The sequence below is a fragment of the Muscardinus avellanarius genome, assembly GCF_963383645.1.
Source record: "Muscardinus avellanarius genome assembly, chromosome: 13".
Lineage (NCBI taxonomy): Eukaryota > Metazoa > Chordata > Mammalia > Rodentia > Gliridae > Muscardinus > Muscardinus avellanarius.
Genome location: NC_137799.1, coordinates 31,418,732 through 31,490,820, shown reverse-complemented (window position 1 = coordinate 31,490,820; position 72,089 = coordinate 31,418,732).

The following is a 72,089-nucleotide window of genomic DNA, read 5'->3' as shown; positions in this document are numbered from 1 at the left end:
ATTAATCTTTTCAAAGAACCAGATTTTTTGGTTGCTCTTGGTTCCTTTGTATTGTTTTTTATTCTCCCTTTTATCTATTTCTTCTCTGATTTTAATTATTTCTTGCCTTCTGCTGGTTTTGGGGATTAGACTGTTGCAGTTTTTCTAGGTCCTTAAAATGTGTCATTCAGTTGTTTATTTGATGGCTCTCTGTTCTTCTTATGTGGGTATTCAATGCTATAGACTTTCTTATTAACACCATCTCCAAAGTGTCCCATAGATTTTGGTATGTTGTATCTTTATTTTCACTTAATTCCAGGAATTTTTTATTTCTTGCCTCATTTCTGATCTTATCCACCTCTCATTCAATAGTGTAGCATTCAATTTTCGTGTATTTTTATAGTATCTTTTGGTGTTCCAGATATTGATTTCTACTTTCATTCCACTGAAAAGATGCAGGAAATTATATTACATCTTTTAAATTAGCTTGTGCCTTTTTTGTGGCCAAGGCTGTACTGTATTTTGGAGAAAATTTCTTGGGCAGCTGAGAAGAATGTATAATCTGCTGTTCCTGTTCTTGTATGTTCTGTATATATCTATTAAGTCCATTTGGTTTATAGTTTTCTTCAGTTCTGAAGAGTCTTTACTTGTGTTTTGACTTGAAGATCGATCTAGTGATGTGAGTGTTGTGTTGAAATCTCCCAATATTATTGTATCAGAGTCTATTTGAGACCTGATGTCCTGAAGAACTTGTTTTACAAATGTGGGTGCACTCACATTTTGGGCATAAACAGGTTTTTTAAATTTTTTATTAATGCATCGTAGTCATGTATTACAAGATGGTGGAGGCACACATGCTCACATTACCCAATTAGCCCCTTACCTAATTCTTGCCCCATTCCCTCCCCTTCCCTCCTTCTTATGTTTGGCTTAGTGGTTGACTTTGATGTGTTTATTAATGTACATCATGAACAGTAGAGAATTTTTATTTAGCCCATTCCCATCCCCTCATGTAGGTAGCCGTTTACACTCATCTACAGTATCTTCTTCTTTGACTAGAGTTCTTCCTATGACCCATTTTCTTCCTAACTTTTGCATATTAGTGAGACCATCTAATTTCTTATTTTTTGTCACTAATGTTATTGAGCATAATGTTCTCTAATTTCATCCATTTCCCTGTAAATGGTATAACTGGATTTTTCTTTATGGATGAGTAAAATTCCACTGTGTACATATCCCGTAGTTTTGTAATACATTCATCTGCTGATGGATCTCTTGAGTAGATACCCAGAAGTAGTATTGCTGGATCATATGATAAGTTCATTCTCATTTTTCTGAAGATCTTTTGAACTCTTTTCCAAAGTGGTTGCACTAACTTGCAATCCCACCAGCAATGTATTAGTATTCTCACTTCTCCACATCCTCTCCAGCATTTGTTGTTGCTTGTGTTTTGAATGATTGCCATTCTAGTTGGAGTTAGGTGAAATCTCAGGGTAGTTTTGATTTGCATCTCTCTGATTGCTAAAGATGTTGAGCTATAGCATGTTTCAATATTTCTCATTTGCTCAGTAACTTATTGACAGTTTGGGGGCCCACTTTTTGAGTGTCTGCTCCCTTCTTTCACCTTTCACTGCTTTTTGCTCAGGCCTAAGGGCAATGGGTGTTACTGTAAATGGGTTCCGTGCAAGTGCAGGGTTCTGTGCTTTCTGACCCTGTGCCTGCACCCACCTACCTACACTGGTGAAGAGTGTCCAGTGTAATCTTGAAGTGAACCCCTGTGACCCTGTGTGGGTACTGTACCCTGCGCACTATGGGCCCTTTTCTGTGTCTCTGTAGGTTATAACCTGACAACCTCAGGAGTAGACCACTGGGGTCCTTGTGGCTGCTCTGGGTGGTCATCTGCTGAGAAATATAGTTATATTACTGTACTGTAGGCCCAGATCTCTGGAGGACACAGTGTGCTGTTGTGGGTACTGGCTTCTGATGAGCACTCCAGCTTTTGGAATTTTTTCATCATCTCTGAAGCATGGTACTGATCACTTAAGAGGTCTGCTACCACTTATTTTACCTCAAAACCTTGGTTTTCTTGCCAGAATTTCTTGGGGCTGCAGAGCCAGCAGATGCAGCTAGAGCCGGTGGCCTGACATGACACGCACCTCCACACCAGGTCAGTTGTGTGCACAGGTTCTTTGCTATCTTGCGTTCTGACTATCGGATTCTATTCCACTGTGGTTCCTTTTTTGTGTTTTTATTCTTATGTATCTTCACTGATTTGTTTTTCTTGTCAAGAAGTTTCCTTCTCAGTAGTTGATTTTTGTTTGTTACATCTACTGACATGTGCTGTCCTGTGTCCCACAGTCACCATTTTCTCCTCTTCTGATACTTGTATTTTTAAATACTATAGCATCTTATAATGTTTCTGCCATAAAAGTACTCATTAAATATTTTTAATAGAGAAGGATTAGTAACAACTCTGAGAAGAAACGGTGTATGTGTGCATAAGTAGATAAACAGATGAATAGCTTTCTATACCAATTTAGATAGAAAGAGCCTAAATACAACTCATTCAAATTACTATAAGTAATATAATTTGTTCTTCCTTCTCACTAATAATTGACTATGATTAAATTACTTCTGAAGATTTCTTAATACAGAAAGGAGATGATAGGAGAGAAAGATAGACATAGATAGATTATTATAAGTAATTGATTTATATAACTATGAAAACCAAAAATGCTAAAATCTGTAGTAGGCAAGGTACAAAGTATTTGTCTGAAGGCCTGAGTTTCAGAAAATACAGTAAGTTCCAGTGTACAGGCAGGGAAGAGTAATGTTTTAGCTCAGAAGACTAATGTTTTAGCTCAATGATCAGGAAGCTGAAGTTTTCTTTTATCCAGCCATTTTGTGTTGTTGTTATATTTAGGTTTCTAACAAATTGCTAAGGGTCACCCATATTAAAAAAATCTTCTTTTTTCTAGTCTATTGGTTAACTGATTGTTTCACTCCAAAATATCCTCATAGTCACACAGAATAATTTTTGTCCAAACATCTTGGCACCCTGTAGCCTAATTAAAGTGAGACACTAGCCATCACATTATTTATTAAAGCCCCTATTCTGAATTATACAAAAGTTTATAGTGAGATGGTGTTATTTTGGGGCATATTCTTCTTTTTTATTTTCTCCATTCTTTTCTACTAAAAATATGGTTTTCTTGGCAAGTAAAACTGAAAATGACTACTTGAGTCATGGTTGACTCAGTAAGTTAGTGTCTTTCTGTGCCGTGACTGAGGACAACAAACTGATATTTGGCAACAACCTCATGTGTGGTAATAATAACTATGTTAAAACTCATTTAAGAAAGTTAATTTCTCTTTAAAATAATAGGTACAAATCATTTTAAAATAATTTAAATTCTTTACATTTCCTGTAAAAACATAATGTGCAGTCACGATTCTTAAAAAAAACAGATCAATATGTAAAAATCAAGGTTGTTCATTATTGCTTCAGTGTAGATTGTGAGGAAGAAATAAAGGACATATAGCAGGGATGGACAACTCAAGTAGATGCTTCCAAGACAAAAACTATTAAACTTAGGATAAAATATAGAAATAAATATTCATGACAAAGAGGAAATACAACATCCATAAGAGTGATTCTCCATTCCTCTCTTCTCCCCCCAAAATCAACATATACTCATAGGGATTATTTTTATATTTATCAATTTATGGCATTTGAGTTGTTCTCTACCTTTCAGCAATTATGACTAATGCTTCTATGACATTTTTGCACAAATTTTGGTGTGGAAGTATATTTTTAATTCTCTTGGAAAATTAACATACACACACATGAGCATGTGTACACATATAATGAGAAGTGGAATTCAGATTTCACACACTTAGAGCTAATTGATATTTGACAAAGGGGCCAAAAACATACACTGGATAAAAGATATCCTGTTCAACAAATGGTGTTGGCAAAACTGGTTAACCATATGCAGAAAAGTTGAAATAAATTCTGCTTTCTAACCCTGCACAAAAGTCAATTCAAATGGATCAAAGACTTGGAAATTAGACCACAGATCTTGAGGCTTCTTGAAGAGGGCATAGGTTCAACACTGCAACACATAGGTACAGATAAAAACTTTTCAACAAGACCCCAAAGGCACAAGAAAATAAAAGGTAAATCAATACATGAGATTGCATGAAACTGAAGAGCTTCTATACAGCAAAGGAAGCTGTCAAGAACCTCAATCGAGAGCCAACAGGATGGGAGATTTTTGCCATCTACTCCTTCAATATAGGACTAATATATAGAATATACAGAGAACTCAAGAAACTCAGCACTTAGAAAACAAATAACCCAATCAAAAAATGGGCAAGTGAATTAAATAGACACTTCACAAAAGAAGAAATTCAAATGGCCAATAAATGCATGAATAAATGCTCAACATCATTGGCAATCAGAGAGATGCAAATCAAAACTACACTGAGATTTCACCTGTATTTAAAAACACAAAAAACAACAAATGCTGGTGAGGAAGTGGAGAAGTGGGAACTCTAAAACATTGCTGGTGGAAAACAGCATGAAGGATCCTCAGAAGAATGGGAACAAATTTACCATTTGATGCAACAATACCACTGCTGGGTATCTACCTAAAAAAAGGAAGCCAAACTACCAAACTAATGCATGCATATCTATGTTCATAGCTGCACAATTCACCATAGCCAAACTATGGAACCAGCCAAGATGTCCATCAACAGATGAAATGGATTACAAAACTATGGTATAAGTACACAATGGAATTTTAGTCAGCCATAAAAAAGCACAATTAAATCATTTACAGGGAAATGGATGGAACTGGAGGACATTATGATAAGTGAGATTAGCCAGTCACAAAAAGAAGAAATCAGATTATTTCCCTAATATGCAAAAGCTAGGGAGAAATGGGTAACAGAAGGAACTCTAGATGAAGAAGGAGATCCTATAGAGGAGCAAATAAGATGATGGGAAGGGGGAAGAGGGAAACTCTCTAAAGCAATGATGTACTTAAACAATCTTATCAATCATTAAGCCAAGCATGGGATGGGGGAATGGGGAAGGAATGAGATAGGGATTGGGTAATGAGTGTATGTATATCTACACAAATCTTTTATCCCATTAAGATGTATGACTATAATGAAGCAATAAAAAATTTAAAAAAGAGAAACCTAAAGACATCTTCATTTGAAGCTCATCTATATTCCACTTGAAATCTAATACTTCCCTCAACTACTAATATTCCATCTATGGATAAGTAAGTGAAAATACTTTAATCTGCTAATATCTTTTATATAACATTTTCTTGAAATATTTTTATGTCTCTTAAAGGGTAATACAGCAGCCAGATTAACATAAACCAAACTCTGAAACATTGGTAATATATTTGCTTACCTCAAGTAAATCAGACTCATTAGTGACATACTACAGTTATAAACATTTGTATGAATGGATTTGTATCTCCAATAAATTATAGTCACATGCAGGAACATAGCCATCACTTCTATTTTTACATACAAGTTACTTCTTTAAAGATATATTTTTTATTTTTATTTTTCTTGGTATTTCTGCCTTAAAATTCAACCATGCCTTATAATTCGATGGCAAATACAAGTTGCTTTCTCTCTCTCTCTCCAAAAAAAAAAAAAACCTTTCAAACTGCCTCACTATGCAGAGGTGAGTTGATGAATGTAATAAACTGAGAAAAAGAGAAAAAACAACAGTAACAGCAATCCCTGGCAGCTGACAATTGTTAACTGGCCTGGCAGCCAACAGCTAGGTTATATTATTTTCTGAATATAAACAATTTCACATAATATCAACATCAGAAGTTTAATCTGTGATCCTGATGTAACAAGATAGAAACAAGAGATTCCAAGATGCCTGAATAGAGGTTCCCTATACTCCTCTCCTCCTCAAAAAACAAAACAAAACAAAGTGGAGGTGAACAGCTGCCAGGTAAGAGTGTAAGATTTCTTGGAATTAAGGAAGTAAAAGACTGAAACTTCATAAGACACAGAAACTTGGAACCAGAGCATAGAAGGAGGAATAATGTGCCCCAGTGACTGATCCCAGCTCCCCAGCCAAAGTGTTGGTTCTTGTGTCGTTTGTGGTGGGGCCATACCGGATCATGACCTACAAATGCATGAGTTGGTCATAGTGGAAGGTAGAGAAGAGGAAAGAGATTTGGGGGCCATGAATAGAAGCTATATACGATTTTAGAGAATTTAGCTTTACTCTATTTCCCCTATATTGTCCTGTTCTCGCAAATAACCCTTATTTTTGACATCGCTCCCTGCCTTCCAACTTCACTATATTTTTTTTAAAAAATGACATCAACATTGTTATTTTTATTTAGAGCCATAATAGTATCCTTCTTTGCCATATGTGTTATGAACTGATAGAAAAACAGACACATGAAAAATGTGCAAATCAAAGCAGGAGTTTTACCTACTGATAAAGGCTAGAGGCTACAACTGAAGCATATCACCAAACTGGCTTGCAAACACTCTGCTTAATCTCTCCCATCCTAAACTTTAGTTTGTAGGGCAGATATAACTACTTAGGATGTCTTTCTTGTACTATTGCAAAATAAAGAGCAAAACAGGCCAGGTTCTATGTACTTACAAATGTTTTAGGCAATTATTTCAGTTCAGAAATTCAGATCAGTAATATCACCCAGTAATGTCATAACTTATTTCAGAAAGAATTCTTAATTTATGGTGTGTGTACATGAAAACACATGTACATTTTAGTAGATCTCCATAATACTCTCTAGTAACTTTTATTCATCTATTCCACTGAGCCTAGTTAATAAACCTATCATCACACAGGATGTGTCTATTCTTCTTAGTAGGGAAAATTGGAGTCTTATTTTCATCTTGATGTCACCACTCCTTTAATCTCAACAATTTTTTCTTTTGTGTATATTCTTTGTAAGCCTGGTAGTCACCATACATTTTCCCCAACAAAAGGCATGAAAGTAGATACATACAGTGTGCTTAATTAATTAACTTCAATGCCACACTGTATTTGAAGCTGAAAATTCATTTCTTATTCTAATTATATCTAGCCACATTGTCTTATATAGCTTATCATGGGTTTTACAATGATACAAAATGATAATATTAATATACTCCAATAATAAAGTGTACCAACATAAGATGCCCCAAGGTTGAGTAATAACTCCTCTCATTATTACATTGCCGAGAAATTTTAAATTCAGATATAATGACTCTGTGGTTAAGTGCACAGACTCTGAATTATACTGCCCGATTTCAAATCTCAAATTCTTAAAAATTTTTATTGGTGCATTCTAGTCATACATCTTAATGAGTTAGAAGATAGTAGAGGCATACATGCACACATCACTCATTTAGCCCTTCCCCATTTCCCACCCCATTCCCCCTCCCTCTCATGTTTGGCTTATTGATTGACTTTGATATGTTTATGAATGTATGTCATGTACTTATTAGTTTTTGATCCTAGGCAAATTAGTTATTCTTTTTGTGCCTCAGTTTCTTAATTCTACAAATGAGGATAACAATGATATTTAAAGAGTTACAAGAACTACATGAATAAATATATGACTCTGAAAAAAACTCCTCTGAAACTCCTCTGAAAAACTCCTCTGAAAAAGTATTATTTCTATCATCATACTTATAATTTAACACTTTAAAAAGTATAGTCTAAAACCAGATATAAGTGGAACAATCACTCCTTCTTGCCCCAAATTTCTCTCTTTCTCTCTCTCTCTTTTTTTTTTTTTTTGATATCCATTAATGTGGCTCTCTATCTCTAAATGCTTATGAAGGACAGTTCAGTGACCTAATTCTGGAAGTTTAATTGGAAATATTGTTTCTTTAGCACCTCAAAAGTTAATTCCCCTTTGTCATTAGCCTTATTGAACTATAATTTAGACCATTTAGACTATAATATTTACCAATTTTAAATAGGTAGTTTGGTGAGTTCTAAGAACTGTTTATAGTCTTGTGGTTGCCACCACAATCATGATATAAAACATTTTCTTCCCCAAGAAACCCTTCATGCCCTATTTTAGCCAATGGCCTCTGATCAATCATTGGATCCTAGCAACAACCAAACTTTTTCTGGAATTTCATGTACATGGAGTCCTATATTACATAGTCTTTTCTCTGACTGCTTTCACTTAACAAAATGCTTTTGAGATTCATACCTTTTCTTGCATGCCTCAAGAGTTCATTTCTGTTTATTACTAAGTAATATTTCATTTTATAGATGTACCAATCTTTTGACTTCACTAGGAAAAAATGAAAATGATAGATTTCCTCATGAAAGTGGAATAAAGTGACAAAACTACTCAAAAAACCCTGTCTGGCTGTTCTAAGGTCAGAGAAGATCAATGCCTTGTCATATATATAGCCAGTTTGTAAAGACAAATTTTTCACCTGTAACGCTTACCTTACTGCCCTCATGAAAAGAAAATGCAGTCCTAAGCTGTATGCCCATCTTTCTGCTATTTAGCCAAAGACACTTGCATTTCACTTCATGTCAACAACTACAAGAACCTCCAATCCTGCTTATTTCTATAGAGGCGGAGCCCTTTGTCAAGAATTCTCTCTCCATTGTAAATCTATCAAATTTCTTTCTGCTTGCTGTCCTTTACAGCTGCACTGTGATACTGCTTCCCTTGCTATGTTTTTTCTGTCTCTTCAAGTAGAACTAATTACTTCTTCCTTGGTATCCCCAAAGTGCCATGCATATAACTCCACTAAATTATTCATTTAATCATAATTTATGACCAAATTTAGGGTATATCTCTCTTATGGAAAAGGCAGCATTGTTTAAATTAATTTATCTGAGTGTAAGTTCAGCTCTTAGCACTGAAGTAGATATTCAATAAATGTTTGCTTAACAAAAGAAAGAAAATAAATAAAAGAATGCATGAAAGTTCCCTCCTGTTGATACACATCTGTCATAGATAATGCAATTATGTGAACACAACTCACTGTTCTAATTGCCTGGAAATCTACTTCTTTGCACCCCATAGGTTTTCAGTAGGACAGAATAAGCCTGTTAAATACTCTGATAAATCTTACTGCATTTTAAGGAAACAACTGCTATCCACTAAAAAGTGTACTTAATTATTCACAAAATACAGAGATTCCCGTGACAAGACTAGCAACAAGCTCCTGCTCCTTCAGACAGGAAGAATGCATTCGTAATTAAAATGTGACCCATGCTGTCTTCTGCTGCCAGGTTTTCTTGAGTAGTCACTGGAGATGAAATTCTAATCATGACATTTGAAGAAATAAAATTCTCTAGGGAAAGTAACCTCCAAAGGCAGACTATATGTCGACAGCTGTTGTGAAAATTACTTATTTTAACCTTTGCCATAAAAATTGTAAAACCAACCCAGCTCTTTCTCTATAGCAGACATTTTGGGAGATGGATTTGTAGGTGTGTTTTGAGGATTAGCCTAAAGCCAAGACAGCGTCATTTTACAACAGAAGTTCCATTAAAGTTTCTTAAATTTCAGGGAACTTCTGTTCAGGAAGTCCTTTTAAATTCTGATGAGCTGACATTTGAATATTTCTGGAGCAGATGGCTATCAGCTAAATGAAGTACACAATATTTCATTCTTACAAGTTGAAACCAAATTTAGAAGTTATGATAGATTTTTTAAAATTAAAACTCTTAGATGATAGGATCATACAATTTACATATTTAAAAAAATTCAAAACAATTTGAACATGAATCCAGTTTTTAGGTATGCCTCCAGATTCAAGCTTCTACAAGCTACTTGTACAAGAGCTATTTAGGATATGTTTAAATATCATTATATTAAATTAAGTACTATTTGTTAAATATCAACATAAGCGTATAATAAACTATCTGAAAGTTGCTTTTTTTTTATTTTTGCATGTACTGGGGATGGAATCCAGGGGCATTCTGCCTCCAAGCTATACCCCCAGCCCTATGTTTTATTCTTTATTTTGAAACAGTGTCTCACTGAGTTGCAAAGGGCCTAAGTAGCTGAGGCTGTCGGGAAACTGCAATTCTCCTGTTTCAGCCTCTCAAATGCTGGCATTACAAGCATGCACCACCATGCCTGGCTACATAGGCTACATATTTTTTTTTTTTTTTTTTTTGGTGGTGGTGGTACTGGGGTTCCTGGAAACCTTTATACCCCCGGGCTACACTCCCAGACCTATTTCACATTTTTTTTTTTTTGAAATAAGGTCTCCTAAGCCAGCAAGGCTGGTTTCAAACCTGTGCTATCCTCCTGTCTCCGCCTTCCAAAAGTGGATATTACAAGTGTGCGTCACCACGCCCGGCAACATATTCCTATACAAAACTTTACTCAGCAATTCTTTCTTTTTTTTAGAAGATAACAATCTATGCTAAGTCTTCTATATTCTGAAGGAATTTTAAAAGGATTGGTCAAGATTCTTGACCTAAAAGGATCTCACAAACCTGGTTGTAAGATGAAGTTAACATGCACAGAGAATGACACACGTAACAAAAAAGAAACATTTAAGAAGTGCTGTAACTCGGATTTTAAATGCCCCTTAAATGTCTGTTTGTTAAGAGTGGATCCCCAAGGTGGTGCTATTGAAGGGTGTGGAGCCTTTAAGCCTAGAGCCTAGTGGAAAGTCTTTAGATCACTGGAGACATTTCTTGAAGAGGATAGTAGGCCCACGTCCTATAAGGTGAGCAGTCATCCTCTGTCACATGCTACTACTACGATTTGCTTTCTCACCATAGGCCAATAAGCAACAGGGCCAAACCTCCAAAACTATGAGTCCAAATAAACCTTTTTTCTTTAAATTGGTTATCTCAGGTACTTATTATAGTGTTTGAAAGCTGACTAATACAAAAATAATCAAGAGATAACATGTCAAATATTCATATTTACAGATAATGACCAAGGATGTAGATATTTTCTTTACTAATTACTTAAAACTAAATGGAAGAATAGTTTAAGATACGCTTTTATTAGTTCTTCTCACAGTGTTGTAATGATTTATGTATTTTATTGATTCAGTGTGTGTGTGTATCTGATATTGAATACAGGGTCATTCGATCTCTGAGATATATCTCCAGCCCTATTTTATTTTTTTTCTTCAAATAGGATCTCGCTAAGTTGCTGAGAGTCTTGCTACATTGCTAAAGCTGACCTTAAAACTGCAATCCTTTTCCCTCTACCTCTCTACTGAAGTTACGGACATGTACCATGATGCACAGCTTAAAATGCATACCACTCATGCAGTGGTCCCTCTGGGGCTAGAACCCAGTGTCTTCTGCATGCAGAGCAGACATAATAGCCATCACGCCATGGAACCATGGATGTGATGTTTTTTTTTTCTTGATTGCTGACTGATACAGAATCCAAGTGATTATGATATCATAGCCCACATTCCTTCAAATAAACACATTTCCCTATTTTTATTGATGTCTTGCCATATTAGAAATACTAGAATTGGTCTACATAAGTCCTTGAAATATTCCTTTTCAAAATGACCTTTTCACCAAAACCGTGAGTCAAGAAGCCTCATAAGCGTCTGCCTCACTCAACTGTGTCATCATCAACCACTAGTAAATAACTCCAGACAAGTGAAGTGCTAGCTGCTTCAGAGCTTGATGAATAGCTTCATGGGCTCCTTCTTTCAGCTGTCATGGTTTTGACAGAGTGATTGAATACAACCCTTGCACCATACCAAGGGGAGCTGCCCACAAAGGGCAACACATATTTCTGAGTGCTTTTGGTCACATGTTTCCAGGACCACATTGCAGTGCTCAAACCAGCAGCCCGCTATCCCAGTGGGAAAGTAAAGTCTGATCTTTTAGAACGACCCTGTGTATAAAAGTAATAGATCAAAACTCATTTCTTTAAATGGCACACTCAAAAAGTTCATATATCCTTATAAAATTAGATAGTTTGCAACCTCTGAAACTAATCACACCAAATGAATGGCAAGCAAGGTTTAAATTCATGATAGTTAAGAACTTAAAAATTGAGGCCAGGCTCCATGATACATGCCCACCATCCCAGTGCGTGGGAGGCTTAGACAGGAGGATTATGGCTAGAAGCCAGCATATGGTAATTTATGCTGTTTCAAAATAAAAAATAAAAGTAAAAACAGCTTGTGATATATCTTAGAGGTAGAACTTCCCTTTGTTCAATTCCCAGTACTTAAAAAACAAAACGAAACAAAATAAAACAAAACATTGAAGAAGGAAACTTAGCATTAAATGACAGGTTTCTTTCAGTTCATAAAGTCATTTGTCAATTTTATCCCCGTCTTCTCGGGAGCTAAATTAGACCATTAAAGCTGAAACTACTGGAGTCCATACTTGTGGTAAAACTTTTTGTTGAAGTTTCTGTATTAATTCTAGCATATGCAAGATATGAATCATTATCCCTCAAGTTTTTCCACTCTTTCCCAGTCTGGTCTGGTGGATCTTATATCTAATACCCACTTAAAGTCATACTGAGTGGTGCCAGCCAAAGTTGCTGGCTTTTCACTTTGTTCTTTGAGATATCACCACAAAGAAGGAAATCCAAAGTGATATTTTTGTTTTGTTTCATCTTGCTTTTTTCCTCGGTACTCAGAACTGATCCCAGCAGTGCTCTACCACTGAGCTACATCACTAGCCCTTTTTTTATTTTATTGTAGACAACTTGCCCAAGCTGTCTTCAGACTTGCAGTTCTCCTACCTCAACCTCCTAAATACCTAATATTATAGGCATGTGTTTCTATACCTGGCAACAGAAATTCAGATTTAATATCCTCACAGATAACGCTTGAGATGTTTTTTGACTTCTCATTCAAAGCCCTCTTTTTTCTTGTCCTGCTTTAATTCATAGGCAGAGTTATGCACTAATCCTTCATTCTAAGCCCCATCTAAGTAATTACTTAATATTTTAGCTCCCTCTTAAAGACTATAGCTTCTGCCTTGCCCAGACACATCCCTTCCCAAGATCTGCCCAATCCAGGAACCCACTTCCAAAGTGGCCAGGGTGAGTTAGACTCATGGACATAGACTTCTTTAATTTCAGATACTGATTTCAACTGTATTTTCTTCTGTATTTCTTTCCTCTTCTGATGCTATAGGTATGGCATTCATGTATAAGAATATTATGATACCTTTAATATGCATAACCTTCTAAAGGATTACTTCAGCCACTGTTCCTGTCTTGCTGTGCATTCATTCTTTGGATAGACTCAGTTGATGACCATTTTACAGCCAAATTGCCACATCTTTTTCAAAATATATGAATAAAAGACGAGCATGTAAAAAATACACAGCTTTAAGGTAGATGAACTGCGTAACATGCTTCAGCACTATATTCCTTTTTTTGAGCCTCCGCACCATGCTGGAATCCACATCTGATGAAGAAGATAGCCATAGAGCTTATAAATGTACAACATCCATATTTTGTAAGCCATAGCAACCTAGAGCATAAATAAGGGCATCTTATCAAAACTATTTGGATTCATCACCATCTGTTCTGTAGCAATTTAATCCAAATTCAAATACTTCCCCTGTGGTTCAGTGAGTCCCCAGTAATCTTCTTGTTTACTATAATAGCATGCACTGTTTTCCTTCTCTTCCGCTATAGCTCACTATGGGGCTGTGCCCTGTCAATAGTGATTAAAAAGCATGAGTCCTCTATTGATGTCTGCTGGTACCCACAGATGCCAGGCCAGCACCCATCCTAGGTGCTCATGTAAAGGCCGCAAGTGACAGAAGTTAAGTACATCTGTATTGAAGCTAGAGATGACACAGTTTACTGTGTACATTGCTTCAGGAGACCTCAGTTCTTATATCTGCCCATTGACCTTTCCTTTTGTTTTGGAAACACTGCCTCTCTTCTATAAAAACAAAAATGCTCCTGCCAAAGACTAAAACATAAATTCTGAAAGGCTACATATTCTTTTTTTATATAAGATAACCTTTATTGAGGCATAATTTATATACAATGAAATGCAACCATTTTGATGACGTTCGACAGATTTATTCACTTGTATAACCACTACCACTCAGTCTACAGAATTTTATCATGACCTCAACAATGCCACTTATGGCCTTCTCAGTCACTCTACCCCCATACACGCCCAGTTGGCCAGTATAGATTTCTGTCATTATAAATTAGATCTCTCTTTTCTATAAGTTTCAGTTAAACAGGAATTCCATACTACATATTTTTGTCTGGCTTCTTTTGCTCAGTTGATGTTTCTGAGGTTCCCTCATGGTGTTGAAAAGTTCATTCATTTCCATTGCTGATGTTTCATTAGATTTATGTAGCAGACCTTGTTTACCTAGTAACCTGTTGATACCACATATTCTTAAAAGTATATTCTTCTCCCTGTTCCCTATGTACATAATTCAGTTGGTGCTGGGAACCTAGTATAAATGAGAAGAAATTTTCAATTTTAAATTCCTTCTCACCTGAAGTTTCAATTTTGTTTATTTTTTAAATTTTATTGGTGTATTATAAGTCATCCATCTTAATGGAGAACAGGATGGTAGCAGCAACTTGAACTGTGCAAACTGTGCTATGTTCAGAATCGCTCCCCCTGTTCTCTCCCATGCAAAACTGGCCCAAGGAGTTGGTCCAAATTTCTGTACTTTCATTCCCTCTTACTTTCGGGTAAGTTGTGTCCCATAAAGCATTTCAGCTTCTAATAAAAATTCCTAGAATTTTGCCGGGCGTGGAGGCGCACACTTGTAATCCCCGCGCTTGGGAGGCGGAGACAGGAGGATCGCACTGGTTCGGAGCCAGCCTCGCTGGTTTAAGAGACCTTGTTTCTACATGAAAAAGTAAAAAAATAGATCTGGAAGTGTAGCCTGTGGGAGTGTATCCCAGAGGCAGAAGGACTTCCAGGAACCCCAGTACCACCAAAAGAAAAAAAAATCCTAGAATTTTTACCTTGTTTATAACAGCTAGATTACCTAATCAGACATCAGACATATAGAACTACCTGGAGTAGAAAAGAACCAGGGAGGGCTTTACAGTAGACATGGTAGTAGAGATGAGTCATGAATACTGAGTTTGATTTTAAACTCACAAATAAAATCTGTGATTTTCAAGTTAAAAAAAAAAAAACCTATGTTAAGGTATACTCTTTCAGCATGTCTCAGAATCATCTAAAATAAAAAAAGTATATCTTAAACCTGGCTACCCAGGTAAAATTCAATAAAACTTGCTGCCTTGTTTTATTCACTTTATTTGAAGTTAGTTCTACTTTTGCAATAAATAAGTTAAGTTTTGTCAGGGAAAAAAATAACAAAATAAAAACTTTCAATTGGCTGATTTCTGCTAAACCTGGAGGTTTTATCCGCATTATAGATTTCCTGTAACATTTTTCACATATGCTGTTTCACCATATCTTTATTTCATTTTCTAGAACAGAAAGTGGAATATAGATCTGCCTGTAGCTCCAGGAATGGGTGGATGGACAAGTGAAAATAATCTGTCATTATGTCATCTTATGAATGAAATATTAATATAAACAAGCAAAACCCTAAAAAGAAATGTGCAAATTGGATTAAATTACAAAATGTAATACAGAATATATATCCAATTCCTTTTCAAAAAAACAATAAAGAAATGGAAATAACAGAAACTTCACCTTTCTACAGAGTGAAGACATTTTCAGTTAGTCATTTCTCCAAAGTCTTTGTCGTCTCACTTGATATCATCTCATATTCTGAGTGTTTGCCCCAAGGGAAGTCTTGGAAACAGTCTAGTAAAACAAAATAGATAAATATTGAGGTACATGTCACTTCCATTGTTTAAAAAATATTTCTAATGGAATTTCCTTTTTATAGGATCAAATTCCTGCCTCCTGGGAACAGCATGCATAGCCCTTTGCAAGCTGAACTCTGTTTCCAATTTTTTCTGTTTTCAGTTTTTTTTATCTGCTTTCAGTTTTTTTTTCCTCTGCTTTCAGTTCCCCAGGGCACTTTTGTTTTGTTGCTGTTGTATGCTTGTTTATGTGTTTGTTTTTGTTTGTTATTTTCATGATTTTGTACTATTTATTTCTTTTCACTAGAATTTTTTCTCCATTTTTCCTCCTATGAAATCCTGGAACTCCTACTCATATGTTACTTCTGTACATAGTTTTCTCCACATCCTCCTTATAAAGTGTTATGACAATGTTATAAAGTATAACACCTTTTCTATGTCCACACTACATATTTTATATACTTTCATTGGTGTATTGTAATTATGCACGTTAGTGAGGTTCAAAGCCATATAGACATACATCCACACATCTCTTGGTGTCTTTCTCTACTTATCTCACCCGAATGCCCCCTCTTTCCTCACCACACAAAATTGGTAGTGACATCTTCACACATAGATATATCCATCTGAACTGTTCCTTTCCTCAATTCACTTTTTCATTTACCTCTGTTGAAACCACTTCTATGGCAGAATGCATCACACTGCCTATTGACATCCCTCAGTCATTAGCCATTAAACTCTTTTAAGGCAGGGACAATGTTCTCAGTTTAATTAATTCTAAACATTTCTAATTCCTCTTTCAACACATGGAATATCTCCATATTCTCCAGTTTGTTGGCATCAGGTTGTCCTTGTTATCTTAAATTAGTTCTACCCAACAGAAAAAGGGCAAGTCAGCATCTCTCACCAATGAGTTTGGGGGGAAAGGAGGAGCTTGCTTGTCTCATTAGCACCTCTTGTTTTGATTTTCTCTTTTTATTGATTCTCCATCTCTTTTTTTGGTCTGTCCTCCCACATATGGTGGGTATTTGCAACACTATAAGTTGAACATCATTAATCCAAAAATCTGGAATCCAAAATATCACAGATCTGAAACTGACTGAGCACCAGCCTGGTGCCACAAATGGAAAATTGCACACCTGCACTTATTAGATGGGTCACATTCAAAATGCCAGTCCAGTAAGAAAACTGTTTAAACATATTTTCAGGTTCTGTGCCTAAGAAGCATATGAAACATAAATGGTTTTAGTTTTTAGAGTTGTGTTTCATTCCTAAGATATGTCATTATGCATATGCAAATTTTTCACACTCTGGAAAAACTTTGAAATCCAAACTCCTCTGGCCCCAACTGTTTCCTATGTAGGTTACTCAACCTGTATAGTCTAAGAGATACTGCTCTGACAATTATGCCCCCAAATACAGTGGTAAGCTGTTGTTTAACCAACAATGGAGGGAATGGAAATGCTATAAGCCTTTACTTCAAATATCAGTGCATGAGTATTTTTATTTACTTCTTCAGAATTCCCGGATCATTCTCACTACAACCATGGAAGTTTCACTCATCATCCCTTCCAGTTAAGTAGAGCTCCCTGCTTTATTGTTGAATGTCCTCTGTTCCTTTATTTCATTAATTCTCCTTCCAAGTCAAACATCTTCTACTCCCAACATTTTGTTCACTTTTTACTCACAGCACCGTGTTCTGCTTAGCTCTTTGGCTCTTCCTGGCTCTAAATCACTGTTGCAATTTCCCATCAAGGCATTTTACTAAACCAAAGTCTCTCTTCCGAAAGTATTTCTGAAACCAGTTTCTACTCTGAACTGGCTTCATGAGTCCAATGACACATGTACCACAGATATCTGGTTCTCAGACCAGGTGCTGGGCTCAAGGAATATAATAGTGAGTAAAACACAGCCCTGCCCAGAGGACATGATGACTTAGCAGGGACCTGTTCTTTTTCTTTTCTTTTCCTTTCTTTTCTTTTCTTTTCTTTCCTTTTCTTTTCTTTTTGTAATTACAATAATTAGTACATAGTAGGAGTAAAATAAAAGATAAATAGAAGAAATAAGAAAAAATGGAGCCCTCTTTTGAGGTAGTTAAAATTAATGTGGATTTTCTCTGGATTAAGTGGTATGTGTTTTAAAGCAGAATAGTATGATTAATGAACTTTACAAGTCCCTTCCTAACTTTTAATTCACTGATTTTTTTTCACCAATCTTCTAGGCAAAAATTTAACTTCATGAATATACATTGGCTTTGAAATTAGAAAGACATTTAGTAGTGAGTTACACATCAGTATAATGGAACTGTAGAAAAGACAATATTCTTGGGAAGCATTTTAGTCATCTTATTAAATAATTAATTGAAATCATTTTAAAAGTTACTTTCTCCTAAGGGATTATGAAACATTGATTAACTTCTTTTATAAAAAAATCTGAATGAGGGTCATAGAATGCTTAAACTGGTACTTATATTATTTAATAATAGTGTAAATCATTTCTTGAAAGACTTTATGTTTTTTAAAAGCTACAGTACTGAAAATGGATGAAGTCTTAAATGAACTAATTGATTTAAGAAATGTTTAATGATTTAGTAAAACTATATTTTTGAAAAAAGACAAGTAGATTTTTATTCTGTGCATTTCATTAGGAGTTTTCATTATTGCTGTCATCATACTAATTGGTATTTTAGTATCTGACACCTTTCACAGCAATTTGTATTCTTATTTAATAACTACCATCATGTTTTTGTCCTTGATGTTCTGTTCATCCAAGGGACATGGCACTAAGAATCCTTTACTCTCCTCTATCTTAAATATGAATAGAGTAAACAAGAGACTATTTAACAAAATCTAATCAAGTTTAAGCTTCAATTCCCCTCAATTGAACAGAAACCCCTTCCAAGGCCATTGGTGGGAACTTAGTATTAGGTTCACATGGCCATATGTACTTTATTAAAGTTTGCAAAGTTAGGATATTTTAGCTACAGATGAGAATTCTATTTCAAGTGACATTTTATTTTATTTTATTTTTTATACATTTATTTATTTACTTTCAGAAAAAAATCTATCCTAACATGTAATATGAACTCTAAACACCCAAAACATTCTCAAAAAAGAACACAGCTAGAAGATGTACAATTTCTGATTACAAACCTTATAAAGCAACAATAATCGAAACAGTAAAATACTGCTATAAAGGCAGATATATAAACCAGTGGAGTAAAATAAAAAGCCTAGAAATAAATTCTTCCATATATGGTCGAGTTATTTTTGATAAGGTTTCCAAGTATATTTGGTGAAGTAAATAATAATCTTTTCTCTAAATATTTTTGAAAAATAACAATTACATGAAAGGGCATAAAATTGGACCCTTACCTAATACCATATACAAATATTAACTCAAAATAGATAAAAGACCTAAATGTAAATCTTAAGACTATAAACTTTTAGAAGAAAACTTTTTATTACAACCTTCCTGCCTCTAAAGTAACCATAACATCTTGGAATTGTGGCTAAAAGAAACTTAAATTAGGAAAGTATATTTAGTTTGAATTTGGTGATATATATGTGCACACATAATTCAGAGCCACATCTGTTTATAGTTAAGGTATTGCTAGCTGTATGGTATAGAAATGAATTACAGGAATATTTGTAATCTCCACTGTGCTGGTTCACCCAAGTTGCATTGTAAAGATACAGGACCTGAGTGATACTTCAGTATGAATATTACCTGTGATGCCCAACACTGGAGTAATTAGGTGTGGAGGAAGAAAACAGAATTTAAATATGTGGAGCCTGAATTGAGTCTATAGAAAACTTTTCTAGTCATTACTTGTGCAAAATTATAAACAGAAAATTCTATTCCCATCAAAGCCTAACTCAAATACAATTTACTTCTTAGTGTGAATATCCATGTTAACTTAGTATATACAATTATGCACACACTTATTACTGTCTATCTGTAACTTAGTAACCACTACTCTCCTTAGTGCCCTCTCCCCATACTCTCCTGGGCCCTGCTCACTACAGTTCTACTCTAGACTTCTATAAGATCAATTTTTTTTTTAGATTCCACATATGAGTAAGAGCATACAGTATTCCTCTATCTGTATCTGGCTTTATTCACATAACATGATAATCTCCAGTTCCACCCATTTTTTAACAAATGACAGGTCTTCACTTTATTTAGGACTGAATACTACTCAGCCTTATACTTTAATAAGATGACTAAAATGCTTCTATCTTTTCTGTAGTTACATTGTACTGCTGTGTATCTCACTGCTAAATGTATTTCTAGTTCTGAAGCTACTGTATGTTCACTAGGTTATGTTTTATGTCTAGAAGATTGGTTAAAAATGAATACAACCCATTATAATAATACATTATATATATACTATTATAACACTATATATATATTTTTTTCCTGTTTTCTTCTATTAGATTTAGATTTTCTTTTTTTTTTTTTTTTTTTTTTTTTTTTTTTTTTTTTTTTTTTGGTGGTACTAGGGTTCCTGGAAGCCCTTCCACCTCTGGGATACACTCTCACGGGCTACACTCCCATACCTATTTTTTAACTTTTTTGTGTGGAAACCGGGTCTCTTAAGCCAGCAAGGCTGGCTCTGAACCAGCGTGATCCTCCTGTCTCCACCTCCCATTTGTATTAGATTTTCTGTAGCAGGTCTTACATTTAAGTTTTTAACATATTTTGAATTGATTGCTCTAAATGATAGGAGAGAGTGCTCCAGTTTTGTTCTTCTGTATGTGAATCCCCAGCAAGATTTCTGAAATGACTGTGTTTTTTTCCGCTGTGTGTTATCAGTACTTTTATGGAAAACTGTTCGTAGCTATAGATGCGAGGGTTAACTATAGGTTCTCTATTTTGTTCAATTGGTCTATGTATCTGCTTTTATGCCAGGATCATACTATTTTGATTACTACAGCTTTATAGTATATTTTGAAGTCAGTATAATGACTTCTGCCTTGTTCATTTTGCTCAAGGTATTTGGGGTTATTTGGGGGGGGTTGTGGTGTCATATATATTTTACAATTATTTTCCAATTCTGTGAAGAATATTATTAGTATTTTTACAGAAATTTCATTGAATTTTTATCATTTTAGGTAGTATGGACATTATAACACTGTTGATTCTTCCAACACATGAACACAGTTGTCTTTCTTTTTATTGTCGTCGCTCTCCTTTCTAATTTCATCAATATTTTATATTTTCATTGTGTACATCTTCAACCTCTTTGGCTAAATTTCTTCCCAAATTTTTGTAGCTAATATGTATAATATATTATGAAATTAATATTCACTTTCTCACCAAGACAAGAACATAAACAGACAAGCAAACAAAAAGTCAAGAAAATAAAACATATTTCAAAATAATACTGCAGGAGAATTCTGTCTAGATCTAGACCATGAATGGATCAGCCCTACTCAAGTTACTATGTCTTAGCTATGGCCACCGATGCTACTAAGATGTGTCATACCTTGAACCCACAGTCTGCTAAGTCCAACAAAACAATGGTAGGACCAAAGTCTACACTGCTAATAGATACCTATTGCTGAGGTTAGCTTGTTGCAACCAGCCACAGGTGATGTTTGCCAGGAAAGAATTCTAATGAACTTGGGCAACATTTCTCCCCCTGGAACTGGAGCTGCTGCAGAGGTTGCTTTCACAGCTAGGCCTGAGTGGGGCCCATTGGGATCTTCCCAGCATTAGGTCTCAACAACATGACATTTAGTTCAAGGTAAAGTTTTATATTTAATATCTTATCCTACCCTCTATCGGGTGTGATGTCACACACTTGTAATCCCAGCGCTTGGGAGGTGGAGACAGGAGGATTGCGCAGATTTGAAGCTAGCCGTGCTGGCTTAAGAGACCCTGTTTCCAAATAAAAATATAAAATAGGTCTGGGAGTGTAGTCCAGAGGTAGAAGGGCTTCCAGGAACCCCAGTACCACACAAACATTATATATACATACATACATACATATATACATATATATACATATACATATACGTATACATATATACATATATGTATACATATATGTGTGTATGTATATGTATATATATGTATATATATAATCTTATCCTACCCTCAAATGGTGTCTTCCACCAAACTGTACTGGCCATGGCTGAAGTGGTGTTAAGTCAGTTCTTTATCCACCTAGACTGACACTAAGCTCAGCCGTGCCTCATTCTCACAGCCACAGGAGCTGCACTGTCTCAGGGTATACAGAAGCCCACACCACAGCTGGCTGTTCTGCAGGTCAATACAGAGTTCATCCCACTAGGGTGCAGGTGACTGCCTGTCCCATGGCAGTTCTAGAGCCTGTTTGTAAGCAGTGGCCATGAAAATTGACACTAAGCTTAATTTTAAAGGAAACTGCACAGTGTTGGGAGAAGAGCAGGCCTTCTCAGGTCCACTTCGAGACTGGATCTCATTTGAGCCAAAACTCAGTTCATCTTACTGCTGACACACAAGTCTTCACCCTACTCTGGGATGATTTAGAGGATCCATCTGTGAACTTCAGCTTGCATATGAGTCCATCAGTTCTACTGGGTGCTGGGCTTTATAGCAGTAGGCTTCATACTAAACTCTAAGGCAAATAGCTTCTTTGACCCATTTCTCAGAGTGTAGATCTCAGCCCCTATTCTACTGTTCAAGGTTGGAGGAGGAATGGCAGTCACAGTCAGCCACATGGTCTGAGTCAGTCTACATATATTGGCCAAGGGTCATGGGGCTTGATCCAGCACTAAGTTAGACTGTGGTAGGTCTGGTATTAGTTCTAAAGTCTAGGGACTAGACTTCATTCTCTCTCCTTCCACGAAGCAGGAAGCACGTCTCTCTGTACCAGACTTCTCACATTCAGGGGTTGAGAGATATGTGAACTCTTCCTTCCTGAAAACTTCGTGAGTCACTAAAAAATACACATATAGTTACATTGGTATGTTGTAATTATATTTTTATAATGAGGTTCAGAGTGATAGGAATATACATGTACAGAGCACTTGGTGTGCTTTCTTCTAGATCCCACTCCACTCAACTCCCACCTTCTTCATACATGTTGCTGACATTGGCACTTGGAATTATCCTTTGGATTTTTTTTTTCTATACTAACAGCAGTAGTATGGTCTCTCACATAATTTCTTTTCTGTGAAGGTAGTTTGGTATGTGAGTAGCTATTCACCCAGGCTAATGATATGAGATAGAATAACCTCACAATGCTGGGTATTGGCAGCAAACCATACCCAGCCCCCAATCAGCCACATGCTTCTATGATTAACAACCAATAATCTTCAGTACAGCTAATCTATGATGTTCAGTATGTGAGTTGCACTACATACATTTTCTTTCTTTTTTATTTTTATGGTGCTGGAGGTGGAACCCGGGGACTTTTCTACTTCCAGGCTTTACTCCCAGACCTACTTGATACTTTATTTGGAAACAGGTTCTCACCAAGTTGTTGGGAGCCTCACTAAGTAGCTGAGGTTGGCTTTGAACCTGTGCGATCCTTCTTTCCCAGCCTCACAAGCATGGGGATTACAAGTGTGCACTAACATGCCTGGTGTTGTACTATGTACATTTTCAACATATAGTATTTTCAATTTACCATAAGTTTATTAGGATATAATGCTAATAATCAGTAAATAAGCATCTTTATTAAAATGTATATACCTATTGAATATATAGAATATGTATATATTTTACTAGTTGAATATGCAATAACATATATTAATAGTTTAATATATGTTGCATGCATAGCAATATTATATATATATATATATATACACATACATATATACAAACAGCATTCTTTATAGGCTCCCTTAATTTAGGCAGTACCTGTGGATGAATAAACCTGTTTGTATTTTCTCTCCTACAGTTGATATATTATTTACCATTCACCAATTTGATAGAAGTATTGTAATACATTTTTGTTATTTATTGTATTCTAATATGTTCGAGGCTTACTATTTTCCTAATGTGTTCTGCCCAATTGTATTTTCTTAGCTGAATTGCTAATTTATGTTGTTTTCCATTTTTCCCATTAAATATTCAGTGGGCTTTTAGAAGTGTATGTCTATAACACTTTTAAAATGATTATAAATATCAACTCGATCAGATTTCATTGATATTTGTGGAGTCTATAAAAATTTAGAATACCCTCAGGAATGGACATCTTGTTGAGATTTTTAACTTGGAATATCTATTTTTACTTAAAAGTTACCTGCTTCTCAACAATCTTCTGATGAAATAATACCCATCTCAATGAGAATGGGCTTTGGGTTTATTTGTTTGTTTGTATAGAACAAGTTTTGTCACTTTCTCTATTTTCCTGCAGAGTCACAGAGAGTGACAAAATTTTTAAAAATAAATAAATAAAATTAATCTTTTCTAAACACTTTTCCAAAACACTCAGACTTACATTTAAATAATAAATTAATTATTTGTTTTTATGCCTTAACTGCACAGAATTCTTGAATTTCCTGGTGTGAATGACTCATACTTTCTACTGATAAAAAAGAAAGGGTCTTGAAAATTGTAAAGGAGTAGTTCTCATTACAAAGACATATTTACATGAATCAATTAAATTTTATTATAAAATTATGTTCATAAATCTTTCAAAAAAGGTTTTACTAATATTTATAAAATATTATGTATCTCATAATAAATAAAGTTGCCCATAATTTGTAGCCTAGCTTCTAAAAGTGTCATCAAACAAGAGTTCATTGGAATACACAAACATTCAGAATCTATGAAGCATTTGTTTTCACAATTTTCCATTGCCTCCTGGAGCACAGAGGTACAAATAATTCTAACATATCCAAATACAAGTCTCTGGGGCTTTTGAATTTCTAAGCTTCATGACTAGTAAAAGACTCTTCTTTCTTCTAGATGACCAGGAACATAGGTCCAAGATTTTTATTTCCAGCTCCATAATGTGATTAAACCCAGTCCACTCCAATTCTGTTCTATTGCATCATATTCTATCAAAATTATGAAACACTAAGATGTAGCAAAAATGTATGTCAATTTTGAGAAGAGTTAACCCCACAGGAAAGCATCCTAGACTTACACTCATTTGTGCTGTTGGGAGGTGGACTACTTCTTACTTGTTCATTTCCTTTAGTGTAAGGCAATTCTTCATAAATGATATATAATCTGCCTCAGGCAAGCTGAGTGTATGAGCAACTGATTCTATGCGTCATACATACATATACCCAGATATAGTACCAAATCACTTGGCCTTTTCATTCTTGATTAAAGCAGCTTTTCAGTAAATAGGTATCATATGAAAAAAAAATTTTTTCACTGGAATGAGTCCCTCTCAGAGCCTCAAACTTAGATATTTTAGAAGAAGTCAAGGCTTTATTTGAATAATTAACATGTTTTGACCATCAGTTCTGTTATCTTATTAAATTGGAAACTACAGAAAAACACATTGAAATTTTAATAAGGATTTTCAAGAGACAATATGCTAAATCAAAGACTTAGTAATATGTTAAGGAGGACAGTATTCGGGAGCACAAGGGCCTTTGGAGAGCTTTCAAATCAAACACCGCCCAGTTGACAGACAAATACTTAAGGATGTCTCTAGAAAAGACCTGAGATGGGACTAGGAAGGTGATATAGTGATACAGACTTGCCTTCCATACTCTAGGCCTTTGGCTCAATCCCTAACACCACACACACACACACACACACACACACACACACACACACAAAAAAAAAAAAAAAAAAAAAAAAAAAAAAAACCTTTACAGTTTCTGGTCTAATTTCTAAGTCTTTGATCCATCTTGAGTTGATTCCTGTGCACGGTGAGAGGTAAGGATTTAGTTTCATCTTTCTACAAATGGATAGTCAGTTCGCCCAGAACCATTTGTTGAAAAGACTGTCTTTTCTCCAAGGTACAAATTTGGCCTCTTTGTCAAAGATCAATTGACTATAGGTGTGTGGATTTGTTTCTTTATCTTCCATTATATTCCTGTTGTTGTGCCAATACCATGGATTTCATCTAACCCCAATCAGAGTGGCAAGCATAAAGAAATCAAATAACAACAAATGCTGGCAAGAATGTGGGGAAAGAAGAACTCTTACATTGTTGGTGAGATGGCGAACTAGTTCAGCCGCTATATAGATCAGTGTGGAGATTCCTTAGAAAACTGGGAATAGATCCATGATATGATCCAGCTATACCACTCCTGGGTATTTGTACAAAAGGGATGAAATCAGAGAACTACAATAACATATGCATACCCATGTTTATAGCAGCACAACTTGTAATAGCCAAAATATGGAACCAACCTAGGTCTCCATCAACAGATGAATGTACTGCAAAATTATGGGAAATACACACAATAGAATTATACTCAGCAATAAAGAAGAACAAAAATCATGTCATTCAAAAGAAGGTGGAAAGACCTGGAGAACATTATGTTAAGTAAGATCAGCCATGCACAGAAAGAGAAGGAACTTATGTTTTCTCTAATATGCTCAAACTAGGGAGTATAGGGATACCAGAGGGACTCCAGACAATGGAGGAGAAACCTCACCAAAGCTAGAATAGGAAAATAGGAGAGTAAAAAGGCTGAGGTTGATTAAAGAAGGAGCTACATATGAATTTGTATAAAAATATAAATATAGCATGGTTATCCTGGACACTCATTGTTGGGAAGGGGAAGGGAAAGTCGGGGGGGAGGGTTCAAAGCATAGTTTGAATGTATGCCATTTTCAATATGTTCCACATAAAAATAAAATAATAAATTAAAAAATAAATTTGAATCTTAAAAAAAGATAAAACAAAACAACAACAAAGATGAGAGAAAGAAAAGGCACAATTTTCTACAAACTTCTAGTAAGCCATGATATGGAGTATATGTATAAAGTTTATTTTCTTACTTAGTACTTTATGTCTGCACCGTTGGCAGGGCAGTGTTTTGTCCAGTGCATATCCTTTTCAAAAAGAAAAAATAGAATTCCATCATATAGTGAGGTTATAAATTCAACATTAATAGAAAAATGAATTATTCATCTATGTTTATAGCCTGTATATAAGTATCTGGCCTTTGCCATCATAGCTGGTTTTTCTTACGTAAATTAATAATGGATAAGGACTAAGTTGCATTCAAATGCCAGAAAATTCTTTGCTTTTTTAACACCAAATTTTCAAAAACGGTATCACAATGCTGGCTTATCTTATATCACTTTTGATTCTCTGGTGCTGTAAGATCTCAAAATTTTTCGTCTTTAATCTCACTAAACTACAATGCTATTGACATCTATAAGGGAGATAACAATTAGCTTTAGTGAATGTATTTCTTCTGACTACAAGTGGTCATTGAACATAAAATTTATAGAAGCATACAATTGATAGAAAAACTATAATAATATAGTTAAAAACTCTGAAATTTTGCTAAAATTTAAATAAATAATTTTAGATTTTCTATTTGTCATCCTTTGAGAGCTTTTTACAGTAAAACAGGTAATGATCATTAACATTTTAGTCATGAGAATGGAAATATAATTATTTTAAGATAATAAAATAGTTGAAAAACTCTGCATCAGGTTAATTGCATCTGCCTCTTTTCAAAATGTACCAGTGCGATGCATGTAATTAGTACTTTCAATTCAACTAGACCCCTTGAAGTCTTGGATCTCTCACCAATTTGATACATGTAGTTAGTAAAAACTGATATCTTCTCTCTACAATTTTTATCAAGTAAAAATGGAGCTAAAATGGATAACTGACAGAAAAGTAATGAATATTATATATAATATAGAAATCAACAATGCATATTATTAAAGATTCAGAGTAATCCCTTTCTTTTTCAAGAACCTACTATGTTCTTTATACTTCAACCTTTGCCAAATTCTGATTGTGTGCCTCAAAACCCTTCTACATTTTTATTTCTTATGATATCAGTTCAAATGGTAAAAACTTAATGAAAATAGTCTTATAGCTATCAAAACATGTGCTGATAAGTTATTTTTGAGAACACTTTCATCAGATTACTCAGCCTGCCCTTAATGAAGATCCATAAGAGAAATTTATCTCTGGTTTTTCTTAAAAAAAATCAATTCATCCTAAAGAACAGAGAGGGTTTTATCTTGACATCATAATTATGGTGCTAAAACTAGTTCATTTTAGGCATTGAACTAGAACCAAATTAATGTACATCTTTAGCAAATACATGTAAGTTTTTCATATGTTCCCTGGGTATGGACTTCATCTGAGTAGTCAGTCTATAAACTTGGAGGTATAGTAATGATTTTTTGCATTCATAATTACTAATTATCCATACAGTGAGATGATTCTTCTGGGGAAATATGGTCATCAGTTTAAGGTATTTATTATCCCCTACACTGATATTCACTCTAAACATTGGTAAGCTTAAGAAAAATAAAACAATTGCAGTTTCTGGTTTATGTTTGCCACAAGAGGATCAGTTTCACCAAGCAATCTCAGAACAACATCTAGACAAAAATTTAATACTGCTTAATCCAAACAAAACTATAAAATGACTTACAAATTGCTGTTCCCTTAATCTTAGAGACTAAAATACATTTCTAATTTAATTTATTATGAAATTCATATACTTGCTAGAAAGGTACAGACTAGACCAACCTTTATAAGTGTTTATTTGGGGAATGTATTTGGAAATCACCAGGAATGATAGAAACATATTCATTTTGACAGACTGAGTTTTATCAACTCACTATTACCAAGCATCACCAAAAGTTGACTGTAGACTCATCTAATCTGTAAAACCACTGTGAGAGGCAATGCATCCATTATGATGTTTGTGAATGCATCAAGGAGTTAATGTGAGTAAGATGGTGAGGTATTCTATTCTTTTCTGATTTTAGTAGTAATAGGATTTGCTATTTTAGTGCAGAAGAAAACCTCTGGGCCTTTTGGTATTTGACTGAACTTTAAATACTAAATCTACCCTGCACTGCTGATCTGTTCAATCTGTATTCTCAAAGCCATATCTACATTGAAACAGGGAAAAGTAAAATCTGTAACTTTGGAAAATTTAAGGTCTGCTACTGCCCTCCTCCGTCACACTTAGCAATGTTAAGTTCGCCCTTCTGAATTGGTAATTTACCTGATTAGATAGGTTGTCCTAAGGTTTGAAATATTTTTTAAAAGTTCTGCTAAGCAGATCAATTGTTTTAACAGTTAACAATGTAAATATTTAAGTTACTTCAAAAATAATTTTCCATTCAAACTTTGCTACATCTGAATATGTGTAAAATTATGAATATGACATGGTTAACCTGGAAAACCATTGGTGGGGGGGGAGGGCACCAGATATAGTTTAAATGTACACTATTTATGTTCAATTAAAATTGTTAAAATAAAAAAATAAAATACCTATAGAAAATGGCAAAAAATAATAATTTTCAAACTTTCAAAATGATATGATTTTATGTGAAAGGTGCTAAATTATCAGTCACTAACCAGCTGGCCTCAAATAGTTACTTCTTCCTGAAAGAAAGAAGGATAGAAAGAGAAAGAAAGAAAGAAAGAAAGAAAGAAAGAAAGAAAGAAAGAAAGAAAGAAAGAAAGAAAGAGGAAGGGAGGCAGGGAGGGAGGGAGGAAGGAAGGAAGGAAGGAAGGAAGGAAGGAAGGAAGGAAGGAAGGAAGGAAGGAAGGAAAGAAGGAAGGGAAACCACTTTAGAAAGCCCTCTGTTATTACCTAGTAAAGTTGTAAATATGACTATTAAATAAAATTTTAATTATAGGTATATTTCTTATAGAAATTTACACACCACATTTGTAAATAAGACATGCATAAAAATGTTCATGAGAACATTGTTTGCTATAAGAAAACGCTGGAAACAGATCCTCAAACAGAAGAAGAAATGCAGGATATTCATAAGATGGAAAAGAGGCAGCATTTAAACGTGACTATATATAAAACTGATAAACTCACAAGTATAATACTGAGCAATATTTTAAAATCATGGTACAGATGAATGTCCCTGTTTCCTTGACTAAGCACCAATTACCTTACGAAAAATAAACATAATATAGCCTGCCTTAGAGAGTTGCAGTGAGGATTAAGAGTATTTTTAAAGTCATAATATATATTTTAAAAGGTTTTATATTCTTAAGCATGAAAAGTAATATAGCAATACTAAGTAAATAAACTAATAATTTTGAAGAAACCTAGCAACCTTAGATCACTTTAAAAGCATCTCTTTATGTGTGTAATTAACATGATAATTCTGAGTTTTATCCTCAGATTAATACAATACTCTAATACCTATATTTTTCAAGAGTAAGAGACTTGAATAAAATCAAACTATACTTCTTTTGGAAATATAGCAAATATTATATTTTTACTTATTCGTGTAGATATTCTCTTCTTTCAATCCAAATTTTGTCTCACTAAATCTCATCATAGGTTGTACTATTATGAGATCAGAACTCCATTACATTCAATCCATTACTGAAAAGAAGAACAGATTGGCAATTATAAATAATTCTCAAAAATAGCATTTTTAAGGATAATGTCAAGTCTTCAAAGAACATAGGACACAAAATTTTGGTGAAATATTTAGAAGAAAATCTTTTTTACAATCTGAAAAATATGAAAACAGAAATAGGTATTCATTTTTCTGGGATAATCTTAAAGGAAGACTATGTTTGGAAAATATGCATACATTGGGATGATTTCAAAGAATTGTACTTCTGAAGATATAAGCACAATTGTCTGTAGCACCAGAATGATGGAAAGCAATATGCAGAGAAGTTGATATTCTTTTATTTTCTATTTATATTAAAATAAATTTTATACTGTTCTTCAACAATGTATATGATGTCTAAAAAGGTTATCTTACAGAACAAAGAGCACAGATCTTACAATTAGTGAGACTTCCATTTAAATATCGACTCTACTCTCAATACTAGAATAATGTCAGTTTGGTAGATTTATCTAATTCTCAGTTTCCAACTTTGGAAATTATGCTGAAGGGAAGGATAATTGATAAAGCACCAAGCACAATATTAGGTTTTGGTCAATGCTAGATGTTAACATTGGGAAATCTTGAGGGGAAAAAATAATGTATTTCTTAAATCTTAGTTTATTTTTCTGTAAAATGGGAATAATAAATACAAATATATTGTTAAGTTTTAAGAATCAAAAGTTTAATTTCCCCAACAAAATCATTACTAGCATTTTAACATGATTTTTACTTTTTTTCACTAAATATTATCACATATCTTTTTTTTTTAGTAGCTCTATGAACTGAACTCAGGAACATTTTACCTCCAAGCTATATCTGCAGTCCTATTTTATGTTTTCCTTTGAAACAGGGTCTTACCTCTTTGCTGAGAGCCTCCTAAATTGTTGAGACCGGCCACAATCCTGGGATCCTTTTGTCTCAGGCCCCCAAATACTGGGATTATAGGCATATATCACCATGCCTCGCTCACATACCTAATTTTAATGTTAAAAAAGATTGCTGTAAACATTATTTTTAAATGATTCAGTTTCCTTAATCTTAGTGTTTAAGATTTCTAAAAATTGTAGTCTCTGGAAATCATGTTAAAATTGTTCTCTTAGGGAAAAAAAGAAGCATTTTTATCATATTTCTGAGGATGCCCTTAGGTTAGTTTATGTCAAGACATGCAAAATTTCCTAAGATTGAATTTGCAATGGGCCATTTGTTGTCCTGAAAGTTATTGTGTACTTATGTAAACATATGTAAGTACATATAGATTTTGTATATGTATAATTTTAAATTAGTGAAATATGTTTATAATATTTATTTTTGAAGTGAAATAAGATACAAGGTAAAAGTGATTAAAAAATAGAATTTCAGTAATCACCACTAACATTGCGATGTAAAATGTTATATGTGAAAAAACTTTCAAAATATGTGAAAAAAACTTTCAATTTTCTTTTGGGATAAAAATTGTTAAAGCAAATAAAATTTTTCATGCTCAGATTAAGAAAGTTAATTGGTCCTAAAGAATAAACAAAAAGCATCAAAGCTAATAGAAGAAACAGATGCTAGATAAGATGAGTGTGTGGAGTTGAAGACTAATGTTTGTTAGGCTTTAAAACACATGACTAGAAAACATAAAACCATTATTTTCAGTGCTGTCAGTCTGAAAGGACTTATAAATGATCCATTTTGTCTTTGTAAAGCTATAAACAAAGGATTACTTTAACTGACACACAAAGAAAAGAAAGGTTACCAAAAAGGAGAGTAGACTGATAATAAGAAAGGACTCTCTAAAAATAGCAATTTTTAAGAACATGCCAAGTCCAAGAAATTAAATAACAAAGGAAGAGTTAATCTGGAGGTTAGAGGGTAAAAGCCATTAAAGAAATTCACAGAATATTTGGTTACTAAATAGATACTGAACACTAAATTAGGCCCTAATAAATAAAAATACAATGTAGCATGATGGCATATGACTATAATCTCAATATTTGGGAAGCTAATACAGGAGGATTTGCAGGTTAAAGGATAGCTTCAGCAAGCAGATAGACTCTCAATAACCTAGAAAGAACCTGTTTCAAAAACTAAAATCAAAAAGGCCTTTGGTTCAATTCCTAATACCATAAAAATAAAGAAAAATAGATTACACTAGGCAATGTTCCTGTACAATAGAAGTTGAAAGTCTATTTTTCAAGTAAAAAAATAACAGCAGCATATATAACACTATGTAATAGTCTTTAGTAATTGTAGAAAGGTACATATTCAAAGATTCAAAAAGATGACTTTCTTTAAACTACAAATTAACAAAGTTAAAAGCGTTTACATTAATTTCTAGCATTATTCTAAATGAGTATATAGATATTCATATTCACTGTTTATGATATTGTAAACATTTCACCTTTCTGAAGGCAAATGTGACCCTCTCAAGAACTGTGGTGTGTCTGAAATTTTACCTCTCTTGTAAGCTAAACTATTAGCTTACAGCATTTTCATGGAAATTAACAGAAGACATGAGACTCCTGTAGACACAGTATCAATATTTTTTGTGCCAGTTACCCACACCCTAAATTCCAGAGTGAAGCAAAGAGTCCAGTGATATACACATTTTCAAAGGATTGCAGTCCAGGAGAGGAATCTGAACCTAATTATTTTATACTCAACAGTAAGCTTTCCTACCCTTTGCTCTAGAGGAAGATATCTCTATCTTGCCAGATTGTCTTCTGTGCAACTTGGGAAAATTATTTGTAACAAAGGTACTAAGTGACTTTAGTTATAAACTGCATATGAATGTGAGTCATAGACAATTGCCTCCCAGTAGAACTCACATATCAAAAGTCTAAGAGGTACCTGATACCACACAAAGCCTAGAATTATAAAATTGAATTCCAGTGAATCAAAAATTTTTCTCAATATGGAGATAACACTTCAAAGATATAAGTAATTCCAAGGAAGAGTTTTGAGACCATGAGTACAGGTCCCCAGTTCCTCGGGTCCTTCTTTGTAATATTTGCCTCTAAGGATACAGTCACATCACAAAAAAGAGAGCTGCTTCAGCCATGAGATACCTCGTGTTCACACTCAAATATTTACAAAGTATAGATGATGTATTCCAGAATCTACTCCCCATGCATTTTTTCCATAAACATTTCTGTACAAATTGGGTACACCATTTTTAAAGTATTCTTCAATAAAGACTCCCTGCTAGCTAAAGCCACTAAAAGATTTTCCAACAGGTGTGTCATTAACATAGTCACTTGGAGATATGTAAGAGAGCTGCTTTTATTATTCTTAACTTATTTAACTCTTGCGTATCTTATTTCTCTTACCCACAAAATGTGAAAAATAAGAACACCTACTTCATATGTGCATAATTAGGAATTAATAGGTCAATATATATTAACATAAAGCACTTGGAACAGTGTCTTGCATATTGTAAAATCTTTTTTAGTTAGCACTGTTACAATAAACCTAAAAGTCTCTTTAAGGAAAATGTTTAAAAACTATGATATAGACATATTATAAATTATAATACAATATTCCTTTTGCTTTTGAGAAATACTTAATGAATTAGGAAAATGTTCATAATAAATCATACTAGCTAGGCTCAAAACTAGTTTCATACTTAGTTTTCAAAATGCATACACATAAAAATATTAAATGAAAATTTTCTAAATTTTAATATTTATTGAGGACAAAACATATTGTTCTTTATTTATTATATATTTTAACATTTCACATATTTTCATAATAAAATTTAAGTATTGAAACTTTAACATTTTATCTTAGGAATAGTTAATATCTCAGGAAAGTGAGGGGTTTTTTTCTGTAGATTGATTTGTAATAGTATGTTAACTTGACGAACCCATTAAAAATCAATTTCACTAGTTGTTTCAGATTGTAGAAAAAAACTGTTTAAGATTAAAAATATTTAAATTATCTTGTTGTAGTGCTTCTACTTCTTTATTTTATTTGTCTCCTAAAGCCCTTTTCTTGTTTTCTTCCACTGTATATAATACTTTCAACATATCAATCCCAAATTAACATTTCCTAATGTCAGAGGGAGTTTGTTTCATTTGCTCAGTAGAGGGAGATGTTTAGTTGTAGAATCTCTATGCCCTCCAGCAGGAACTTTGAATGTCATAACAGCTACAATTTTGAAGCCAGAATTGTGTCCGAAACCAGAGACTCCATATTAATTATTGTTGATTCCATGAAAATTGGCTTGGTTATAAAGCCAGCCTGTTAAATTCATAAACTAGACCAATTGATTATTAAGCAACATTGTATTTTCCTGACAAAAACAAATGAGTTATCAATTTTCTTGAAAATGAAGGTCATTTTAGGAATCATCAAATTAACTCAGAATTTAACTCAATCAAACCATCCCGCAGTTAAATTCAGTGGCATTTCCTTCCTCTGTCATTGGATGATGTATTTCTTTGTTAATCTAGATACAGTAGTCATATAAGGACAATTGTCTGAGATGTAAGGAGATAACTCTTTCATTTTGGGGTGGGGAATAACTGAGTGGCTAAACTTCTCTGTCTCCTCCAAACAGACTCTGAAGGCAATCTTACATTTTTACAGATATGGAAATTGAGATCCAGGGTAGCTAGGTAGTTGCTTCAGACAAGATCATTAATTAGAGATAGAACCAGGTCAAGGAACAATGTTTTGACATATCAGTCCATATTATTCTTAGCAAACTAAACCAACTCTTTTTGTATGGCAAGTGCTATTTCAATCATAATAATAGGTACACAGGACCTTTTTTTCCCCCTTTGGGAAGTCATCTCTAATAAGATAGGCAGGTGGAAATATGTTTTAATAGACTAATTTTTCATGTGTTTGGGAAATCTGAGGTAGAAATCCTTCTATGAACTGAAACAATGTGGCCTGTGACCAAAAAGGGGAAATGATAGTTGAGTATGGTAGCACACACCTGTAATCACAGTACTTGAGAGGCAAAACAGTAGGATCACAGCATCTGCCAAACTCTGCAACTTAGAGAGGTGCTCCATAAATTAATGAGACACTATTTAAAAGTGAAAAATTTAAAATAGAAATGGGGTACAGCTCAGAGGTAGAATGGCCCTGGGTTCAGTCCACCATACCTCAAAAAAGGGGAGATGTTGCAGCTCCAACGGCACAAATGGACTAAAATTTCATCTATGGCACACTATATAAGAAGCAACTTAAAGTCCAGATCTGAGTAAATGATGAAGGAAACACGATTTTCTTTATAATGTGTCTTGAGGTTACAGTTGAGTTTGGAGATGAAAACTCACAGGTAAGGAGAAAGATGACTGTGCATCATCGGAAAAAAAAATAACAACTAATTTGTAAACCAAACATATACTACTCACTTTAGGATTTTTTGTTGATTATGTCAATGAGTGAAAAATATTCAAATAAACCACATATAATTTTTCTGTAACCCTCAATAATCCTGATACTAGAACATCTTCAAAAGATTTGGGTAGGCTAATCACTTAGCCTGAATAGCAAAATGCATAAAATGGCATTGCCTATGAGCTTTCTTTATTTGGAGGGAAAAAAATGGAAAACATAGCCAGCTGCCAGATGGAAGATATGTTTGCAGAGCTAAAAAACTGCTGCAGAGCACACGCTGCTAAACAATAGCAACTGAAGCCTGCCTTGGCGCTTGGTATCTATTTGGAGTCATTCATAAAATTTTAATGTTTGGACATTAAACAGAACACAGAAGAGATATTGCTATGGTCTGCTAAGTGTTAGTGCTGGATAAAGACCTAGAATTAGCATTATGAAAAGCACAAGAGTTCAAGCAGCCATAGTGATTTAAAAGAACTCAACGGCTGTTGTTCTTTCATCTAAGAAGATGGTGCTCACTGATAAATATATAAATTACTTCATATAACTTATTTATGATCTACATGGAATGGTAAACAGCATCATGCTATCACATCACAGCCAAAGTTCATGGGAATCATATCAGAAATGATCTTTACTTGGGGTATCAATATGGAAGAGTAAGTAAGAATCCTTGTTTGAGCTTAACTTGCCTCATTACCATTGAACTACTTGATGTTGCCAAGGGTTATTTCTGAAGTCACTTTATGTGCATATTTGGCATGATATAAGAGATATAAAAAGGATGTCTCCAAAATACAAAATGTAAAAGAGGAGCACAGAACTTTGAGCAAGACAAAGGAAAGTACCTCATTATTGTTTTCATCTAAGAAAACTAATAATGCTTAGTTTACATAGTTTGGGAGGCAATTTACTGAGACACCAGAAATGTATGCTCTGAGCATAGTCTAACTTATAACAAGGTAGTAATCATTACAAAGAATATTTGGTTGCTGCTTGTAGGTTCCTTAAGACCTGAAATTGTAAACTAGGAGGAAGGTCTTACAGTCTCTTCACCACAATATCCTGAAGGGAAACTGGCCATTCCTCATTGCTCTCTATTCTCTAACACAGGCCTTACACTCCTTTAAATGTTAGCTATGGCTTATTTAACCCAGTTGTTGAAATGATCTATGCACACCTGCAGGCTGTACTCCAATCAATATGAGAACTAGCCAAAAATGTATTAATAGTTCTCTTTCTAGCAAGTGGAATTCAGAAATATCTCATGCCTGGCATGCCTGATTAATGTGTCTTCAGAAGTTTTCAAATTTTCAGGTGCCTGTGAGATTGTCTTGCTGAAACTTATTGACTTGCCCTAATGCTATATAGTACCTCTGCTGGGCTGGCTACAGACAATCCTCCCTCTGTTTGCTGGGAATACTGAGTTTCTGACCTCAACTTCTGGTAATTACTCATACTGATCACCAATGTTCCTTCTGATGTTTTCAAATTCATATTGCCACACAGAATAGAAAACTTTCTGAAATGGAAGTCTCTAGGGTTTATGATATGGGTTTCTGCCACCATTTACTCTTTCCCCACCTTGTCGTTGCACCCTCTATCCTGTTTGTCTACTCAAACCCATGTCAATGGATACCATTTCACATCCATCTAGTTATTGGCTTTCCCTCTTTGGAATATATTTTAGTATCAATAGTGCAAGTCCAGAATTTAACTACACTTTCTGCTGCTTTACAAAAGATGATAGTTTGATGTTAAAGGATCAATGTTTGATGTTAAACATCAAAATCCTACAATGGAGATTAATTTGTGCCTTTTTTTTTTTTTGGTGGTACTGAAGATGGAACCCAGGGGCCTTTAACCTCCAGGCTACAATCCCAGACCTATTTTGTACTTTTACTTGGAAACAGGGTCTCTTAAGCCAGCTGAGGCTAGCTTCGAACCTGAGAGATCGATCCTCCTGTCTCAGCCTCCCAAGTGTGGGGATTACAAGTGTGTGCCACCACGCTTGTAATTTCTTATTTGGGCACTGTAGTCATACATCTTAATAGAGTACAAGATGGTAAAGGCATACATGCACACATCAATTAGCCCTTACCCAATTCCAACCCTATTCCCTTCCCCCTCCCTCCTTCTAATATTTGACTTACTAATTAACTTTGATATGTTTGTGAATGTACATCATGTACATTAGGGAATTTTCTCTTCTCTTTTACCATCCTCCTCAGGCCATTTTATTTTTTCATCTATAGTTTCTCCTTCTTCATGTAGAGTTCCTCCTATAACCCATTTTCTCCCTAGTTTCTGCATATTAGGAAGAACATCCAATTTGTTATTTTTCATGACTGACTAATCTCATTCAGCTATGGAACCAGCCAAGATGTCCATCAATAGATGAATGGATATTCATACAGAACTATGGGATATGTACATGATGGAATTTTATTCAGCCAGAAAGAACACATTATGTCATTTACAGGGAAATGAATGGAACTGAAGAAAAATTTGCTTTCTACTGAGACTATTTTTTTCATTTCTATCATATCCTCCAGATACAACAATTAAAACATTTTAAATGAAAAGGACCAGTTTTCTCCCTAGATTTGAGAATTTACCCTGCATTGGGTTAGGAATACACTGGGTTGGGAAAAATTACAAAACAAGTTTGAAACAATGAAGAGAGAATACCTATCTTATATTCAGAAAAACAAAATATCTAGAACTGAATATTGTAGTGCATTACAGAACATTACAGATAACATCGTATAATTGTACATTATAAATGTTATTTTATAAGTATTTTATGTGTTTTGATATAGAAGATTGCATGTGATTTTATATACTTAATATTATATAACTATTACATAATTATAATTATGTATAATTAATGATAATAATTATATATAAAATATATGAAATGTTCCATGATGCATATAAATATATAAAATGTTCTATAATGTTTTTCTGTATTTAAAAAATTATATTTGTAGCACAAACATTTTAGCAATAGTCAAAGTGATGCATTCATATTTGTACACATCATCTCTTAGTATGGATTCTAAAAAGAAAATTTTGAATTTTCAAAAATATCTAGATCTGAGAGTTTAAATTTAAATAAGTAGATGCTTAATAAAATTGAAACAAAATAAAAGTTCACTAAGAAAAGTCATTAAAATGACTTAATTAATTATGAATGGATTGATCAGCATCAATTATATTCTATTATGTGTCAGATTCTAGACGTTTCAAGCTGGTCAAGGCTCGAGTGTTGCTCAGCAGCTTTGGGAGGAGGAACAGCTACTTCTGCAGAGAAGAAGCATTGCTAAAGTAGGAGTGAAGTGACTAGTTATATCCTTGTATTCATCCCCTGTACTGGATATTCTAATTGTCCACATTCTCCTTATATGTATATACAGCTAATATCATGGTGACCAGAATCAAAAAAGTGTCACAACTCACTCCCACGATGAAAAGAATGAAGCAGACAAAGAACACACAAATTTTCTCTATTACTCTTTATTACATACTTCTTTCTCTCATTGTTTCCCTTTTCTCTTTACCTCTTAGTATTCTATGATTCCTTCTCCATCTGAATCTCTCTCCTTTTTTGATATTTTTTCTGTCATTTCATCCATACCTCTTTTTCTATTTATTTTTTCTTCTCTTGACTAAATGTGGAAGTACATGTTAATTATTAACAATGTACTAGTGTTTGAGATCTCTAAAGGACTCATAGATCAAAAATAAGTTCACCATAAGGGTGATTGTGAACTTTTGTCAATAAATAGTGTATGCTCCCTCAGAAAGACTACCAAGAAAAACTGCTAGTTCAACAAAACTGAGAATTCACTATCCATACAAGAAAGTGAACCTTACAAGGGCAAGGGAAATCACTACCTTGATAGTCTCAACAGTATCTCAAAAGAAAGAAGGAAAATCTGGAGCTTTGGAATTTGAAACACAATAGTTGAAGGCAGGGGGAACTCATTGAGATTTGGAAGAGTTTATAATACCTGGTTTAGGATTTTATTACCAGTAAGTTAAGGATTTCCTTTATGCCATTTATAAGAGAAGTTGGGGGTGATATGTAAATTAACTGCCTTTCTGCTTTATGTACCTTGCTTATGCTAGGGGTAATCAATCTCCAATTTAACCCCCTGCCTAAAATTAGGAGACCAAGAGTATAAGATTATGTGAACCCTTTGAGGCTCAACTTCACAGTGATTGCTGACTGAGTCTTAATTGGTGAATAAAGAAGCCTGGCCATTTTATTTCAGCCTCTGAAGTTTCCTTTTTGAGTACCAGGGTGTGGGACTGAGCATCTGGAGCACAATAGCCAAGACTAATTTTTATCTGTCTACTATAGATCTGTGAGGATTAAAAATTTCAATTTCTGGCTAGGCAGGGTTAACCTATGACAGATTGAAGAAGTTATGGAAGATGGAACTTCACCCTTCACCAGTCCTTAATATTAAAGGATCCAAGTCTCAGAGGGAAAAATGAGGTAGGATGAAAAAAGTAATCATTAGAAATTAGAAAAACATGAAAATATAGAAAGACCACAGCTTTAAATCTAAAAGTTCCATGATCATCTTTATGATTATTCTACAAAGTCTGTTTTTCTTTAGTCAAACATTCCCAAAAGACCCACACATTTTTTTTTTTTTTTGGTGGTACTAGGGTTCCTGGAAGCCCTCCTACCACCGGGCTACACTCCCAGACCTATTTTATACTTTTTTATTTGGAAACAGGGTCTCTTAAGCCAGCGAGGCTGGCTCCGAACCAGCATGATCCTCCTGTCTCCACCTCCCAAGTGCAGGGATTACAAGCGTGCGCCACCATGCCCAGACAAGACCCACACATTTTATCCTCAAAATACTGACACCTTTAATCCTAATAGCCCATCTCCTCACCTAATGTTTGTGAGATATTTGGTAAACAAAGGATCCATAAAGAGTGTCTGACACTTGGTTAGGCGCAATCCCCACCTAGTCAGTCATTCACCTGTGGGATGTAAGGAACCTGCAGATTCTGAGTAAACAAGACCTCCATCCCTACTGTGTGCCCCTACCCACCCCATCATGGGGTCTCCTATAAAAGAAGACTGTGAGACCCCAAAGATGCCTCTATCACTCTTGAGGTGGTCCGCATTCTCCCTTGAGCATGTATTCCCTCACTTTTCTAAATAAACCTCTGTTTTTATCTCTGGGGGAAAGAATATTGCTATCAAAAGTGTGGTCCAGACACCTAAAATGTTGGCGTTGTCTAGAAAATCATTAAATGAAGAATTTATGATTTCAGATCCCATCTCAAACCCACTAAATTAGAATTTGTACTTTAATAAAATCCACAGGTGATTCTTGTATGCACATTCATGTTTGAATACTAGAGAAGTATTTTTCAAACATGTGAGATAAATTGCATATTCCCAGACCCAAACTCAGACTTTCTGATTTTGAGTTTTCCAAGGGAAAAACCCAGACAGTCTTGTGGGCTTAGTTAAGTACACAAAATGATACTAATCATGAAAGTTTAGGAAATATCTCTACTCATAGAAGTCTAGATAAACTATTAAAATCAGCTGGATTTTGACTACTGTTTTTAATACTTTGTCCTATTAAAAGAATGAGCAGCTAGATGCTGCCCATATGTCAGAAATAAGAAAAAGGGAAGTTTATTTCACATAGGAGATAGAACTGGATGATTCTGTGTTTTCCTCCAAAAATAAAATGTAGGTTATTCCAAATCCAGCTGTGACTTCTCAAGCCAATTTATAGAGATTATCTTACTAATAAAAGCTAGAGTAAAACCCAAGAATAAAACCTTTGACATCGTTTCTATGGCCCTTTCCCACTGCTGCTTTTCATGAGCATTTTCTGGGAATTCAAGTAAACTGTAAACCCAATGGAACCAAGAACTGAGGATAGGTCTACAGGATCCAGGAAGTAATTAAGGGCTTTTCCACTGAGCTCAGCTTGAATTAACTTCAAGGAGTTTTGCAGCTGCCTAGATTTTTCACACCAAGTTGTGTCATGGTGCATAATTTGAAGCTGTAATTTATTCACAGTTAATTCTTATTAAATGAAGCCCAGTGGCAGTTTTACCATAATAAAGAAAGAAAGTACTGCTTGTTTTATTGCCAGAAAAATGTTCACTGAGGTGAAAAATCAAGACTCACCTATGATCTGTTAATACACAGGTAATTGTTATGTGGAGTTCACAAATTGAGTAGGTACAAGAGTTCTCAAATTGAACTGCTATGAAATTCTACTCTTATTTCTCTTTTATTACTCTAGTTGTTTGAAGATTGGATTCAATTAGAGTTTTACTCTTGTATTTCAAATTCTAGTATCAAGTTATACTATTCACTCAAGGTTTTTCAGCACATACTATAACAAATCAAATAGCCATCATTTCGTTCAACTATTCTCTCTCTCTTTTATATCTTAAATTTATATGTTAAATTCTCTTTCTCTTTCATATGTTAAATTTTTATAAACAAGAAAATAGTTGCTCTGAGAAAAAACGGTAGAGTGAAGCAAAAAGGAGAGGATCTGAAAATTGAATAACTTGGCCTTACAGTCTACAAATTCAACCTGAAATGCAAGACCCATTTCTTGATGCTAGTGTGCATCACACACTATGAGTAAGAGAATTGTATTGGGGGTGTCGCTCTGACTGGATAGAAGTATAATGAGTGGAAGGGGAACATATGAAGTTCCAAGACATTCAAATAAAGTCATTTCCTGATAACCATAAATATTTGGGAGGGTGCCATTGTTGATTTTGTTTTATTTTCCTCATATTTGAAGTGACAGTAGAATCTGTCTCAAATGAATGGTGTTCTGAATTGGATATGGAATGTCTGTCAAAGGCTCATCTGTTAAAGTCTTAGTCTCCAAAACAGCAAGGTTCAGAGGTGGGACTTTTGGGAAGTTATTGGATCATAAGGACTCTAACCTTATAAATGGGTCAATCTATTGAGGGCTTTCTAGCTGAATGGACTATGAGGAGATGGTTGAAACTGTAGGAGATGGGACCTAGTTGAAGGGAGGAGGTTCTTAGGGGTTGTGCCTTTGGGAAGTATACCTGGTCCCTGTCCCTGGTCCTTTCAATGTTGTCTCTCTCTCCCTCTTCTCTCTCTTCTCTCTTCTCTCTTCTCTCTTCTCTCTTCTCTCTTCTCTCTTCTCTCTTCTCTCTTCTCTCTTCTCTCTTCTCTCTCTCTCTCTCTCTCTCTCTCTCTCTCTCTCTCATCTCGTCTTTGTCTTTAACATCTGTCTTTACCTTTCTTTCTTTCTTCCTTCCTGTCTCTTCTTCCCTCGTCTCCTTCCCGGCTTCTGTAAAATCAGTAGATTTGCTCTATCATGCCCTTCTACCATGATAGTCTGCCTCACTGCAGGCTCAAGGTTCAGAAACAATGAAGCCATCTGACTATGGTTTGAAACCTATGAAACTGTGAGCCAAAAGAAATCTTTCCTCCTTTAAACTGACTTTCTCAGGTATCTTGTCATAGCAATGAAAAGCTGATTAATACAAGTGGCTTCCCACCCACCAGGCATTCATCCTAGAAATCTCCAAGTCATGTTCAGTGCCCCTTTTCCCTAAATCCCTGCTCCCAGTTTTTGACCAATCTTCTTTATTTTACCTATAAAACTATTTTTCAAGTACATTCTGTCCAAACTAATGGATTAGTAATTCATCCATTCATTTAACAGATTTCTGAATAGCAGTTATGTGTTACACACCATTTCATACAAGTATTAAACAGTACCCCAAAATCTCTGCTCATCTGGTAGCTCCAAATTTCAGGCTAAGTATTAATCTCTCCTTTCTTATTTAAATATTTTCCCTCTCCTAAACCAATTTCTACCAAGTTGATCTTTATAGCAGCTCTGACTCTACTATAAGCTAAATGACTCTCACCATTACATCATTAGTATTTTGTCTTCAGTTTGGAATGCCCTGATTTCCTCTTGCCTCTCATCCAGAAAAGTATTTTTCAAAACATCACATCCTCTTTGTTTCTCTGTTTCCTCTACATTGGCACATAGGCATGAAGGTTTCCTCTTTTGGTTTTCCACAACAGTCTGCTTACATTGCTGGCTTTATTTATTTATTTATTCATTTAGATTTATTTATTTATTTATTTATTTATTTATTTATTTAGTGTTCCTAGGGGTTGAACTCAGGGACATCCTATCTTTAAGCAATACCCACAAAACTATTTATTATTTATTTATTTATTTATCGTAGAACAGGGTCTTGCAGAATTGCTAAAGCTGGCTTCAAACCTGCAATTCTCCTGTCTAGGATTCCCAAGTACTGAGATTACAGGTGTGCACCACAGAACCCAGCTTAAATTTCTTATATAATAGCAAAGCATTTGGTGGCAGGTAAATGGAAAGAAAGGATGACCTTGAGAGGGGCATGGTAGGAGACATTTGGGATACTTGTTTTATTCTTCTATTTCTTGACCTATATGGCAGTTACAGAAATGCATTTACTTTGTAATACCTCACTAACCTGTACGTTTATAATTTGTGTGCACTTATTTTTACTTGTTTTATATTAATATAAAGCTTAAAAGAGAGAATAAAATTATTTACCATAGAAAAGATGTATCCATAGCCCAAACTCAGTAAGTAAATCATTTCTTTTCAGTAACATCACTTTCCCCTGATTCATCTCCTTTAGAGCAGGCCACGTATGGCTATACTTTCTCTGTTGTGTAGGGCTACTGGACACTCCTTCTATTAAAGACAGTCATGGAACTTCTTGAATAATTACTGATGGTCTGCTTTCTCTTTCAAAATCAGGAGCATCAGATTACTATTAAGTGAGTGTAAAGGATCATAAATTTTAATTCTGATCCAATTTTAAAGTTGGAATACTCCATGTTTTTGAGACCTAAAATATATTTTTTAATTCATTAAATGTACTATATGCTAGAATAAAGGTATAGCACTAGAGATCAGACAGACAAGTTCACTGCCCTTAAAATGCTTAAAAGGGTAGTGAGTGAGGAGACTGATCACAATACAGTGTGAGAAAAAGTATGCCATGCCCCTGATACTGTGTATCAGGAAAGAGTAATAGCTCCTGACCAATCAAACTCATATCAGAGTGCTACTAGAAAGCTCTAACAAGATGGACTGTTTTGTTACACCAGGATGACAGAAGAGGAAGTTGGGCAAAATTTACAATGGAATGTACATTGCAAGAGTTAATGTCTTGAGTGAGGTATAATATTCCTCTTATTTCTGGTTACACTCTGACTAGTGGCAGTATATTAGAGTAGGCATTCAGTAATTCAGCTGTGTACTGAAACTGAACCATATGCAAAGCACTATCTTAAAGACTAAAATTAATGCAGGAAAAATGAGTGCATCTCTGCCTTCAGAGGAGCACCGGAAAAACAACCTGCCAGGAAATTAAACTCATCTGACAAGTGCAGTAATAAGAAAGTCAAAATTACATGTAAATGTTCATGTCAAAGGGGAGGGTAGGTTGCAAATAAACCCAAACTTGATAAACTTGGGAAATCAAAAGAAACTGTCCAAGAAAGGAGGGGAGTGAGGAGTCCTGGGCAGTGATTTGACCAGAAGAAACAGTATTGGCAACAATCCAGAAAAAAGAATGAGAGGTTCAGGGATCTGAGAAAAGTGCAAGATGAGCAAATGGAAATAAATGGTAACTGCTGAGACTAAAGAGGTGAACAGGGACCAATGTGGGACAGACCTTTATAAGCTTTGAAAACTGGGCATCAGAGTTTTGGCTTATATTCTAGAGGCAAATAGAGACACCAGAAGCCCTGTAAAGATCTAGGCAATGGAGTGACATTATAAAGTTATGTTTAAGAAAAAAAAAATCCCCTTAATTGTAATTTGAAAAATGCTCAGTGGGGAGGACCAGATGGGGCATGGAAATAAACCAGACTTCTCAATGGGGTGCACACACCACCTGGGGGATCTACTGCTGCCTCAGACGTGAAGACCTAGGATATTCACAGTGCATTTTTAGAGGTGAACATTTTACCTTCAATTTGTGATAAAAACAAGTTTTGTGTTCTGTGTTTTCAAAAGATTTTACCACATACGGGAGCAAACAAAGCCAGCAGAACTCCACTTTTCTCAGGCATCCGATCTTATGTTTTTATCACAAAAGCCCAGGAAGTAGAAATATTTTATTTGTAGCAAGAGATTAGAAAACTTGGCACTTTGTCTAGTGCCTGAGGCTTTGCACGCAAAAACTTGAAAGCAAAGATGATAGCACTTCTCAACTACAATTACTGATTCAGTACTAAGCAGCAGTCATCGATATAAAAAAATAGGATGTACTTAGATGTTTATTTAAAGTGTGGGCTTTATTATTGAGGAGATGCAAACTCATCTAAATTTCAGGATCTATTTTGTGAAAAAAGAAACTGAACAATTACTGCATGAAACTCTCTTTTTCAGCAACATTTAAAAGCCAATCATGCAAATTTTGAAGGAAAATCATCAGAAGTTTTGGAGCTAAAAAGAGAAATGTCTTGTCTAGGATAAAAACAATAAAAAGAACAATCAAACAAGTAAATGAAAGATGGCTTGATACTGCCTTCTAGATCATTTAAAAAATCATCATTTGGAAAAGAATCTCATATTTAGAAGTACATTCAGAAAAGTGATATGCTACAGATATGGCCAAATCTTTTTGAATCTAAAATGTGTAGCAAATAATTCCTCTAAAGATCAGAGTAACTGATGCATGTTATATTCCAAATATAAAAATAATTTGAGACAGAGATAAACCCACTTATTTTTACAGTTGGTTATTAGCATATATCATAATAATTTGGCTATATATTTTGGTCTAGAAAATTAAGTATATTAGACAAGGTCCTCCAGAACACACACACACACACACACACACACACACACACACACACACACTTCATTAAAAGTAACAACTATGAATCCTGAAAACTCCCAAGATCTACAGGGCAAGCCAGTAAGGTGGAGACCCAAGAGAATTAATGTTTTAGTTCCACTTTAAATCCAAAAGCCTGAGAACCAGGAGAGTTGAACCAGGAACAAACCTGGACCACAGTGAGATAGACTTATTTTGATCAGCATCTTCACCTACTGTAAAATCAGCCTAGTGTTTCTCTGAGAAGTGCAGTTATTTGTGGCTGTGACACCCCCGTGCAACCAAACTAGTGTCAATATAGGTGTTCAAGGTCCTTCAAGAACACTATGCCAACCTCAGTCAGCACGGTATGGTGCCAGACCTCTTACTCTAAGACTAGGGCAGGGTAGTGAACACAAAACTTAACCATGGAACTTAGTGCTGGATTAGTAAAACCAAACACGGCACAGATTCTAATGCCTCCCATCCCCAGACCTGCCTGCAGAGGGACCTTCGACAATAACTCTAGTGCGGGAGGAAGGAGGAAAATACACAGCCCCATCTCTTAGACTTCTATTCCAGCAAGCATCACCTGCAGCTAGTTGCAGCCAGTTGAGCCAGGAGTCCACCTAAGCAACAGGCAATCTGTAGCATGTGGGCTTTGTTCTTACCAAAGTGCTGTACTGATCTTGGCAGTACTTGTGTCACTGTACTCCTGTACTTTGCCTTCCAGGAACAAATGTACATGTCACAGAATTCTCTAATATCATAACTCAGAAATTCTTTGAGACATTTATTGATTCGTTAAATATATGTAAAAAGGTATTAAATTATTTTTATTTGCAGAAGTATACTTTGTTGTTGTTGTTTTTTCTCTTAATGTTTAGAAATATTGAAGAGTCTAAAGAAAGTTAAAGAAATGCACCACAGACATGGCTCTGATACCCCTCCTGTGAAGTTGAATACGCTGTTTTAAACAGAACTGATGTGGGGTTCCTATTAACACCTTTAATTTTCATTATAAGCCCATTTTATTCCTGGAGTTGGTGTGTCCAGAGAGTCTTGGACAACTGAACCTTGCAGGCCCTGGTGATATTTTGTCCATTTGTCACATAGGAAATTAAAACTAGAATAAGACAGAACATCACAATTTGGACGGTTCTATTTTAAGAAAATATTTTGTAATTAACAACAAGAGGAAAAATGGAGAGAGAACAAAACAAATGCTGTACAGTCTGGATCACAAAGTTTTGAATGTCCTCTACTCTGTAATATTTCTTCTAAAGACCAGCAGGAGCCTGACTTTTAGTGCTTCAACTGAGAAAAGTAAGCTATAATTAGCTTGCCTACAGACAACCTCTCCTCCTTTTTATATATCTTCCCTTTCCTAAAGCAAAAGAAAGTCCTCAATGTTCATATGGAATATCTGGTTCATGTGACTGATGTCTGTCTATAGAGTTCTTAATCTTTTCTTACTACTTTTTCCTTTTAAATGAATTGCTTAATTCATTTACAGTTTAGCAAAGGCAAGAATGTTATTATTGATTTGGGGAAAAATCCACCCCTCAAATAGCTGCTCCCTGTTGGGTTCTGCTAGTGGGTATACCAGATGGAGATTAGAAGGCAGAAGTGAGGAGTGGAGACATTTGTTTCATTGGTTTCCTCCTTTCCAGGCTTAATTGCAGCCATTTAACTACCAAAAGTGCTCATCTCCTGTGAGGGCTGATTCCCCTACAACTGTGGCTTTTGCCCAGCTCAGGATAGAGTAAAAGGCTTGGCTGTAACTTGTGAATTTCCTTTTACCTTTTCATCACACATCTTTGTGCGTAGTTTCCGTTGAGTGTACCATCTTCCTACAAGGGCCCTAATCCAGACAGTGTTACATTTTGTGTAATTTGGGCTTAATTCTGTAGAACATGAGAATCAAGGTATTCATGCAGCTCTAATATCAGCAGCATAGAACAACCTATTATGCAACAAGTTCCTTAGCAGCAGGGCACTTGCCTTCTGTGATGCAGTAACCATTGCCTAGAGGAAGGCATGGCATGCAGAACCCACAAAACATATTTGTCAAGTAAAAAAAAAAATAAGCAGCCTTGAGAACAAATGGTTTGCTAAAGCCTGAACTGTAATCAAGTGCAGACAAAGAGAATGCATTTTGAACTGGGCATGGTGGCACTCAGCCGTAAATCCCAGTACTTGGGAGGTGACAGGAGGTTCACAAGTTCAAGGCCAGTCTTGGAAACTTAGCAAGACCCTATTTCAAAATAAAAAGTAAAAAGAGCTGTGGGTATAACTCAGAAATAGAATGCCCCTGGGGTCAATCCTGAGTATGACAGAAAGAGAGGAGAAAGAGAGAGAGAGAGAGAGAGAGAGAGAGAGAGAGAGAGAGAGAGAGAGAGAGAAAGAAGCACGAGCATTCAAATAGAGTCCCTAGTTATTTAGTTATTGGAAAATGGGGTGGTGGAGTGGATATCAAAACAAATAGATTCCAGAGAAATCCTATCAGCTTAGAGCAGGCAATCTAGATAAGTAATTTGCTGAGAGTGCAAGACCTAAAAGGCTTCTTCATCCCCTAGGTGTTGTACCAGCTCTTATACCCAGCCATCTTACTGTGACCACAGGTAATTCCTTTGCAGAGAATAAACACTCTGGGACAGAACAGCAGTGAGCAATTATTGCTTTGCAATCCATAAGGACAGGCTGGAATTGAAGACAGTGTTGTTAGTGAGGTACCACATAGCTCATCCTGCAGCCATCAGTCTGTTATCAGAGGTGGTTAACGTCAATAAGCTTTCCAAGTATAGGGCCTTTGAGGGTATATTTAGAATCGGGAAGCCTGCAAGACAAGAACAAGATGACAAACAGAATCTTGGGAAGCGAGGGGGTTGGGAGGAATTAAACAAAGAAAACCACTGCTGGGTTTCCTGACCAAGTTCTTCTACTTCCCTCTTGTGGCCAAATTTTTAGAACTAGGACATTTATTTTTCCTCCCTCAAATTAACATTGATTATTATTTGGTCAGATTCTGAAAATAAAACATGTCCATTACAAAAATATATATCCGAAATGCATTGGAGCGCATAGATAGAAAGTGTGAATTCTGCAACTGAGTTTTATGTATAACTTAATATTTCTACACAGTGTTAAATTGAGCTGACCAGGAACAAAACTACCCATCCAGGAGCCTGATTGTCACAGTGGTGAACTCCATCTGCATCCAAACTCACACAATGCTTGTGTTTATCCAATAAAGTAAATAGCACATGTGTAATATGGAAGCAAATATGAGCTGGGCATGGTGGAGCACACTTGAAATCCCAGTGCTTCGGAGGCTGAGACAAGCGTATTGCAGTTTCGCAGATGATCTCACCTATTTAGTGAGGGCCTCTGCAACTTAATGAGACCTTATTTTAAGATAAAGAAAGATAAAAGGGCTGAGGGTTTAGCTTAGAGACAGAATGTCTCTGGGTTCCATCCTAGTACTGCAAAATAAATAATAATAATAATAATAATAATAATAATAATAATAATAATAAATATCTCTGGTGTCTGCTATATTCTAAGCATGTGCAAGCATCCTACATAAACTCATTTAATTCTCAAAATATCTTTGTGGGATTGGGTTTAATGAGTCCTGCTTCTATAGAGAAGAAAACCAACGTCTATTCAACTTCCCAGAGTAATATACTTCACAAATGAGAGAGATGAAATTTTGATCATTGAACTACAAATTCTCCACTATTTTCCCTCTGTTCCTTGTTGACCCATTTTCTTTCTGCATTTTGCTCTTTAATCTTTCAGTAGGTATTCCTCAATGTTGAACTTGCACACCTCCAAGAAGGAAGCCAGTGGCATCTATAGGGTGATCTTCCCACTGCTCTGTTGCTCTATTTCTCTTCTACTTCCAAAGATGGAAAGGAAACTCCTCTTGACTTTATGAATTATTTACATACTCAAATTAATAACTAATGGGATATTTCAGAATTAGAAAATATACTTTGTTTTCTTCAACCCACCCTACTCCTAGTATAAGAAGAAACTATAAAGAAATAATAGACCCATACTATTTGCTTTAAAGTTATCGGAGCCATATCTGCATTTTAGGCATATTTGGAAAAAACTACAAAATCATATGGAGCTATTCATAACATTAATAACAAGAAAGGATAGAGAGATGTTTTATCTCTTTTATATACACCTGGGGATCCTAATTCTCCTTTTCTGGCACTGGTGGATATATTTAATTCTGCCCAATTATCTCATCATATTTAAATAATAACCATAAAATATACTAATTAGAAAATTAAAATATGTTATGTAGGACATTGGAGGAGTTTTTATAGGTCAGGTGGATGGTAGTAGAAGCAGAAGACTGGGGAGAAGCGGTTATCACATGCTAAAGATTTAATATTTTATTTCTTTAGTGCAACAGCCATCCAGTAAATGAGTAAGAATCTGACTGCTGCTTGGATTTAATTATTTGCTTTACAACTCACATGAGTCTGGCACTCAGACTACTTATCATTGCTAAGCCCCATGGCCACATTTGTCCTGATGACAACAAAAATCCATTTTGAGGCTCAAAGGAGTAACATTCACAAGCAGTAGGTGTAACGAAGGGTTCAACTGGTGTTTGCTTTTTGCATGAGAGCTTGAAAATTGCCCATAATTGACTGTCAAGAAAGCATCTAACAGGCTACCAATCGTTATGCTGGTTATAGGATTAAATCTGGAGCATTCTGGATAGTGTTATGTCTTTGATCATTTTTTCATAATGAGATTCCTTTTTCTAGTTTCAAACCTTGACAAACATATCTTGAATGTATAAAGCAATTAGATATTTCAAAGGCAGTTGGACATACTTTCTCATTTGGCTTGGTAACCATAACTCAGCTTTATGCCACTGAATTTTCTAAGGCCAATCCTCTGCTGCACGCCCACTTATGGTTAAGTTTTCCCAGAGAGGACCAGTATGAGAGCATCCCTATTTACCCAATGCAGGAGGCTCCGACATAGGGTTACATTTGGAGAATAACTACAAGTCCACATGGTGACCTCTGCGCTTTCCCCCTAAACACCTATGTTGAACTGTGAACTAAGCCCCAAGAGGTTGCTAATTGACTGTTTCATACTAATTTTCATATCACCATATAAATATCAAAAAGAAACTATTATATATAGCTTTGGCTCTAAAATCAAAACTATAGAGATATATAAAATAAAATAATTCTTTTGTTGATTAGAGTGAAAATATGTCTTGTTAACCTTCCAATGCATTTCACTTTGTGTGTGTGTGTGTGTGTGTGTGTGTGTGTGTGTGTGTGTGTGTGTTTTACTGGTGATTGAACCCAGGGGTATTCTACCATTTAACCACACCCCCAGCCCTATTTAATTTTAACTTTGAAATAGGGTCTCATGAAGTTACCATGCATTGGCCAGCAGCCTGAGGTCCTCCTATCTTGGCCTCCTAAATACTGGGATTACAGATGTATGTCACCATGCCCAGCTGATTCTATTGTTTTTCTATGAATATATCCAGTTTTACTTGTGTTATGATGAGTCAAAAACCACATAAAATTTTCAATCAATAAAAAATATGCACATCTTCTTCCAGAACCTTCTCAGACAGTGGGTATGATTATCCAAAGTGGCAAATGCAAAGATTGATTTGTCTTAAAAATGGCAGTAGTATTCAGGATCCTGCAATTCCCCACTACCAGTGCTAGGAGGACCAAAGCATAGTTATATGCTTTTGCATCCCTATCCCTACAAGTGTTCTTATGTATTCTAAACCATAACAACTCTGTCTCCTATCACTATACTGTGAGCTCCTTGAGGGCGAAAATCTATGGGTACTATATAGTGGGGAAATAATGCAATATAATGGTTAATAAAGAGGACTCTAGAATAATATGGCTCAGATTGGTGTGTTAACTCAGCTACCTGATATTTGGATAGTTACTCAACATCTTCTTTGAAAAAACAAGACACTCAAGTGTTGTTCACATAAGGACTAAGATAACTTAGTCCTTATATGAAAAAGGTTGTGCATAGTAAATGCTCAATAAATATTACCTCTTATTATTGTCTTTGTAGATGCAGAGCCTAATATTGAGTGTATAATGAGGAACATACCAGAAAAAAAATTTTTAGGACAAACTTTTTCACTACAAGCAGTAATCATAAAGTTGAGATCCAAAAACTTTGATCCTAGCATGTCACTAACTAGTAGTTAGATTTATACAAGCCAAGTAACTATTCTGGATTTTGGTTGACTCATCTGTAAAATTGGAATGATGAGTCTTTACATCAGCAGTCTACACTGAGGATCACAAAGTCACTGTATGCAAACATATGGGTATATTTTCTTGAGGAAGATGCCCCTGAAAGTGAAGCAAAGCTTATGAATGTTTTTGAAGATATTTTTTATACATTTTTCCTATCTGACTCCTAACTGAAAAGTTATGCTAGATCTAAAACTTAGTAGCAATATTTTGTATTTTACTTTCATCAACATTAGGACTTTTATCTTTAAAATGACTTTCCAGTTGGATGTTTTCTTTAATTCTTATTGATTTTAAAGATGTGGTGTTACTACTGAGGTTCAAGTTTTTAATGGTTTACCTGTTCAAAGCCAGTTTGTATCTAATGTCCATTTGTACTTTGTCTTCATTTATTTTGACCAATTTTTGTAGGATCATTTAACATTTCCTTGTCAATTATATAGTGTCTCATTATATGTAAAAGATATTAGCATAATAGATTTTTTTTTTTTTTTTGCGGGTCTGGGAATGGAACCCAGGGGCATTTGACCTCCGGGCTACACCCCCTGCCCTATTTTTTATTCTTTATTTTGAAACCGGGTCTCACTGAGTTGCAGAGGGCCTCACTAAGTAGCTGAGGCTGTCCGCGAACCGCGATCCTCCAGGTCTCAGCCTCCCGAATGCTGGGATTACAAGCGTGCGCCACCACACCCGGCTTAGCATAATAGATTTTTTAATAATTTCTTTGTTGAAGAAACTAACATAGGATTGCAAAATAACAGAAGAGAACACTAAACCATAAGCCTCTTAACAAATATTAACTTTTTGTTAATTTTATTTTATTATTGGTGCATTGTAATCATAATCTTAATGCAGTTCAGAGCGATAGAGGCATACATGTACACAGCATTCTTGGAGCCCTCTCCCAGTTTCCACCCCACTCTCTCTCCCTCCCGACCTTCCCATGCTCAGCACAGTGATTGTCACTGATGACTTTGTGTATGTACATCATGTCCATTGACGCGCTTCCCTCTTTGAATCTTCTTCCCCCTTCCCATCTCTCTGAGTTTGGTCTTCTCCTTCACTCCACTAAGGTTTCTTCTTTGTCTTTGTTGTTGTTGTTGTTAATTTTCAAAATCTCTAAAATACTAAGTACAGACTGAATTTAGACTTAAAACTCATTTCTCTGAGTCTTTATATCCTATAGAGATTATAACCTTCTATTTATAAACATTATCTCATTAGAAAAATGCAAAACTTGAGAGGCACTCTGAAAAACTATGTGAAAAAGAGGTTTAAAATTGTAAAGTTGTCACATTATTTAAAAATAACTCACATTTGCAGTTAGGAGCTTGAGTGAGTTTTCACTGATTAAAGTTTAGAACCTTTTTTAAAAAATTAACAAACCAAAATAATTTTCCCTGATATTAAATGTTTTCACTAAATCTCAAAATTTAGTATTAAAGCACAATAACTTTTCCCTAAATTAAAACCACCATTTGATTTACTAAATACTAAAAGTTTTTAAAATATTTTAGCAAAACAGGATTCTTTTTCCTTAAGGTTACCAAAACAAACAAACAAATAGCCTTAATTTAGAGAAAATTTCACTTTTATATTTTAAAACAAACCACTTAGTAACTGATCTACTGCCTTGGCTTTTTTGATAATGCATGTTAATAGTCTTTAGGTCAGTGCTATTAATGAAAGTTTCAAGAGACATGAAGGCTATGAAGCAAAAACAAGATTATTAAAATACTTATCCCTCCATATGCATGGGTTCTACATCTGCATGTTCAAGCAATTTCAGATTAAAAATATTTAGAAAATCAAGTTACTACCCTCTAAACAATAAAAGGTAACAACCATTTACATTATATTAGGCATAAGTAACTTACAGATGATTCAAAGTATACCCATAGATTATGTGCAAATACCGTGCCATTTTATATAAGATTTGAGCATCATCTGCAAAGTTTGTTATCCATGAGTGCTATATCTTAAATGCTCCCCAAAAGTCCATATATCAAAGGCTGGGTTGCTAGACTGTGGCACTTGAGAGGTGGCAGAAACTTTAGAGTTGGGGGTCTAGAGGAAGGAAGTTAGTTCAATAGATGTAATGGTTTGGATTTAGAATTTCCCTCTAGTCCTCACTGAAACGAAGTAACAATGTTGGAAATGGAGCTTGGTTGCTAAAAGGGGTCCTTGGAGTGTGGTATTTGGATTATATAAGATCTCTACACTTGCCTGCTCTCCCTCTGCTTCCAGCTTCTGGTCTCCTTAATATGGCCGCAGAACCCTTGCTCTCTCCCTCTCTCTGTTTCCTGCCACAATGCCCTGAGTTCTGCAGACCTGGCCTCCCATGAACTAAAACTTTAAATCTCCAAAAATTGTGAGCAAATGAATATACCTTGAGAATATAGTGACCAAGACCCTGGGGGTATTTTCTGTGATATTGAGGGGATATTAAGACACTGGTCCATTTCTCTTTCTGTCTTGGCTCCCAGTCACTATGAGGTGTACACACCTCCTCAACCACCTGTCCCTACCATGATGTACTGTGCTGCATTGGGTGTACTTACTGCAATGAAGCAATAAGACCATGAACTAAAATTGATTAAACCATGAGCCAAAGTAAGTTGAATATCTCAGATATTTAGCCACATCAATAGAAAGCTAACTAACATGAAAGTCCTAGGATGAATTTCTCTCAAATATTGAAGTATTCCTGTAAAAATTAAAAATATAAGGACTCTCAAGTTCAAGAATAAGAAATCAATTTGAAATGAGTGTTGCAAAAGTGGAGTTGACTTACTGAAAATAAAATTGGTTAAATGGTGAATAAATTTGAGAAACTAAGAATTCAAGGTAAAAAGAGAAAAATTATCAAGCAAGTTGACATTTTGGCAGAATAACAGGTTCAGTCTATGAATTACATTTGTACTCTTGAAAATACAAAAAAGATTAACAGTAAAAGCAAAGCCAAATATATTTTAAATACTTTGGGGGAAAAATTTTAAACTGGAAGCTATACATTAAATAACTTACCAGGTTATGTAAAAACAAATAAAAAATATGACTTCTAGACTTAACTTGGGTTCAAGCACTTTTTAACTTTCTATTTTGGGAATTTTCAAACATATCCAAACACAAAAGAATAATATAATGAACTTCTATGTATCTCTCACCCAATTTCAACATTATAAACATAATATTAGTTGTTTTTCTTTTATTATATGATTTTCTTTCCCAGCTTTGTGTTACTTCACCTATAAATGCTCAGGACACAACTCTAACAAATTATATTATGCACATGTACAACTATGTATCAATGAGCCCCAGCATTGTGTGTAATACTAATGTACAAATAAAAAATAAAATTAAGAACATATATTTTATATAACTTCCACAATACTAGCATACCCAATAATCCAAGATTGTTAATAAGTAAACTCAACTTTTCTTTGACAAGATCATTAAAATATAAGGAAGATACCCAGCACCAACATCTAGAATGGTCCTTTCTACTTAAAGGTACTTACTAAATGTGAAATGAATATACAAGGAAGTAGAATCCTTCCAAAATCAATAGAGACTTTAATGCCTCAAACCAATTAGAACTACAAGGCCTGAAGCAATGATGCTGGGTGGAAGAAGATGCCTTTCAACAATAACCAGTGTGGAACTGTCAGGTACTTAGTTAAACACGAGAAAACATGAATGGGATGCACCTAAAGCAGAGATATTGAAAAGCTCAACTCCTTCCTGGTGGGCAGAGACAAAACCAAATCACTAAGATGTGATGTGCAAAAGGCAATTGACCACTGAAAATGAAATATGCCTAAGAAAGGAGCTGTCTAGATGAAATGTAAGACTCAACAACACTGTTTTCAACCCCAGAAAGCAATCTATTCCAGAGACTTTTCTCTGGAAGGCAAATCCCACCCCTGTCTTCTATCACAAGCTCATTCATATGGAGCCAGCACTCCCCTAAATAAACCTTGTCTATTTCCCTATTTATGCCTTTTTGAATGATTACTCTTCATGCAGAGAAAGAGGTTCAGTGGAATAATATTAATACTGAGAAAATATAATATTAATATTGAGAAGAAACTTTATCCAGGACCAAGCCAAGTCTTAAAAACAGAGGGTCTCGCTCCAGTTCTTCACATCACAGAGTAATGAACTTCTTGTTGCAAGGCAGAGTAAGAATTTAAATTCTAATTATTTAAATTAATCTATATTGTTTTCTCACTCAATTGATTATTCATAGTAAAATTAACAACTGCTACATTTATATTAAGTGTTTGGATGTGTTTGGCATTGCTTCATGCATAATTCCATTTAATCTTATAATGACCCTTTTGAGCCTGTAGTATAGGTAGATTAGAAATTCAGGTTTGGTCTCAGACAAACTTAATTTCAAATACTGATCTTTTCATTTCTTAATATAGACTCCAGGGAAAGATATGTAACAGTTATAATTCTTAGTTTTCTTACATGCAAAATAATAATATTACCAGTATCAATATCCTAGAATTATTGCCATGAAGATAAAATAATACATAGTACCTTTGAATAGATTCAATATATTGGGATATTTATTTATTTATCATAGAGAAAATAATACATGAAAGATACAGAGGTAGTAAATATACTGAAAAATAATTAAGCATGAGCCTTTTTTGCTCTGTAGCTAGTAGTTCTTTTTCCAAAGGCTTTCATCATAATTATAACCATTGAGGACATCCAAACACTTCCAATATTTAATATTTTTAATTCTGTAAATTTTCTTTTAGGATCCTTCTATATATTTTTTCTAAATATAGCCATTGAGGTAAACCTTGTTATAGTCCAAATTTCCAAAAGCTCAGCTCTATCTCACTTCCTTCCTCTAAATGTTGAGAATTTTATCCTGATAGTTTTTCTTTCTAATTACTTTAGGGGGTAAAATAAAAATCACTGCAGATAGATTTTTCTGAAAATCAAGATTGGAGAATAGAGCTATTCCACAATGTTTTTCATGATCAATATATACTGCCATACTTCATTTTCCAAGGAAAATCACCACAGTAGCTTATGGCATACCTTACCCTTCCAAATCAAGTTTCAAGTGGGACTAAACTGAAATGATCTCTTCTGAGTGTTCTATTTCATCACCCAAGGTAGCTTGGCATTTTCTGAATACATACAAGTTTTAATGTATCTTCACAAAAGAGATCTCTTTAAGTTAACTGTACCTTCAGAAGTTCCCCTAAGGCCTTTCAGCAATCTTCATAGTTCATCTGGTAAAACAGCTGGCTGAAAGTAGCAAAACCATTTACTAAGAAAATAATCAGATCCACTAAAGTATTTAATAGCAAGTAGTTGATTCTTATGTACCACACTCAAGCATTCTTTAGAGTTCTCAAGAATTTAAAAGTACATTAAAATATGCATAGCTAACTGACCTAGCTTGATGCCTTTTACAATACACAAGAGTCCATTTGAGATCCTATCCATACAGAAGCAGATATCTCACCCCAGACCCATCATATCAGTATTTATATCAATGGAGCCCGGGCTCTTTGTAATATTTTTATACATGAATTATTAAGTCCTATTCTAAACAACAGAGAATTTTCTAAATGCTTACTATACACTTCCTTTTGGGTCTTATTTGTGCAATGAAACTGTCTAAGGTTTCTCTCACCTTTCTTATCATACAATTGTTTTCCTCCACTCTCTCTTAACTTTATGAATATATCTAAATTATATTTTCTACTTCCTGCCCCCTCCTAAATTAAACTCTACAAAGGAGCAGAAAATTTTTTGTCTTATAGTTGCTTTATACTCTACATTTAAAACAGTATTTAATGTTTAAAGAGTGCTCAATAAACATCAAATGAATGAACAAGAAAATGCAGGGTCTCTGATGTTTTTTCTAAGGCACTGAGAGTAAGTGTCAGCTGCTTTAGCAAGTAAGTCACTAATAGTAAGAAAGAGTAAACATGCTCATTTTGCTGCCAAATAAGTGGTTTTGCTAAAAATAAAGCCACAATATTAAAATAAATTATAAAAATATTTGTCTTCAAGGGAAGGGTGAATAGTAGCTAATTTCAAAAAATATTTTTGATAGGAATTTCAATAATCTCTTTTTCGTAGCTGAAAGTATTGACATAAAATAAGCATATGAGATTAAGTTCTCTCAGGATAAACAGGGGTCATAATATGCAGGGATTTTGAGGCTGAGCAACGGGTTTAGTTTTTCTGTTCCTAAAGGCCTATAAATGAAGAGTTTTACATGAGGGAAAAATCTGTACGGAGTCCAGTTTGGGGAAAATACCACTCTGCCTTCACTCTGAGAATTAATTAAGAAGAACAGAGCGTAACTCAGTTATATATAAATTCTACTCAGGAAGTAGGAGTGATTGATAATGTTGGGTTTATTCTATTTTCATGCTTATATATCATTCTCCATATCCTCCACTGCTCTATAAATACCAATGCAAGAATGCTAAATTACATAAAAATGCTTTTTTTAAATTAATAGGTCAGCATGCTGACTTTATGCATATATTTGGTAATATTTATTGTGATTCTACTCATACTGAAAAAAAAATCCAGGTTTCTCAGACTGCAAAGCTGATGATTCTACTACCCTGGACCTTGGCAAGTTCACCAAGATTAATCGTGCCTTGATATCCTGAACTCCATGCTGGCCACACTTCTCTTCTATTTCGACTTACAATATAATGTTGATCTCTAATGAATGTTTCAAGCTGTCACTAGCCGTCCGATGCTTTTATACAACTACAGAAAGATTCCCCCTTTTCTCTCTTTATCTCTCTATTTTCACTACAAATGTCTGTTTCTTAAAGGGTGATGTCATAGATCCAACCATAAAGAAAAGGTCTCTTTTGTCCCTGTAGACTACACTTTTTTTCAGTAGCTAAAGCAAACAAGGAGAAGTTAAGCAGCCTAGACGAAGAATGAAGTCGAGCTGAAGGTGTCCTTACATAGAAACATAAAAATCTTAGCTCTTTCTGTGAGGTTCCACAATTCTTTTGTTTCTCACTTTGATTCGAGGCACCATCAGTGTTTTTAATAGCTAATAATAATATCTACCAATTAATAGTAGTTATATATATACTACTAATAATATTTTTATTATAAACAATAATTATTTTATTAGGCTATTAGGGCTTCCATTGTATTATACACATTCTTTTTATCTTGTCCTGTACCTATATAACAGTCACAATATGCTTTTTGGATCATTGAAATTGAAAAAATGTGTGTCCTGATCTGTTTCATCTGGTGAAGGTATATCGGGAGGGAGAAGAGCAAAAAACGTTGATACTTCTATTTTGAGCACTATTGCATATTTGCTGTGTTTTTACACCTTATTTCTGTATTATTTTTCCCACATAAACATCCTTGAAATACCTTTGCTCTTTTTTCTCATGTTTGCTACTGTTTGTCTTAAAAGCTAGAGAGCCTATTTCCAAAATGTATCCATTAGTGTATGATTGAGCATAACATAGGACTTTAGTCATATGTAGTGACTAAACTATCTTAGTTTAAACTAAGCCACAAGGAAAGCAGCAAATACATTCACAGTACTAGAGCAGAGTGAGTTAAGAGCTGGATATACATTTTATCAAAATGAACTGATATGGTCATCTTTCCAAGATTTAAGGTGAGGGGATAGAGGGGCTAAATGTAAAGTTTGCCTCACACACACACACACACTTAATTTTTTAATCAACCAAAAATAAGACCAGAAGTCAGTAGATGAATATCAAATTACTGTTGCCATTACTAATAGGGCCAAAATTTGAGAATGTAGTTTCTTTCATGAGCAAATAAGCTCCTTACAGTTAACTCTTGAATGGGTAAGACCAACCTACTCATTCATAGTTAGCAGTATCCTGGCACATATGTCACCACATTGGGTACCTATATCTAAAAGAGCAGAAACCAACATGTATTCACTAAAATTAGCTCATTCAGAAACAAAATACCCAACTAAATATACCCAATTTTCCTCCAGAATTTATCATTAAAATATGTCATTTCCCTAGCCACTCCTCTACTTAGGGAGGAGAATAATTAAGAATAGATACATGCTAGGATTGGGACACTAATTAATGTCTGACACATCAAAGGAACTGCCCCATTTTAATGCACCAACACACTCCACTGAATCATTTTTCTTTCTCCTCCTCCTTTCTTTTTTTAATGAGAATCCTCTTTATACTTCAGTGTATCACTTTTAATTATTTCAGTGAATATTATTTCAATATTTTAAAAATGTTTTGTCATTTTAAAAATCATCTTAAAGCAACGCTCAAATAAATAATGTCATGGTCATAAGCAGAAAAATTCAAGAATATTCTCTATTCAGACACAGTCAATAAGAAAATGTGAACTATTTTATCATTCACTTTTTTTTTCTTTTGGTGGTACTGGGGTTCCTGGAAGCCCTTCTACCTCCGGGCTACACTCCCAGACCTATTTTATACATTTTATTTGGAAAGAGGGTCTCTTAAGCCAGCGCAGCTGGCTTCAAACCTGAGGGATCCTCCAGTCTCCGCCTCCCAAGTGCAGGGATTACAAGTGTGTGCCACCACACCCGGCTATCATTCATTTTTTTAATACATTTGACCTTATATTTACATGTTATGCACTAATAATTTCATGGTGTCTTTTTTTGACTTAATGTTTTGAGTATACTTAAAGGCATTAAAAATTCTTTCTAAATATTATCTTACATGGTATGTATTATTATTTCAATATATCAATATATTCAGCCGGGCATGGTGGCACATGCTTGTAATCTTGGTGCATGGAAGGCTGAGACAGGAGGATCGCGCAGGTTCAAAGCCAACCTCAGCTAGCTTGAGAGACCCTGTTTCCAAATAAAATATAAAATAGGTCTGAGAGTGTAGCCCGGATGTAGAAGGCCCCTGGATTCCATCCCCAGTACCACCACACACACACACACACACACACACACACACACACACTTATTATTATAAAATATTTTTCATAATTACCAATAATACTTTAAGAAATAACTTTGTGGATAAAACTTAAAACTAAAAAATTATTTTATTGGGACCAGGAAGCCTTGTCAAAAAGTATGAACAATTTAAAAATTTTTAAGAAATGATACTTTAAAATTTTCCCCAAGTTTTACAACCTATATTTTTTCCTCTTACTATGAAAGTGTCTGGGGTTGGAATATAGCTCAGTGGTGATATGTTTTTCTTGCATATGTAATATCACAGGTTTGATCATCAGTTCCAAATAGCCATAAAAAGACCCCCCCAGAAATGAAAGTATCATTCCCTCTTTTCTAAATTTAGTGCAGTATGAGTGTTTCATTTGCATTATATACTTTTAAAAGTAAATCAGTCTTCATGGTTATCATTTCATATATAATAATCTTTTGCATTTATTTTATTGAGAATTATCTGCAGTGCTCTACTGACAAGTCTTTCTAGGAAAAGCTGTGATCTGAGCTCCCATATTTAAGGTTATATTTTGAAATTTAGGGATAGAGACAAGATTGACTGGGATAGATAAAGGCTGTATCACCTGAAGGCAATCAACATTTAGAAAAACAGCCTTTTAGAGGTAAAATTTGGGGTTAGAGGTCAAGTGAACTGTAAATCCAAAGAAAAGCCAGGCAAAGAATTTCACTTGTGCTCTCTTGGAACACTTATTTTTAGAGAAGCCAGATGTTGTATCAAAAGAACACTCAAAAGAGCCCTATGGAGGGTCCATATTATGAGAAATCAGGGCATCCCGCCAATAGGAATATGAGTAAGCCAACTTGGAAGCAAATCCTCCATCTCCAAACAAGCCCCCACATGACTATTGGCTTGATCAATACTCAACTGAAATCTAATAAAACACCCTGAGCAGAACCAACCAGCTAAGCCACAAATGCATTCCTGAATCACAGAAACTGAGATATAATAAATTGGTGCTATTCAAATGAACTCCTATACTAAGTTTTAGGAAAATTTGTTGTGGAGCAATGAATATCTACTTTACCTGCTTTATTTTTTCCATGGCTCTATCCTCAAATTTATTTTGATTATTAAATAACTTCCCATTTCTAGAACATAAACACACTCAGAAGGAATTCTGTCTGATTTCATTACTGATAGGCCCTCAGCATCTATAATTACAGTAGGTACCTGATAAACTTCGTTTAATAAATAAAATGCCAGTAGACATCCAAAGAGTAACCTCAAGTAGATATTTAGACAAACAAATCCAGAGTTGCTAGAAGAAGCAATTGCTGGAAATTTAGATTTGTAAGTCTTATGCGCACTAAGAATGTTCTTGGAACTCAATTAAGCTACCCAGAATTATAGGGGGAAAAAACTAACTAAGAGTATCCCAAGGCACACTTCAGTAATGTTCCAACACTTAGTAAAAAAAAAATATGACAGAAAAAATTGGAAAAGAAAAACCATATTTGAAGTAGAGCAAAAATTAATCATCAGAAAAGTGACAGCAAAAAATAGCAACTGTGTAAAAGTAATAACAAGATTATTTTTAATTGAATACTTGATACTTCCAGGAAGATGATGACCAAGAGAAACAGCAAATATCAGTCCTGCTGACACTCAATCTTTATTGCCAAGAAAACAGCATCTTGACAAAGAAAAAAAAAAACATTAATTTGAACAGAGCACTAAGAATTGAAAGGCAGTTAAAAAAAAAAAAAAAAAAAAAAAAAACAAGGCCAGAAGGCAGAAGAGACAGCAGAAAAGTACCCCTCCTATCTCCAACTGCTGGAGTCAATGGTGCTGTGGTAGTGCCATTTTGCCTCACCACACTGACACTGCCAGAGTCCTACAGCATAAAAGCCAGTGACTTAAAATAAAGTAAGTGGCTACAGCTTATTTGAATTGTAAGTGGTAAACACCTCCTGCTGGAACCTGAGCTGCAGTGTGGCAGCAAAGCTCACCGCATCCTCCAGAGATACGGAGTGGTGCTCAATAGCAGTGGATTCAAGATGGGGACTTTGAGTGAGAACGCAGAATTCTTGTGCACTGAAACCTACAACTCAACCACTGGAAGAAGAAAAGCAGTTAAAAAAAAAAAGCCAACAACAACAAAAAAAATGTTTGAATAGTAACAGAACCAGAACCAGAGTAAAGAGCAGAGACCTATAAAGTGCTCCATGCAACCCACCTGGGATATAGAGACATATAACCTTCAGCAGTCCCACCTGGAAACAGGCTGCACTGGAGGCACCTGCAACTGCAGGCACTGTGGACTCCAGAGTCATCCAGGAGGAAACTGTGGGTCACTATGAGGCTGAAAACTACAGACCATCAGCAAAAGCAGTTAGCATTTCACCCTACACATGACAGGCAGACCCAACAGAATAGATAATTTAGCCAGATGCTTCAGTGGCAGCTGAACTCATCTCTTCCACCAGAGACCTGGAGCAGCACCCAACAAACCTTTCCTGCAAGTAAAGCTGGCAATATCCAGCCACAGGGGCTTATGTGGCAAGGAAAGAGACTTGCGGAGGGCCTGAGCCATAGGGGCTTACCATAAAGCATAGTGTAAATTTGAATTAGTAAATAGGCCATAGAGACAGAGGGAACTACAGTCTTCAGTTCATGGAGATGAGGTAGAAACTTTAGGAATCACTGTGGTATGCCAACTAATGGTGCCAGGGAAAAATAGAAAAGCCTACCAAGTTTCGGGCTCCAAAAGCAGTGAACTGGAGCCTCATCATATCTAGGAGCAACAAAGAACAAGCACCTGAGTCTAGCAAGTGCCCCTGGGAGTGGCTGCCCAAGTCAGGGGTGATGTCCCTGGAGCTAAGGAACTGAGCCACTCAAACCCATGGCTTGGAACTGAGCATTCTCTTCCTACAGACCTTGGAACTTGGATGGAGTGTAACAAAGACTGCACCAAAAGGCCAGAGCACCACCTGATCACAATCAATATCTGGAAATTCAGTACTCTCTCCAATAGCAGGATTTGTACCTGGCATGGATGTAAGCTAGTGACACAAAGTACTTCATGTGACCATAACAAGCAAATCCAGAGTGGTATCCTGGGGCCATCAAAGCTCAGCAGGCCAGACCATAAGTTTGAAACAGCAATTTCTGGCTTTGCTGATCCTAAGCCCACTGGTCACAGAGACTGGAGATCAGCACTCTGCAGTATCATGGGCCCACAATCAGCAGAACAGCAGTGCATGAAGTCACAATCAGCAAGCTGCAAGCCCTGAATAAAGCATCATAGTCTCTGGCCCTGCAAAGTTTGGGCCAGGGCAGCAAAGTAATCTGCAGCTAATCAGAAACTACTACTACCTGTACTAAGAACTATATCTAGTTAAAGAGACTTTGGGGAAAAAATTCAAAAGTTTGAGTAGAAGTGGAAATTTACCCCAAGCATAGCCCTTATTATTAAGGGACAAGTAAACACAGGACTCACACACAAAAGGGAAGAAGATGACAAGACATGAGAAACACAAACCCAAGAACTGAAAATATGAGAAGGAAGAACAATGAGGAAATAATAAATTCCTATAACTCAACAACAAGGGAGATCACCAATACTGATCTCCAAAAAATTCAAGAAGGAAAATTTTGAATCCTGACCTTCAATATGATGAAAAACCTCACAGTAATTATATAGGAAATGAAAGAGTAAATTGAGAAATTAAGAATCAGAAAGATGCCTTGAAAGAAATAAAGGCATCAATAAATAAGTTGAAGACAGCAATAGCAAACAATTCTGGAAAAGAACATGAAATGGAAAACAGTATCACTGTTAAAAGACAGTTCCTTCAAACCAAAAGCACAGTCAACAGTAGACAGAACACATTACAACAACAGAAACATGGAACAATATAAAACATCCTAACTTTTGGATAAAAGGCATAGAAGAAGGAATAGAGACATTGACCAAAGGTATCTATAATCTCTTCAGAGAAATAATTTTACAGAATTTTCCAAATATGGTAAAGATTGAATATTCATATACAAAAGACATACAGAACACTGTTAAAACAAGATCAAAGACAGACCTACCCACACCACCTAATAATTAAAATGACTAACATAGAGGCCAAGAAAATAATCTTAAAAGCAGTGGAAACAAAAATGGGTGACATGCAGGTACAAAACTATAAAACTCACTCCAGACTTTACAACTCAACTCATGAATGCCAGGAGTGACTGGTATGAAGTACCTCAGAACCTGGAAGAAAACAATTTCAAACCAAAATTTATATACCCAGCAAAAATATCATTTAAAATTGATAGAGAAATAAAAACATTACAAGATAAACATAATCTTAAAAAAATTATGACTACCAAGATAGCACTAGAAAAAACACTTAAAGAAATAAATCATAAAGAAGAAAAAATAAATTCTAGAACCAAAGAAGAGGTGATCTCCATCAGGTGGGCAACTAAGGAAAGAAGGAATAATACTACATCAAATAGGATACAGAACACACAAAATGACAGAAAGCAAAAATCATATACTAACACTGAATGTCAAAGGGCTTAACTTCCCAATTAAGAGACAAAGATTGGCAATGTGGATTAAAAACCATAATACAACAATATGTTGCTTGCAAGAAACTCACCTTACAACCAATGATATCCACAGGCTAAAGGTAAAAGAATGGAAAAAGATATAACATGCAAATGGAGACTGAAAACAAGCAGGAGTAGCAAAGCTGATATCTAACAAAACAGATTTTAAGCTAAAACACATCAGAAGACACAAAGCAGAGAACTTCTTAATGATAAAAAAAACAGTAAGAAGATATAATGATAGTAAATATTTACACCCCAAATGAGGGTGTACACACATTTGTAAAACAAACTTTTTGGGACATTAGGCCTCAAATCTAAATACAATAATATTAGGAGACTTCAATACATCACTCATGCCACTAGATTGATCTTCAAGACAAAAGCTGAGTAAAGAATCTTCAGACCTAAAGAACACTATAAATCAAATAAACCAAATAGATATTTACAGAATATTTCAACCAGCAACAGCTGAATACACATTCTTTTCAGATACCCATAGAACCTTCTTTAAAATAAACCACATCCTGGACCACAAAGCAAGCAACAGCAAATTCAAAAGATGTAATAGTCTTCCCTGCATCTTTTTAGATCACTGTGGAATGAAAGTAGTAATCAACAACAGGAACACCGAAAGAAATCATCAAGAGTCTAAAGAGAAAGTCTACTGAATCAGAGGTGATCTTTATCAGTCTTTCCTCAGATAGAGGTTTAATATCTAGTCTATACAAAGAACTTAAAAAACTTTCACTAGAAAAACAAATGCCTCAATCAGAAATTGGGCAACTGAATTGAGTAGACATTTCACAAAAGAGGAGATACAAATGACCAATAAATACATGAAGAAGTGATCAACATCATTAGCAATCAGGGAGATGCAAATTAAAACAACATTGAGATTCCATCTAACATGAATCAGAATGGCAATCATAAAGAAGTCAAATAACAATAAATGTTAGTGACAATGTGGGGAAATAGGCACTCTTCTACATTGTTGGTGGGATTGCAAACTAGTCCAGCCACTATGGATATCAGTTCGAAGAGGTTTTAGAAAACTGAGAATGGGCCATGTGGTGGCGCTCATTTGTAATCCCCAAGGTTGGGAGGTAGAGACAGGAGGATCACACAGTTTCAAAGCCAGACTAGCTGGCTTAAGAGACCCCGTTTCCAAATAAAAATATAAAAATAGGTCTTGGAGTGTATCCCAGAGGTAGAAGGGTTTCCAGGAACCCCAGTACCACACACACACACACACACAAAAAAAAAAAAAAAAAAACTAAGAATGGATCCGCCATATGATTTTGCCATATCACTATTGGGTATCTTTCCAAAGGTCTTGAAACCAAAGAACTATAGTAATACATGCATACCCATGCTCATAGCAGCACAATTTACAATAACCAAACTATGAAACTAACCTAAGTTTCTATCAACAGATGAATAGATTACAAAACTATGCAAAATACACACTTAACAATAAAGAAAAGTAAAACTACATCATTTGCAAGAAAATGGAAAGACCTGGAGAACATAATATTGAGATTAGCCAATTACAGAGAGTAAAGAGTCATATGGAACTAAGGAGTACAAGAGAAAGTAGAACTTGAGCTCTTATATTTTACTTATGGTAATTCCACATTACACTAGAACAAGTCCCAGTGAATGTCTCAGTTTAAAAATTTCTTGTAATTTAAGAAGGTTCTAAAAAGATGATTAGAAAATATGACCATATATACTTTCCATTGATTCCACTCCTATAATTTTCTACATTTGTATGACAAGTTAAAATCTTCAAAGTTTCACATATATTATGTCACGCAATGCTCAACAAAACTCAACGGTTAAGTATTATTGCTTCCAATTACAAGTAAGAAACTAGTAAAGTAATTTGTAACCAAGTATGCTTCAGGTTCCCATGCATGATAGATTCTCAACTAGGGTCACAGATTATATTTCAGAAATACCTCTGTTGTATTCTCAAAATTCATACATTTGCCCCTGCAGCCAATCTGAAGTCCATTGGATATCCTGCTCCAAGTCAACCAAAAACTCTGTTTGACATCTATTTTGAAGCTTCACACATGCATAGTATATACTATATATGTATGAGAGAAAAAGAAACTCTGCATATACATAGTATATTTATGGGAGAAAAAGAATCTAAGCAAAAATAAATAGTGTCTCGAATCTCCCTATTTATGTGTACTAATATGTCAGAATCTCATTACAGCCTAGTTATTTTCAGGTAGGTTTCAGGCGGTAGGACTGAAAGATTGTATCTAAAATGGATTACAGGAGGTATTGATATTTTCAAGAAAAACTTTATTTTTCTAGGTACTAACAGTTCCCTACAAAATCTCATCTTAAGAAAAGAAAAAGTTTAATCAAGGTCAAAGTTTAACAAGAGGGCTTGCCACTTTTGAGGACCTCAGAATTTGACCTCAAAAGAGGAACAAAGGTCAGATTTGAGGTTTCTTTCATGTTTTATATCCTAGACACCCAAGGCATGAAAAATTACAGAAACTCAGAGCAAAGGCTCTGTTTATAAATTATATACACATATATGTATAAATAATATAAATTATTAAACAATATACATTTATAATAACAATAATATATAACATATAGTGACATAGCATATATTTATATCATATATTACAAATATTAGTATAAATATATTTATATAATTTAGTATATTATGATACTTATAATTTTGTATATACATATTTTTAGGTGAAAAATCCCCCTCTTTGGTTGTAGAAACTTGAGCCTAGTAAGAATAATATATGTGAATAAGACTTTTTCACAGTTCATAACAATCCCTAAGTCATCTTGCAAAAAGTTTAGAAATTCAAGTGTGAACAGTTTAGAAAGTCAATGAAACATGTAATGTTAGTTTGATATATTTTCACCAAAAACGAGTAAAATATTTTAAACTGTTACTTGAAAGGGATCATTACATTTAATGGCAAATACATTTTGTGAAACACCTCTAATTCTATAACATACAAGATCAATAGATACAAGAATAATGGGAAAAAATTCCTTAATACCTTCTACCTCGAGTCTTTGATGGTAAAATCTGAATGGTCATCATTCTGATGTAAAAATATGTTGAAGTGCTTGAGAAACACATGAATTTGTTGAAATCAATTGTGAACTCTCAATCTTCTATCTTAATTGTAAGATATCCCCCTGAAATCTAGTACTGCCATAAGATACACACCCACTTAAACATTCAAGGTTATGATTTTTGCTTTTTTTCAACTCATTAATATGGATATTTGATAAGTTATAGAAAAACAACTCAAAATCACAAATATGTGTAAAAATTTAAAAAATCTAAGTGAGATTTGTCATTCTCAGAAAGTTAAGGATGTCATAAAGGAATTTGAGACTTCCGGGAAGATGGCGACCGAGAAAAGCGGGGCTTAAGAGTCCCGCTAACAACCAATCTCCATTACCACAAAAAGAGCGCCTTTCATAGCCAGAAAACACCATCACCAGAAAAACAAAAAAAACCACCAGGCTCCAGAGAGAAAGCGGACTGAGAACAGAGCTCAGGGCCACAGAGGAGACACACGAGCCCGAGGACGCGGCAGCAGCGCCATACTGCCGGCGGCAGCGGCGAACTCAACAGACGGCTACAGCAAGCCAGGTGAGCCGCTGCAGAACAGCCAGGCGGGATCTTTCGGCGCAGACAGCATTTAAAGCTCCCAGTGGCTGAGCTCAGCACACGCTGCAGGGATTCAGAGTGGAAATCAAAACCAGAGAAGAAAAAATATGCCAGCCTCATGGCTGAGGGCGTGGCAGAGGCGCCATATTGCCACCGGCGGCGGCAGCAGCAGTGAATTCACCGAGTCCAGTAAAGCTACATCTGCGTAATCAAGAACAGTGAGTCAAATTGCGGGCCACAGAGGAGAAATCCCAGTACTGTGCCTCCTGGGACTTGACCCAGTGAGGGAGTGGTGGTGGCAGAGATATCACACAATAGGAGAGCGTGCAACCTGGCACCCCCCATAGTTTAAAGCAGCCTCTATCGACTCCCTGGGTCGGAGACTCTGTGATACAACCCAGTAAAGGAGTAGTGGGGTCTGAGATACTACTGACTCGAGATCCAGAGTACCTTAAGTGAAACCATAGTGACCCAAGGGAAGAACCCAGAGAAGGCACAAACCTCCGAAATCATGGGAAAGAGGAATAACACTGGAGTAATGAATGTGCACAACCCCACAACATCAGAACCTGATAAAACAGAAAATCAGAGATTTCTAGAAGATCAAATCAGGAAAATAACTGTAGAAATAATAGAGGTGCTTCGAAAAGAACTCAGAGAGAGCCAAAAAGAGATAAAGGATGCAATTAATGAAGTAAAGGCCTCAATTCAAAGCACAAACAACCGATTAGACCACATGGAGAACAGAATCTCGCTCTTAGAAGATGAGCAATCCAAAAATGAATGCATAGTTTCTAATCTAGAAAAAGATATCCAACAGCAGGAATCTGACATTGAAGAAATATGGGCCCATCTTAAGAGAGCTAACCTAAGAATAATTGGAATAGAGGAGGGAAAAGAAAGTGAAACCAAAGGGATCAACAATCTCTTCAAGGAAGTAATAGCAGAAAATTTTCCAAATATAGAGCAAGAGGTTGATACACAGATCCAGGAAACTTATAGAACTCCCTTTAGACAGGATCGAAGAAGAGGATCCCCACGCCATATAATTGTCAAAATGACCAATGTGGAAGCCAAGCAGAGAATCTTAAAGGCAACAAAAACAAAGGGCCAACTGACATTCAGAGGCAAACCAATTAGAATCACTCCAGACTTCCCAAACCAAGTCATGAGAGCCAGAAGGGCTTGGAGTAACATATTCCAAACTCTGAAAGAAAACAACTTCCAGCCAAAAATTTCCTATCCAGCAAAACTTTCTATCAAATTAGATGGAGAAATAAGAAGCTTCCATGACAAACAGAAACTGAAGGAATTTATGTCTTCAAAACCAGCGCTAGAGAAAATACTCAAAGAGATTACCTACAAAGAAGAAATAGGTAACACTCACCAGAACCAGAGAAACAAGAGTTTCCATCCAACAGACAACTAAGATTGGTTATCTGTGGAGATTCATTATTTATGTTAGTCTTTTACCTATCTCTAAGTTGTATTGTTTGCCTTTATTGTTGTTAATTTTTAGGATTTCTAGTTGGAATATTAATATACCTTCAGATATAGCATTTGGAAATATTTTATCCAATTCTATTAGTAACTTTTAACTCTGTTTACATTGTCTTTGGATATACAATATTTTCTTTTATTTTTTAGGGAGTTTGTATATTCTTCTGTTGCCTGTGCCATTGAAATCATATCCAAGAAATCACTGCCAATTTCAATGTTGTGAGGTTTTATGACCCAGATTTTCTCCTAAAAGTTTATAGTCTTAAGATTTATCTTTAGGTCTTTTATCTATTTTGAGTTAATACTTGTATATGGGATTAGGTAAAGGTCCAATTTTATTCTTTTCAATGTAATTATTATTTTTCAACAACATTTAGTTAAAAGATTATTATTTCCACCACCAAATGTTCGTGGAAACCTTGTCAAAAATAACTTGACAATATAGGGAAGAATTTAGCTTTAGGCTTGTATTTAACTCCAATGGTCTATATATCTGCCTTTAGAACAGTACTACACTGTTTCAATTATTGTAGCTTTATATGGTTTGAAATCAGAAAATATATATCTGCTAGCTTTGTTCTTTTTCAAGATTGTTTTGGGTATCTAG